This window comes from Pelodiscus sinensis, chromosome 7, assembly GCF_052426305.1.
Source record: "Pelodiscus sinensis isolate ZL-2025 chromosome 7, ASM5242630v1, whole genome shotgun sequence".
Lineage (NCBI taxonomy): Eukaryota > Metazoa > Chordata > Testudines > Trionychidae > Pelodiscus > Pelodiscus sinensis.
The window spans coordinates 47,972,231-48,044,167 of record NC_143058.1 but is presented as its reverse complement, the minus strand read 5'-3'; the positions used below and the strand labels follow the sequence as shown (position 1 = coordinate 48,044,167).

Genomic DNA, 71,937 nt, shown 5'->3' with positions numbered 1-71,937 from the left:
TCTGTACTGTAAGTTGTCCCAATGTACTAAATACAACCCAGGATGGGGGATGGGGTTAGGGTTCACTGTGGAAGGAACAAAATCTTTACAAAGAGCTGAGGAGCAAGGTTTTAACTAAGCCTAACATGAACAACACCCTAGTTCACATATACTATAGCATCCACAAAAGGTGATGCCATCATTTTAATTATACACATATGAAAAGCACTGTACAAGATGAGGTTACTCACCTGTTCACTGACTGATGTTCTTCGAGATGAGTGTCCCCATTGATGCTCCACATTAAGTCAGTGCACCACTGCCAAGCCTTCAATCAGTCTTCAGAGCAGTGTCCCTGGGGCTGCACATGTGCATCTGCAGCCACACACTCTTAATTTGCAGGCATTGCGCATGCATGAGCCCCCCCACAACCTTTAGTTCCTTCTCTGCCCTGGAATGAAACCCCTTAAGGAGGCCAGAATTCCGAAGGAGAAAGAAGGAAGGGAGGGTAGTGAAGCACCCACGGGGACACTCATCTCAAAGAACGTCAGTTACTGCACAGTTGAGTAACCTCCTCTTTGAGAGAGAGAGATCACCACGGGCACTCCACATTAGCTGACTACAAAGCTATATCCGCTTAAGGAGGTAGGGACTTCAGATCTGGCATGAATGCAGTAGACAGGACTGCCTTGGAGAATTTTAGGTTGGATAAGGGTCCTTAAGTAAGTGCATAGTGCTTTGTAAAAGTGTGGTCTGATGACCATGTAGCAGCTGAGCAAATATCCATTATGGGAACTTTACAGATGAATGCAATTGAGGTGGACATGGCTCTAGTGGAATGTGCTCGTACGTTGTTAGGAATATTCTCCGACAGGGAATAACAAAGTCTAATACAGTCCGAAATCCAATGGGAGAGACTTTGAGATGAAATGGGTTGACACTTACTGTGATTTGCTATAGATACAAACATTCTCAGAGAGGACCTAAATGGTCTAGTGCATTGTAGATAAAAGGAAAGTGCTCTGCGTAAGTCAAGCATGTGCATCTGAGATTTGAATGAATTCAAATGGGGCTTGGGAAAGAAGGTAGGAAGATGTATGGTCTGATTGAGGTGGAAGGGTGACCTTAGGAAGGAACTTGGGGTGGGTATGTAAGGTGACCTTATCTTAGAAAAAGGTGGTGTACAGCAGGAAGAGGGTCTGCCATCAAAGCTGCAGTTTCTCTCACCTGTTTAGCCGACATAATGGCTATGAGAAAAGCAATTTTCATAGATAAATGCAAAAGAGAAATAGTATCCATTGATTCAAATGGAAGTCGAGTAGGAGCATTCAAAATGAGGTGCAAGTCCCAAGGGTCCATTGGTGAATTCACCTCTGGGTACAGTGCTTGTAGTCCTTTCAGGAACTTCTTAGTGAGCGGATATGCAAATATCAATGAGTCATCTATCTTGAGGTCAAAGTTTGCTATAGCAGCAAGGTGAACCTTGATGGAACTTATGGCAAGGCCCACTTGCTTAAGGATGAAGGGTAAGGAAGATGTGGAGGAGCTGACCTGATGGTCTGAGCACCATATCAAGAATCTGTTCCATTTTTAATGGTAAGTCTTACGAGTACTCTGCACCCTACTGTATAACAGAACTCTTTACACCTGTTGTGAACACTTGTGCAGAAAACCATACAGGAGACAAGCTTTCAAGTGCAGCACGTGGAGGTTGGGATGATAGGTCTGGATTCCATGCTGGAAAAGATCTGGAGTGTATGGAAGAGAGATTGGTGGTGTGTGGGACATCCTGATCAGAAAGGGAAACCAAGGTTGTTGCGGCCACGATGGCGCTGAGGATTAGGTGTGCTTTGTCTCTCCTTGCCTTGTGTACAAGCTTGTTTAAAAGAAGTATGGGGGAGAAAGCACAAAGGAGATGGGATGATCAATTGATTAGAAAGCATCTCCCATGGAACCCTTCCCCATGCCAGCTCTTGGACAGAATTGGTGACACTTTTTGTTGGATTGGGTGGTGAATATAGGTCTATGGCAGGGTGACCCCATTGATGAAAAATCTATGACAGGATGTCTGGGTTCAATTGACACTCATTTTTGGTGGGAAAGGCCCTTCTGAGGGTGTCAGCAGTCATACTGAGGTTCCCTGGAAGGTGTAGGGCAGTGATATTCATGCCGTATTTTAGGTACCAGTTCCAAAGGGATTGATTCTGTGCAGAGGGCATGAGATTGGGCTCCACCTTGGCAATTTATATAAAACACTGCTGCGACATTGTCTATATAGAGTCTTACATGATGAATGGAAGAAATGTCTCGCATAGATATCTTAATGCATGAAGTTCGAGGACAATTATGTGAAGGTTCTTGTCTTTGCTGGACCACAACCCCTGAGCCAGGTGATGTCACAGATGTACACCTCATCCTGCAAGGGAGTCCATCTGTCATCACAGAAATGGACAGCTCTGACACAAAGGATGGTACTCTGGAGCAAAGGTTCTGTGGTATTGTCCACCATTGAAGGGACTTATTTACTGGTAGTGGAATCGAGAGGGATTTGATTAATGAATGTATGTTGGGCTTGTAGACTCTCCTGAGCCAGCACTGTAGACACCTCATATGGAGATGAGTGTTGTTGACAGTGAAGTTGCACACTGCCATGTGGTCCAAGAGCTCAAGGGAATTGTGTGCTGTTGCTCTGTGAGTGGACTGTACTGCTTTTCCCAAGGTCACTATTTTGTTGAAACAGTCTATGGGAAATGAAGCAATGGCACGTGTGGAATTGAGGCAGGCCCTTATGAATTGAATCTTTCGAGAAGGAATGAAGGTTGATTTGGTTTAGTTTATTTGCAGGCCTACATGTTGGAATACATGCCTTGTGACTGACAATGAGAGAAAGAGTCGGTTTCTGAGCATGTGTTGAGAAGGCAGTCGTCCAGGTAAGGAAATATGATGACACTTTGTTTTTGCAGGTATGCTGTGACAAGTGAAAGAACCTTTGAAAAGACTCTTGGAGCCACAGAAAGGCCAAATGGTAGGACTGATAGTGCTATGTACCCAAAACGAATTGGCAAAAACGTCTATGAGCTGGATGGATGGAAATATTAAAATATGCATCTTGCAAATCGAGAGATGAAAATCAGTTACCCTGTTCCAATGCCAGTAGAATGGTAGCAAAGCGTCACCATCTTGAACTTCTGTTTTTTAATTAATTTGTTTCGTGCTCACAAATCTAAGATAGGTCACCATCCTCCTGACTTCTTCTCCATGAGGAAATAAGGTGAATGAAAACCTTTCCCCCTAAATTGTGGCGGGACTATTTCAATTGCCCTTAGGTGAAGGAGATGTTTCACTTCCTGCTGGAGAAGATTTTCATGAGAGTAGTTCCTGAAGAGGGACTGGAAAGGGGGTTGTGAATGGGATATAGACATAAAGAGAATAGTATAACCTTGTTCAATTATCTGGAGCACTCATCTATCAGAGGTTATACATCACCAGTTGTTAAAAAATGGAAGTAGATGGTGCTGAAAAATCTTAAATGGAGAGGTTGGCATTGGAATAGGTGAGAGACTTTCTTGACCTTCAACAAGCTGTTCAAATTTGCTTGCTGGTTTGTTGACACTGTTGCAAATTACTAGGGAGCAGGAGGCAGCATTGATTTCTGTCTCTACCACAGTTTTGCTGATGTTGGAGGACACTTCAATCTACCTAATCACTTTTTAAAAAATCTCCAGGTGGCTGTCTTGTCACAAACCAATTCTACAAACCAAATCCATAGAGAGGAGTTGGAATTACAATTCATCCACAAATTCAATTCTCACACTGATAACCTCCTCAATCGAGATAACAGATGACTGGGACATTATCAACCTAATATTCAGTGAAGGTGCCAACAGCTCTTTGTCTGTGTAGATTCTTGTATTAGTACCCTTCCTATCTAATTGCTATCCTATGATCCTTATCTGCTTCTTTTAACTATCCAGTCTTTAGGTGCTCATAGGTTACCAGTTCTGCCTACTTGTTTTTCCCTTTGATATTTTCATACCCTGTGCTCGTTTCCTGCCCCCTTCCTTTTTTTTCCCTTCCAACCTCTCCCTTTCTTCCCTATTTACTTTGGGTCTCCACATCCTAAACTCAAAACTCTGGTCATCTAAAGAAGTGGGCTGTGCCCACCAAAGCTCATGATACCATTTACATGTTTTGTTAGTCTATTGGCCATGAAAAGCTTCTGTCCATCAAATGGGAGATCTTCAATGGTGGATTGAAGTTCCCTGCAGAAAGAAGCATAGTTGAACCAGGAGGCTCTCCTCATTACCACCACAGTCACTGTAGACCATGCTACTGTGTCGGCTGCATCTAGGGCGGCTTGTACTGCTGTCCTGGGGATTGTATGGCCCTTTGTGATTACAGCCCTGTATTATTGTTTGTTTGCCTCAGGAATACATCAAAAAAAGTAATTACATTTGATATAATTCCTGTAGCTGTGTTTACTTTAATAGAGCAGTGTAGTTCACCACTTGGAATTGTAATGTTGAGGACATACATATTTTGTGTTTGAACAAATCGAACTGCTTGTTGTCATGATCTGATGGTGTGGATCTGAAATGCTGACACTTGTTCTTTTGATGTGTAGCTTCTACCCCAATGAATTGGGTACAGAGTGAGTAAAAAGAAACTCAGAGCCCTTGCATGGAATATAATATTTTTTGTCAGCTCTCTTGCAAGTAGGCATTGCTTTTACCAGAGTTTGCCAAATTGTCTTTGACAGTTCCATAATTCCTGGATTGATAGGCAGTGCTTCATTAGAAGATGTCACAAAATGGAGAACGTCTGTCAACTTGTATTGGTTTTTAGTGACCTTTTGGAGGGGAATGCTCAATTCTGTAGACACTCATTTTAAGAGATCTTTGAAACGTGCAAAATAATCTGCAGTAGTCAGAGGTGGGGGTATAACTGTTTTGTCCGGTCATGACAATTCATTTGGGTCCAGTGAAGTGTCAGGTGATGAATCGGAGTGGTCACCTTCTAGGGCTTGCTGTCACACAGCAGATGGGGATTACGGTGGCAGGGAACGTTGTGGTACACGGTGGTGTTTCTGAGTGTAGTGGTGTCTGTGTCAAGATTGCCTGGGGCTCCAGTATTGCCATTGTGGGTGTGGCATGGGGGGCAGCATCCATTACCGTGCCAGGGTGGCATGCTTCTATGCCTGGAATGTGGAACAGTGCTTAAAACATGGTAAGATGGGCATGGCGCCAGCTATCTGAGCGAAGGGAAGGGGTTAATTGGGAGAAAAAACTTTTTTTTTAACCCCTATAAACTGAACTGCTAAGCAGCTAACTGGGGAATAAAAACAGGTTCAATGGGAAATTACCTCGTTCCGCATTTTAGATAAGGAACACTGCTGAGCTCCGTCTCTGGCTGAAGGAGGTAGAGAAAGAATGAAGAGAGAGGAGAGCTTACACATGCAGGATGCCTGCAAACTAGCAGCGCATGGCTGCATATGTGCGCATGCGCGGCCCCAGGGACACTGCTCTAAAGACTCCGATTGCAGGCTTGGCAATCCCACCATGGGGACATCTCTCAAAAAAGAAATCATAAGTTTAAGGCAGTTCCTCTCATAGTTGCAGACTCAAAAATGAAAAAGGAAAAGAGAGAATGGACAAGATGTTAATGAATAGAGCATGGATTTACTGAAAACTCCGAGTCATAAACCTGGTGGTTTGCCAGAGGCAGGGCCCAAATTATTTTTCTATACTATACATAAATACAGACCAGGAGAACTTAATTCCAAAAGAACATGTCTCTGTCATTTTCTTTACCCTAGGCCAGGTGACTTGTTCCTTCCCTACCACTCCAGCATTTCCCAATATCTGAACTGACTCTTTTTGAGGAAGCTTCTCATGTCACTGACCGGTAAAAGGCACTGATGAGATTGTGCCAGACAAGCAGGTAAATAACTGACACATACATGAAATGGGTTTAAATGAAAGGCCGCAATTTTATTAATTATACCTTGGGGTATAATCACCTGTCCCAGCTCTCACAAAACAGGCAGGACATTTATTGTGAACCAGAGTAACTTGGGGTAGACCCTCTTCTTATCCCACGTAAGGGGAGGCAGACAGTCAGAGGCCACGAAGCTGGGGACTGGGTGCAGAATTTCAATCCATGAAGACTTCAAGCTCCTCTGCTTCCCACCCATTAAGTGTACTAGATCTAGCTACACAATCCCAGTCTCACCTCTTGGAGCTGTCCCTTTTAGCATTTCCCCTTCTGGACAACCACTGCAAGTAGCAAGTTAGCTATCATATCAGCATTATGGGAGCCTCAATTCCTATTGCTTCCAACCCTTCTGTGCTACTAGGAAGCTGCGAGAAAAGCGACCTCCCGCCCCACCAGGTTACATGCCAATGTGGCTGAATGAGAACATTTTCTAAACAGAAGACTGAGTAGACCTACAGCAACATGAATGGTACAGCTCATGATCTACAAGTAACAGGAGGAAAGGTGAGGCAAGCTAACTGGAGATTAAATGGGTATATCCACACTGGAAAAAGCAAAACAAAACATAGCTGCGAGTTTCAGAGCCTGGGTCAACTGACACCGTCTTTTGGGAGTAAAAATAGCAATGCAGATATTCAAGGCTTGGGCTAGAGCCTGAGCTATGAGACCTTCTCCCTCACAGGGTTATAGAACCTGGGCCTGAATGTCAACATCCTCAATTTTTAATCTCATAGCCTGCATCCCACAAGTACAAGTCAATTGACCGGGACGTTGAGACTTGGTTCTACAGGCATCTTTAGGACATCTACACTGGCATTAAAAAAACCCAACAAAACAGATGCAGCTGGTCTGGGTCAACTGACACAAGCTTGCAGGACTACAAAATTGCACTGTAGATATTCAGGCTTGCAGTGCAGCTTGGACTCAGACTCCATAAGAAGCGATCTCAAAGCCTAGCCTCCAGCACAAGCTTGCCTATTTACACCAAGCCCAAGCCAGCGAAGTCAGGCTCTTAGACTCAGCACTGTGGATTTTTATTACAACGTAGACATAACCAAAAGAGGTTTATGCAAAGCCATGCCTTAGGCACTGGGGCTGGCGAGTGAGGGAATTCACACAGCAGCCAATCAGATAACTCCATTTCCCTTTACCTAGCCAATGCCTAAGCAGAGAACCTTTTGGAGAACAAAGGCTGCAGCTACAGCTTCCTACTGCATGTACAATTGGACTTCTCTGATGCCTTTTTTGTCTAGTCAAAGGTCTTCTCCCACTAAAGGCAATGAGAGTGCACTGTCTCCATTTTTTTCTACCTCTTTTATACCACTCTTTGGTTTTCACTTCTAATTCCTCTCTCATTTCTTTCTCTCCCTTGCTCAATATGATCCTCTTCTACCTAATTTAAACTTTTGTCCCCCTCATACCTTTCCTGCTCATTATCTCATTCTAGTCCTTTTACAGTGCTAGCTAGTCTACTGAAATAACTGTCAAGAAATATAATAGCGTACTTTTTTATATGTGTGTCATAACAAGGTCTCATTCCAGACAGAAGCAGAATTATTTTCTAAAAGTAATTTACTCAAATTATTCCATTATTTTAAGAGACGCCATCCTGTACAACATTCAAAGAATTTCAGAAACTGAAAAACCCTACTTAAGTGTTACCATTTGTGGAAATTTTCACAAATCAAATAACTAATCTGTTACCAGAGATATTCTTCAGAAATGAGTCAGTCAACTAAGTTAATTTGTTTATACAGTTGATCTTAACATTCATTAGCAAAGATAAATGCATTCCTATTTCAAGTGAAATAAAAGATACTACAAAATGAATGGCAATGATGCTTTTAAAAGTTTTAAAAGCTACAAGTAATTTTTAATCAATGTAAAGTAATGCAGCAACATTTGTTTTTCAAAACCACATAATCTATTGTCAAAACAATAGTGGACCGCATGAGTCTGCCAGAAGGTCTCTTGATTTAAAGAGATTAAATGATATTATGTAGTCTATTCCCTGTAGAAACTGTTCTGGATTTTTAAACACGACTAATATTGTGCACATAGTGGGTACCAGTGACCTCTGCTGGAGTTACGAGGGAGCTCCTTACAATAATATTAAAGCGAACATTCTACTTAAACCCCTCTTTTCATTCCTTCGCAACTAACCAAAAAGATTGTCTTTCAAATGAAAATTTTTTGGATTCAACTATGAATATTTCTGGAAAATGTGAACAGAATTGTTAAGATTTTTTGTAAGGTTATGCAAATAGCAAGTTTAGAAAATAACTGAAAATATGCGGTTTATTGTTTTCTATAACAATTTAAATAAATACATTTAATCAAATGTTAGCTGGTCAAATACGCACCACATTATGCATGTACGCAGCTGTCCACTTCAGGACTTTCCATGAGCATTTTCTTATTTGAGAAATTATTTAATAAGAGCTCAATTCTGCACCCGACATAGAGAGATTTTGCAGTTTACTTCAACGGAAGCAGAAATAGGCCTATTATTTAAACAGAACTATTTTTTTTCAGAAAGTGTGTTTCTGGTATATGTTAAAGGGCACATATGCCCTTTAGCATCTTCTGTTAGCTACAGGTTGCCCTTCAGCATCCTGCCTCATTTTCCCCTCTATTTGGGAACTGAGATAGTTGCAGATACTCAAAACATTCTTCTTTTGGGGTCCAATTTATTAAGCCCAGCATAGAGTCTTTTAAAACAGAAATCAAATCTGCTATCTTCACTCAGTCTCAAGCTGGGCACAGTCCCTCCTCCCTTGAAGTCTGTTTGCCTGCAGACTCAGCACTTTGTAGCTGCAATTAGGTCTTCATTGCAAGTCTCCTACTCCACTGAGATGTTCACTTCTCTTCCCTCAACTCAGTACTTTGAAAGAGCCTTCTATTTTTTGCAATGTCTACAGTCACTGACCAACACCCAGCAACTGCTGTCTTCCCTTTATGGGCAGGTATTTGAGCCTCATCAATCACAAGCATCCTAGACCCAGCTCCCTCTTAAAGGGTCCAGTCATGCTGTGACAGTCTTGTTGTAGCTTTGTCTCTCTTTAAAAATCTATTCACTTTATAAATGCTGGGGTTTCTTCCCCCCACGTTCCTAATCTCTTACACTTCATCTGAAAGAGAATTAATACAATCTATATACAATGCAATGAACTGTTGACTTGTGTACATGTAAACTATGCTCTAATCTAATGCTTTATGACAACAAAAAAGTACTGTTTTAATTAATGATGTTTCCTCAGAATAGAGCCATGTCAGGTTCCAGGATATAAGATCTATTTAGCAAGTGCAAAGTTAATTTATTATATCTTAAAAGTATGGATAGTTTATGCCTCCCATGGAAAATCATAATAGGATAATTTTTTAAAAATATGTAAATATTTTAGTAATAATCAATATTAAAAGTCTGCAGTTTCATTGAAGAAGTGAGCAAATGAAACATTAAAATAGATTAAAATGTTATTGCCTCATAAAATTACACTCCATAGCTTATTGGACAGATGTGACTTTTAAGACCTTTTTATTATGCCCTGTTTATTTTTTATTAGTATTGTCAGAAAAAAGGAATAGGTTTTCCAATAAATGCATAATGAAAGAAATAAACCCAAGAGTAATTTTACAAACAAATACACTCCTTGCGGTGATATCATAATGACTGCTAAAAGAACTATTATCTAGTGTTTAAAACATATCCAAGGCATCCACCTCTTGTGTAACTTACAAATGCCTTACTTCCTCATATTAATACAATGTATGCATTAAAATGCAATTATGAATAAGGCAGAAATCCTATTGTGACATCACTAAATGTAATAAAAACAGTGCACAAGTGAACTTAACAAAAGGAAAAGTTTATTACACAAATATGAAAATGAATTTGTTGGTGACCTTCCAAACATATTTATATAGGGCACTTTGTACAATTAAGCCTTCCTTCTGCCATATCGTGGATTTCTCTTAAATCCTTCTAAAGGAGTTTGAAGTTCTGTATTAAACATCCCAAGGTATAAAATATCAGTCCTATGTACACGGGGAGAAATTTTACTTTGATTTTATGTTAAATTATACATTTTGGGAAAATACTCTTGTTCAAATATGTTGAAATAACTTGTTCCTTTAAGTGTGGAGCTATTAAACAGCAAGACTGTCGATTACATATTCAGCATTCATTAGATTCACTGATTTTCTAAGTGAAAAAATTCAGCAATAGATGTTCCTTCAATCTTCATGGATTTCTGCAGCCTTCTCAGAGACACCAAACTCAGTGTTTGAGAAAACACTATGTTCAACTAGCATTTTAATATTTTGAAATGGTTCTTTTTTATACAACAGTTTGCCATCACCTAGCCTGCCCTCAAGATTTTATTTACATAAGACTAAGATATGGAAGCACTGAAATATACATAAGAATTCTATACAGAGAATTCTTTGTATTCCAAATGGGATGTCACAGAAAGGAGAATTGTGGAATATGTGGTTTCCATCAGGTAAAATCCATCCTGTTTTTTCAAAACGGAAGAGTATTCTGCCTGTCAAGCATATGTGGCTCAATTTAATAAAATTATGCTTTCTATTTAATATAGTTAATATAATGTATAGAATTAAGTACTTCCTGATTTTCAAAAGAAGCTGAACCCTTTATGCCCTTTAGACAGACAATTGGGGCTACTCCAGACCTCTGAGAATCAGGCACTTTATATGCAAACATAGTACATTTTAGTAACTAGCAATAAAGGTTGTACCTCTTGGCTACGTCTACACTGGCCCCTTTTCCGAAAGGGGCATGCTAATTTTCAACTTCAGAATAGGGAAATCCGCGGGGGATTTAAATATCCCCCGTGGGATTTAAATAAAGATGTCTGCCGCTTTTTTCCAGCTTGGGGAAAAGCCGGAAAAAAGCATCTAGACTGGCCCGATCCTCCGGAATAAAGCCCTATTCCGGAGGATCTCTTATTCCTACTTTGAAGTAGGAATAAGGAATAAAAGATCCTCTGGAATAGGGCTTTATTCCGGAGGATCGGGCCAGTCTAGACGCTTTTTTCCGGCTTTTCCCCAAGCCGGAAAAAAGCAGCGGACATCTTTATTTAAATCCCCCGCGGATTTCCCTGTTCTGAAGTTGAAAATTAGCATGCCCCTTTCGGAAAAGGGGCCAGTGTAGACGTAGCCCTCTAGTCTGGCAATATCCATGGTCTGGCATGATTTTAGTTAGCTGGATTTCCACTCATCATGGATGTGGCCAAGTTTGTTTACAGCCACCAGTCCTGGCTCTCAGTGTTCTGTGCTGATATATAGCTCCAATTAACCCCTAAGAGCACCTCTAAACTACGTTTTTTTTCCCAAAAGAGGATATGCAAATTCCACAGGAATTTGCATATCTTCCGATCTCACTTTCGAAAGAGGATCTTTCTAAAGTGAACGTAGTCTGGACGTAGTTTTTTGGGAAAAACCCCTTTTTCGGGAAAAAAACACCCACATAAGCCTTTTTAAAGGAAGAGCATTTTTCTCAAAAAAGATCTTCTTTCAAAAGTGAGATCGGAAGAAGATATGCAAATTCCCGCAGAATTTGCATATCCTCTTTCAAAAATTCTTCATAGTCTAAACATAGGCATAATGTCTTCTAAGAGCCCAGTAAGCAGTGGAAGTGTTGGTAATTCTGCTAGACAATATTGACTTCCCGTGGTTCGGCAGCAGTCAGGTCCTGAGTGCGCTTGACTAGAGGTTCAACCTATAATGCACTATGATTGAGAATTGCGGCATGCAAAACTTAGGAAATTCAGAAATATAAACTCTCTCAATGTTAAATCTACCTCATTGCACATCCTATCTATTTTATGATGTGCATCAACAAACTTCCTGTACTTAATTTTTGTTTGCTAGACAAAGATAAAAAAAGAAAAATCTAAAGGTTTTGGTCTGAAGAATCTGCCAATTTTGATTGTAGACAAATACAATATCAAAAGTAGACAATACAATATCAAACCACACAGCTACTTCAGATCCAGGATCCCAACATTCTTACATTGACTCTCATGTGAAGAGTATCACACCTTATTTCAATTTAGGCAGGCAGAATGTAGTTCCAAATGAGATCTGGATGGACTTTCACCTTTAAATATTCCAATAGATGTCAAGAGATCTTAATGAGTTCATCATTACCTTGGTTTTATTTCTCATCTGAAAGATAGTATGCTGACTGAAAAGGAAGAATGCCACTTGCTTAAACATCATTTCCTGAAGCACAAGGCTTGAAAACATGGAGTTAAATGTTTCTTCCTTAATTTTTTCCTGGATATTTGCTGGGTTGGTGAGAAAACGTGCTAGTGCTGCCCTCTAATATCTGATACTCCTTGTGTACCCCCCCCCACACAAAAAAAATTCTAGCAGGAAGAGCTTTTGCTAGCAGGAGGGGTGCACACCATGGTAATGCTCCTCCTCTCTCTGGAAATTAGGCTTGCTTTCTAACTTGATTTCTGTTCTTTAGCTCAGAACATGTCTGTATTACTCATAGCTAAAGGGAAGGATACTACAGTTCAGTTAATGCAACTGGGATATTTTCTTCAAGTAGTACTGCTCGCCTGTAATTCTGGCATCCATCGGATCTCTGAAGCTTTGTGTACACTTTAAACTACTGAATAGTATTTGAAACAGACCGGGCAGTGGCCTGAGCTCCCACTGAGACACTCATTATTAAAAATTAATCACAATCCTCATTTTGCTTAGTCTTATTTTACCCAAAGTAATGTCATTTCATAGATTTCATCTCAAGTTAATGCTCATTTGTGCTGTTCAGGTCATATATGAGTTTGTAACATCAGAATAGCACAAGTAGCTTGATTCATTTGATCATAAATGAGCAAAGGATTTAGGAATTGCATCAATCATTTTTCTTTATTCACTAATATGAAGATACTGTGAAAGTTAAAATACCTATATTTATATAAAATACTGATTACAATAAGGGTATTTCTTACAACAGCTCGCCAACCCACACATAAAGCCTATTTTTCCTCTCTCCCAGCTTTCATTGCTGCAATATTAACATTTAAACAAAAATATTAAGTAGATATCCATTCCCAATTTCTTACAATAAGTAATTGTGCATATATACTATATTATGGGCAGGTCTGGCAACCAGACTTTTTCAAATTACCCAATACGCTACCCATTATGTGACCCTGTTTTCAACTTTCTATAACTCTGCATAGCTTAAACCATTTAGGTTTAAATTTTGTGTGTCAGGTATCTGCATGACACTCATCAGCTCCTCTCCCCTGAGACCTCCCCTTTCCCAGGGAAAACTTCAGCCAAAATGGTTCAGCTGTTTTCAAGAAAAAGGTTAGGGAAAAATACATTGTTTTGCCCATGTTGGAAAATTCTAGTGTGTTTTTTCTTTGAAATGCTTTAGACTAGAGCCACTATGCTTTGAATAGGGACTTGAAATTTAGCTAATTTACTCTCCTCATGAAATACACCCAAATTTGACCAAATTATAAACCTCCAAAATATCTGTTTGCCCATGCTTAATAGAGACTTCTGATTTTAGCAGTTAAAATCTCCAGTGCATCCAGCCATCATGCAGCATGTTGCATCCCCTCCAAACTCATATGTATAACCAGCCTGCATATACGTCAGTGGTGGGAAACCTGCAGCCTGAATGCGGCCCATCGGGGTTCTTCTTGTGGCCTGTGAGACATTTTCTTTACAGTTGTCCATGTGCAGGATTGCCAGATTCCGCTGGTTTCCATGTATGTAGTTATTTTTGAACTATCAATTACTAGATGAGTACCCAGGCTTCTAAGCAAAAATGTTTAAGTTAACTAAATGAAAACAAGAAAATAACAACAGTGCTTGAGCCTGATTTAGTGCATTTAGGGGCTGCTAAAACTTCTTTACAAAAAGGTGAGCTAATGCACCCTTATCCAAATCTGGAAATCTCCCAGGCTATGTCAACACTACAGGCTTCTTGCACAAGAAGCTTTCTGCAGAAGAGATCTTCCGCAAAAGCTTCTTGCACAAGAGAGAGTCCACACTGCAAAAGCATATCGAAAAAGCGATGTGCTTTTGCGCAAAACAGCATCCAAAGTGCATGGATGCTCTCTTGAAAGAAAGCGCTGATAGCTATTCATAGAATGGCCACCAGGTCACCTGTGATTTTTTCGATAGGGGTTTTTTGCATAAAAAGAGGCAGTTCCCTGTCCACACGCACCTTTTTGCGCAAGAGCTCTTGCGCAAAAAGGAGTTATCCCTCGTAGAAAGAGGAATAACTCTTGTGCAAAAACCCCTCCATTGTGTCGATTTACTTTTACAAAAAAATGTGCTTGAGGTGTGGACGTGCCGCAAGTTTTTGCCCAAAATCTCTGCAGTCTAGATGTAGCCCCACTGAATTTAGTACAGTGTTACTCTACATGCACACATAGGGAAACAGCAACAGTTTCTTTTATGTGACCCAAAATCTGAATTGCTCTAGAGGGAAGACACCAGTGTATAAACTCAGAGAACCTCGCCTTAACTTTTTTGTTCACATGGGTACTTTAACAAATATTAACATTGGAAGTTAGAATCATCACATTTAGATACATATGCAAATGCTCATTTGAGAAATCTTTACTCAATCTTTCAGCAACAGCACCAACTGGAAAGTAAAATGCTTAATAAACCATTATAATTCCTTGAAAAATGAGAGACTACAGTTGTTCAAGATGGTATGTTTCATAGTTAAATAATGTGTTTAAAAAACCCCACATGATCGTTAATGATCACAGCTACCAGAAACTAAAATGGGTAGTGGTTAAGTTTCAATAATGCACCTCTGACTTCCAGTCCAGTGCCCTGCATACTAGCCAATGAAAAATAAGCATTTCATACTTTTAGCCCTAGCAAAAGGAAAGTAGGCAAGACAGTGCTGAAGTTCCCTCCTGGAAGAATACTTTCCTGAATCTGAGGCTCTCTGGACCATGTACAATCTTGGCAGAAACTGGTAGCAATCTTTGAAATAATCTGTACTGTTTTTTGGGGTTTTTTTTTACTTTTATATGTTAAGTTCTCATCCTAATTTGACTGTGTTAATGTCTGCACTATATAATTCAGAAGGATAGGGACATAATTCAAAATGACCTTAGCAAGTTAGAGAAATGGTCAGAGGTAAACAGGATGAGGTTTAATAAAGAGAAATGCAAAGTGCTCCACTTAGGAAGGAACAATCAGTTCCATACGTACAAGATGGGAAGCGACTGTCTAGGAAGGAGCATGGCAGAAAGGGATCTAGGGGTCATAGTGGACCACAAGTTGAATATGAGTCAACAGTGTGATGCTGTTGCAAAAAAAAGCAAATATGATTCTAGATCAACAGGTTTGTTGTAAGCAAAACTCGTGAAGTCATTCTGCCGCTCTACTCTGCACTAGTTAGGCCTCAGCTGGAGTACTGTGTCCAGTTCTGGGCGCCACATTTCAAGAAAGATGTGGAGAAATTGGAAAGGGTACAGAGAAGAGCGACAAGAATGATTAAAGGTTTAGAGAACATGATCTATGAAGCCAGGCTTTATGAACTGGGCTTGTTTAGTTTGGAAAAAAGAAGATTAAGGGGGGACATGATAGCGGTTTTCAAATATCTAAAAGGGTGTCACAAGGAGGAAGGAAAAAATTTGTTCCTCTTGGTTACTGAGGACAGGACAAGGAGTAATGGGCTTAAAGTGCAGCAGGGGAGGTTTAGATTGGACATTAGGAAAAAATTCCTAACTGTCAGGGTGGTCAAATATTGGAATAAATTGCCAAGGGAGGTGGTGGAATCTCCCTCTCTGGAGATATTTAAGAACAGGTTAGATAGACATCTGTCAGGGATGGTGTAGACGGAGCTTGGTCCTGCCTTGAGGGCGGGGGGCTGGACTCGATGACCTCTCGAGGTCCCTTCCAGTCCTATGATTCTATGATAATGAAGAGTAATTGAATGTGAGTCATCATCTAGTAAGCAAACCACTAATGTTGCCTCATTTATTTTTTCTCCATCTTTAAAATGTTCATGTTAGAGGCATGATTTAAACAAAGAATTTTATTTTGCTAATACAGAATGACAGACTGCTAGAACAACTATCAGTTTATAATTTAAACATTGTCGAATTGTGGATTTAAACTACATACTGTATTCTGGGAGGTTTTAAAAATAAAGAGGTTTTTACACAAACTTCAGCTACCAGTACAAAGAGCTGTCACTGTCCACAGGAACTGTCTCTAGTCAGGTTTTCAGTCAGTCAGCTGAGGGTCATGTCATTATTTAGTGTCTGCTCTGTAGAAAGAACACAAGTATGAAGATAATGTCAAAGTTAAAATACCTATATTTATATAAAAATCCATATTATAAGAGTATTTCTTACAAATAGCACTCCAACTCACACATAAAGCCTGTCTATAATTAAAATATTTAGAGAAACTAATACTCTATGTCCGTATGATTTCCTGGTTCTCAAGCATTACTTCTGAAATATATTGTGTATTAAATTATGTTTTAGCTCTTTATTAATGTGCCTCTCTTATTTTGGAACATATTTCATTGCTTATACTGTAAACACTCTGAATATTCATATAGAAAAGAATCATATAAATCAGGGGTGTGCAATAATTCTTAATGAGGGACCACGCCAGGATTTTAGAAAGTGGGTTGGGTATAGAAAGGAGCTGGGGATAGAGGACTGGGCTGCAGGAGGGAGTGTGGGGTCTGAGGGGGAGTTATGATCTGGGGCAGATGCTTGGGGGGCAGGGTCCAGGAGGGGGGTATGGGTGTAGAAGATGATTCTGGCCTGGAGGATGGGTTTGGGGTGTGTGTGTGTGTAGGGTCTGGTCGGGAGTTGTGACCTAGAGGAGGTGAGGAGAGGGGATACAGAGGGTTTGGGTGGTGAGTCAGGGCAGGGGAATGGAGTGCAGAGTCAGGGAGGGATATGGGTGCATGAGAGGATTCTGGACTAAGGGAGGGAAGTAGGAGGTAGTGCAGTGTCTGGGAGGGAGTTGTGACCTAGAGGAGGTGGGCAGAAGGGGTACAGGAGGATTTGGGTGGTGACCTGGGGCTGGACAGGATTGTAGCCTGGGGCAGCAAGTTGGGGGGAAAAAGGAGGAGGGGGGTTCCCAGAGGCAGGTTCTAGCTGGGAGGTGCTTACCTAGGTGGCACCCAGCCTGCAGCCCTGCAGGAATCTGATGCAGGCTCCATGCCTGTCTGCTGGGCTGGCTGCTTGATGTAGCTCTGCTCTAGCATGGGTAGGAGGAGTGAGGAGGGCCTGCCTCTAGGAAAATTTCTCAGCTCCTACCCACCAGAAACTGGCCAATGGGATTTGGCGGATTTTGCTAGAGGGCGGGGACAGGGCACAAAGCCTTCCTGCCCCTCCCCAGTGTGCTGAGTAAATAGCAGCTGCTGTTTAAAGCATGAGCTGCTATAAGGGTGCTGGCAAAAGTGGCTGCAGGCTGTGTTCAGCAGATACATCCCACTAGCTGCCTCTGGCCCACCCCAATATAAATACATGCATATTACTGATCTTTTCTCTTTTCCACAGATTTTTTTTTTAACTTAAAAGCAAACAAAACCTACTTATTTACAATGTCACCTGAAAGTGAACACAGGCATTTGCACAGCACAGTTGTAGCTGGCACTGCAAAGTATTTGTGCGCCAGATATGCTAAACATTCATATGCCCCTCATATTTTGGCTTGTAGATACTAAAATGTTACATTGTTTTGAGTGCATGTATAAATTTAAAAAAAAAAATTTTTTTACATTTCTAAACTGCACTTTCACAATGAAGAGATTGCACTATAGTACTTGTATGAGGTGAAATGAGCTAGGGACCACAATACATTGAACTATTTCAATTTTAGCTAATTCAGTTATGAGAAATTGTATAAATCCCCACTTAAAAAAAAATCAGATGTGATACCTAATGGAAACAATCTCAAAAGAACCAAAAAATAAAACTTTTAAGGGCCATCCTCACTTTAAGTCCAGGGTATGTTCCAAAAAAATTAGACTTGTAGCAAAACTGCTTAAAGCAGGGAATTTTTCCCCCACAGCTAACTTCTATTTGTGCAAATTGGGAGGGGTGGGGAGGTTGCGTGACTTAAGAGCAGGGAATGGGAGGACTGGGAATGAGAGGACACATCAATTCCTATAAGCATCAACGACTTCAGTGCGGACCGGGTGTATATCAGTGCGACTTATAGCAGATACTTCATTTTGATAAAGGGTCAAAGATTATAAAGTAAGTTCCACAGTTAATCCTCCTCTAATTTTTACACTAGTTAAGAGGACAAAACATCTTCACTATCCCACATTACAATATAACTCCAGGCAGAGGCAAGACTAATTGATTTTAGTCTTATGGCGATAAATACATTGTGGCTAAAATGGACTGTTCTGATCATGGAAACTGACCTATTGCATAATACAGAACACAGAAATTCATGAAGTAAGGCCTATATGAAGCCCATAACTTCTGGTTGAGTAATAATATATCTTTTAGAATACTGGAAACCAGCCAATGGGATTGTGCTAGGAGTGGGGGCAGCACATGAAGCCTCTCCCCTCCTACCCAGGGCTCTCAGCTGTTCAAACAGAGTCCCCACAATGGTCACTTTTCTTAGACTCCCTGCTGCATCTGTGGGCTGGATCTGGTGGTTTGGTGGGCTGGATCCACCCATGGAGGGTATTTTGCCCAGGTCTGAGTTAGACCCTGAGCACATGAGCAAGAATCAGCCAGCCAAGTACCTCACAGAGAATGCTTGGTGCCAACTTAGAACCCTGGCTCTTTTGGTCCAAAGACTCATCTCCACCTGTGGCCATCCCTGATGCTTCAGAGGAAGAAGATAAACAAAAACCAAAAACCATAACCCACTGTGGGGAAGAAAGAGGAGAAAATCATTGCCTGCCAAGTGGGCAGCTGAAACACTGAAGAATGAGCTTTTAGGAATGTAAGACAAACTGTAAATCACCTCCCAGGACTCCTAAGCCCTGCTACTTCCTAGTACCTTCCAATCAGATTACTAAATTTGTCCAAACTCCCATAACTCCTACTGGGAGGCTCATATTCAGCCCTCTGATAGTTACAAACCTTATTTCCAGTCTGAATTTATTCGTGGGCAATTTATATTCACTTGTTTTTGTGATGACATTGTCCTTTAACTTAAATAGTTATCTGTAAATACCGGGGAGGGTGAAAAACTATCATATCCTCTCTTGGCCTTCTTTGTGCTAAGATAAACAAGCCAAGCTCTTCAGTCTCCTTTTAGAAAATAAGTGCTCCATTCCCCTGATCTTGCTTGTAACTCTTCTATACACCCATGTCTATGTACGATTCATCTTTCTTCAACATAGGTGACAAGGTATCATAACTGTACACCATATTTTTGTAAGATTCATTGTACAAGTGTCTTTGTACAATACTTCTCTCTCTCCAGAAATGTCTGGCCTGATAATATTATGGGATTATATTTGCCTTTGTCACAGCCATATCACATTGGTGGGTCAGTCATCTTGGTCTCTTTCCTCTCTGTCACTTCCAATTGACAAGCCTCCAGCAGAAAGTCTTACTGTTAAATTATTAAGTATATGACTTTGCACTTCATACTACTGAATTTCATCCTATTTCTGTACTCCAGTCTTCAAGATCATCCAGATCTTCCTGTAACATGCTGATCCTCTTCTGCATTTATGATGCCTCTCAACTTTGTATCTTCAACAGATTTCATTAGCACACTTCTACTTTGTTCCAAAACTGATCTTTGAGGAACTCCACTCAACTCCTTTCAGTCCAATAACTCACCTTTCAGCACAACCTCACCTTTAGCCAGTTACCCATCCAGTTTACAATTCGTGTACTGAACCCCCTCTTCCCTAATTTTCCATATGGTACCATGTGAAATGTTTTACTGAAGTCCAAGTACGCTAATCTATGACACTTCCTTTCCCTGAAAAATTGTTATTTTCTCAAAAAATGAAATCAGGTTAGTATGGCATGATATACTTTTGGTATTCAAATGCTGCCTTACATCTCCCTTACCATCTACCTCAATGAATTTAATTCTTCTTTCCTTTACTACTTGTTCTAAAGGCTTGCATGCTGCTAAGATCTAACTAACAAACCTGCAATTGCCCTGATCATTTCCCTACTTCCTTAAATAGAGGTATGAAGTTAGCTATTCCTCAGTCATATGGTTCTACCCCAAATAGACAGATTTAATTTCCTTTCTACTGGAATAGCAGTCTCACGAGCCAGTTCTTCCAGTATTTTGGGGTGGAAATTATCCAGTTTCCCTGACTGGAGTGCATTAAATACTACGTTTTTCTTCCATTTCAGATGTAATTTCTGTCAGCTGTACTCCTTCAGGCACAAGTCCCAGAGGTTATCCTTACTAAAATCAGAGGTAAAATATTAATTTAGTTTTGGGGACATTCCTGTATTACCTGTCATTTCCTTTCCATCCACAGTGCAGAACAGCTCAATCTCATGTTTCCTTATTCTTATTTATATTTAGAAAACGATTTTAATTTTCTTGGCAAGAGGTAATTCAGTTTGACTTTTAGCAATTCTCGCATCACTCCTACATTTTCTAACCTTCACAGTGTAGTTGTTTTTGACTGATAAACCCCTTTTTTCATTCTCTGTAGGCTCTCTGCTTACTCCTTTTTGAGGTGGTTATTCATCCAGGTAAGTCTGATGCCTTTCCACACAAGATTTTTCCTTTGCTTAGGATGCAAATTTCATATAGGTTTTGTACAGTCGATTTGAAGAAATTCCATGCGTCTTCCACTTGAGTTCTTAAGACCAATTGACCTCTTTAACTAACTCTCTTAAATTTCCCAAACTCTGACCTTTTAAAATAAATTATAATTGATTACCAGATTTTTATTATCCTTCCATTTAAACAGAATCATTTTGTAACCACTCAATCCAGGGTTATTTCCTACAACCAGCTCTTCCATGATGTCCTTGCTATTTATTAAAATCGAGTCTAAAATTGTATCACCTCTTTTTGGTTTAGTGACAATTTAATGAAGAAAACTCATCTATCACATCTAGGAATAATTAAGTCCTCACAATAAAAGTAGTATTTATTCTCCAACCTATATCCATGAAATTAAAGTCTCCCATCATCGTAATTCCCAAAACAATTTCTCTTCTCTACTACTGAAGAGATTTCTAATCACATCTGAATCTGACCTCCAACACAAACCCAATAAAATTCTTCCCTAAAGTGATTTTGACCCAAACAGGCTTTGTTTTGTCCGTACCATCACTACACATTTCTTTAGTGTACTGCTTCTTTGCTGCATGCTATCCCACCTCTTTTACCTTTATTCCAATCGCTCCTAAACAGTACATACCATTCAATAGCTATACTCTAGTCATGACTGCTATTCTACCAGGTTTCTGTTATCTCTATATCTGTTGTAATTCTCCTGCTCAGTTGCCCTATGGAAAAATAGTTCAAGGGACTCCTGTTTATTTCTGTGTGCAAAATTATGCGAATGTTAGTTCCAAACTTTCCCTACAAAGGTCAATTGTTTATTATTACACCCAATGTAAATAATTGTTACCTGTGTGTGTGGGGGTGGGGGGGAAGGAACAGCTGTGTACATCTCTCTTTTGTTGATAAGGAGGGGAATTTTATGAGCTTACTCTGTGTAAAACTTTTATACAAAGACAGGCAGATTTATCTAGGGTTTTAATCCCATTGGGGCTGTGCACCAGAGAACTATGTCAAATCCCTGTAACTGAGCCTTCCCAGAGCTGAGCTGAGCTGTTCTCAGTTTCTATGTTGCTTTATTGTGGGCTGTAATCTTAGTTTTGTGCTTTTGCTGGGGGAGACCAGAGGTTCTGGTTCAACGGGACTGGGCGATGCGGTGTCCCAGAGGACAGATAAGAGGGCTCATTGGTATGCTCAGCACATCAAATGACAATCTCAAGGGGATCTCTGTGACTCAACCTGTCACAATATCAATAACAACAAGCCATCATCTTAACTTCATGCCACAAAGTAAAACAAAGAAACATATTTGTATTTTAAAGCACTTAATGAAAATATATTCCCCAATGCCACTTAGGAACGAAAGGGCCTTTTATTTCAAGGCCTAAAAAGTTTCATACGTTCTCTGAAGAAAATCTACATTTCATAAACCATGTGTAATTGGGTGCATAGTGATAAGGAGAGTATTGAGCCTTGGGTCTAGGCTTTCTAACAAGGTTCTTCCATTTCAAACAATAAAATTAAAATCTCTTCTCAACTACCAAGGAATTTGATAAATATTCATGCTTATCAAAGATGGCCAGTCATGTTAACGTAAACCGTACAGTACAGTAGAAAGTCTTCTAATATAGCATGAAAAATATGCAAGATAAGGAAAAACTAGTTTCTGAAGCCTGGCTGCAGTTAATGTTAATAGGCCCATGCAAAACTTACAAATTTTTATTTGACTCTGGAATATATTTTTGCCTCTCAAATGTGATTTTAGTAAGTGACTAAAAATAGGATTATGGAATTCCATGATTCTTTGCTGATTCCATGTCCAAGATGGCTGAGTTTATAAATAAAAAGATATTTTGTTCAAACTTGTATCCCAGCAAACTCATCCAGGAGATCTGAGCCATTTCTTATGCATGTGAAATACTACAAACAAAGATGGAATTGCAGGAGAAATGGAGGAAAGAAGAATATTACAGGAAGCGGGGAGTGCCTTCATAACCTTTATCTTATTTATGTATCACACCAAATGATAGTGGACCACACTCAATTTTGGTCTTCACATATGGAGAAATTCCTTACCAACAGAAACAAACACAACCTAATGGGTAGGATTTTCAAAAAAATGCCCAAATAACTTTGAAGCACAAGTTGCATCAATTTTCAATATGGCACAAGTCCTAAGTCAATCAGGCACTTTTAAAGTCTTTCATTCTCCCTTTTCTGGGAAATATATGGAGTTCCCCTAAATAGCCCAAATCTACAAAACCTTAGGGTTTTCACTTGATTTCTTTCCTTCTAAGATCCACTTTATTTACCACATCTTTTTCTCCATTTCTTCTCTTTTCTCAGTCCTCAGATCTTTGTCCTTACCTACTACCATTGTGACAGATGATGTTCTTTAATGAAAGAACGATACAGAGACTGATCTCAATCATATCCTTTATTTTTCTATATTTTTCCCCTCTTAATGTCTTGCACTGGTACATTTTAAGTACATAAAGTGAATCATTTCATATGGTTGTCCAGACTGATATTGATCAACTGTGTTTTTTTTTAAGTTTTATTTAAAATATCTATTAAAAATTAAAAATATGCTTTTGGGCAAAGATCTTACATTCCAAATTTATCATGAAGCAAGTTTTTACACGTAAGTTATTAATTCCTTAATAACTGAGGTTATAACTGAAATGCTGCTCCCAAAGAATAACAGGGGACTTACTATTTAAACTACATGAAATTTAGTTTACATCCAGATGGAGTACTTACCCACCGAGTCAATAAGTTCTTTGACGTTTGTTAGATTCTTCTGCAGGTGAATCTGCCAACATTACTTTAAGCCTGACACCATTCACCGTCTTGCCATGTAATGCAGTTATGGCATCACTGGCACTTGTTCTGTCTGCAAACTTCGCATATCCCACGTTTTTTCCTGTTACCAGGTAAACTTCTATAAGATGTCCAAACCGACTTAAAAAAAAAAAAAAAGATAAGTTGCAAAATATTTACAACTTGTAAAGGCAGCTGAAGCACTGCAGCCTACCAATTCAGCATCTTCTGCAAGATAATTTGACATTGTCAATAAGTTTTATTCTTATACGTGTAATATCTGATTTTATGCTATCTTTCCCCCGCATGTACTTTTCCTCCTTTGTAATATTCCTCACAGATGCTGAAAGAAGTTAAAAAAAACTGTTAGGCCACACCCTCTAAGCACATCCACAATTACAAAAATAAATAAATAAATAAAGATCACACTATATGAATGCTTTACCCAACATTAAAATAACAAAACACCAATAAAAGGAAATCTGACCGACATCATGATCATTATATAGTGTGGAAGTGCCACTTAGTATATGGTAGTCTTGAGAAACTGATGTTCTATAAGAATTGGTTTGTCAGGACTACCATATACTAAATGCACGTCCACACCATATAGCGATCAAGATTTCCTTTCTTTGGTGCCTGTTCTCCTGTCACCTGAAGGCTCCAAGGCAGAGGTTCAGACATAAAGGCGGAAAAAAAAGATACATAAAATACATACAAGTGTGCCAACTTGTAACGTAGGATGCAAAATAGACAAAGAATAGCTCCCTTTTCCTTCAGCCTCTAAGGCAGTTCAGTAGCCCATGTAGGTATTTTTCAAATTCCACACAAATTGGAATTGAGCTTAGCAGTTTTAAAAGTGGTGTGACTTTTTAAAAGAGCTGTCCCTCAGTTACACCAATATAGCTGATAGATATCAGAATGGGGGAATGTTGACATGTCCCTCAATACGCACAAAATAATCCAACAAAGTTGATAGAATAATTCTAAAATAAATTTTTAAAAAGGTGAAATGGGCAAAAATTGTCTCTCAAGTCTTTGATACTAATATGTTGGTTACGGTCAAATTACTTTTGGAAGCAGGCCAGTAGCACACACAAGATTACATTACTTCATGTCAGATTTCAATTATACCAGAAGCAACTTCCTGAGCCTACAAGGTTATGAAGTTTTCTCAAATCTCTCAAATAAAAAGCAGTTAAATTACAAGCTGAAATAGATATGTGATACCATTAAGAACAAAGTACTCAAGCTTTCTGCAAATAAAGTGTATGAAACTGATAACTTGACTCCAGGGTTACCTACACATCAGGTTCAATAGCTGGTAACACAATACTGATATTTGGAAATGGACCATAATTTATTAAGCATAAAGTCCATAGTGGATCAGACCAATGGACTTAAATATCTTGAGTAATTTTGTATCATCTGGAAACTTTGCCACCTATCTTCCTACAGTAGCTAATGCCACATGCTTGAGGAATTAACAGAATAGGGCAATTATAAAAGTGAACAATCCCCTGTCATACAGTCCCAGCATCTGGCAATCAGAGGCTAGTAACTCTTAAAGGATGAGGTTTCACCCCGACCATCCTGGCTAATTGCTGTTGGTCATATTCTTCATTAACTTATCTAGTTCTTTATTGATACCCCCCCCCCATTATAGTTTTGGTCTTCACAACCTTCCCTGGCAATGTGTGCTACAGGTTGACTGTGCTCTCTAAGAAGTTGTACTTCTTGTCTTTTAAACCTGCTGCTTATTAATTTCATTGGATGGCCCATGGTTCTTGTGTTATGTGAAGCAGTAAACACTTTTATTCACTTTCTCCACACCCTTCAAGAATTTAATAGGCCTCTATCATATCCCAAATGCTTATTAGATTGTTGACAGGTCACTCCCCCACCCTTGCAGCAAGGGGGGGAAGTAGGGGAACTGCAAAGTGGCAGTGCTGCTTGAAGCGTGAGGCCAGACCCCAGGCTCCACGAGGTGCTGCCACTTTGAAAAGCTGTGTGTAGCCTGGGGCTAGCTGGGGTGTCCTCAGGCTGCATGCAGCATTTCAAAGTGGCAGTGCTGCATGGAGCAAAGGATCAGCTAGGAACTCCCCAGTTGATCCCAACCTCCGTGCAGCGCTGCCACTTTGAAATGCTGCAGGGAGCCCGGCATTAGACTTCTCATGGCATTTCAAAGTGGCAGCACCATGTGGAGCCCAAGATCAGCTGAATCCCCAGCTGACCCCAGGCTCTATGTGGTGCTTTCGCCTTTGAAGTATAGCAACAGCCAAAATGCGTTGACTATTTGATTAGTAAATTACACGATATTTAACATCCTTAATCCCAACAGTCCTCTTTCCCCCCCTCCACCTGAAAATTCCCAGTCTTTTTAATCTTCTCTCATATGGGAACTGTTTAATACCCCTAATAATTTTTATTGACCTTCTTTTCAGCTTCAAAAATTCTAATGTATCTTTTTTGAGCTGGCGCAATCAAAAGAGCACATGGTATTCAAGGTGTGGGTATATCTTGGATCTATATAGTGGCATTATGGTATTTATTTTTTATTCCAGAAGCTAGAGAATGCTACAAGGGGAGAGCCTCTCTAGACTTGATTTTGACCAACAGGGAGGAAAATCTGAAAGTGTTAGGCAGCTTGGGTGACACTGTTCATGAAATAATGCATTTAATGATTCTAAGAAATGGGAGGAAAAATAGCAAATTAAAAAGACAATGGATTTCAAGAAGGCAGATATTAGCAAACTCATGGAGTGGGTTGGTAAGAGCCCATGGAAAGCAAGTCTAAGAGGAAAAACAGTAGTTTTTCAAAAAGACATGAAGAACACAAAAACAATTTATTCCACTGTGTATGAAAGATAAACAATATAGCAAGAGCTCTGATTTAGATCAATCAAGATCTCCTGGTTAAGGAAAAAAAAAATCCTATAAAAAATGGAAACTAGGTCAAACTACAAAGAATGACTATAAATAAATAACACAAGTATTTAGGGGCAAAATTAAAAAGGCCAAGGCACAAAACGAGTTCAATCTAGCTAGAGATATAAAGGGTAGCAAGAAAACATTCTACAGATATATTTTAAGAAGCAAGAGGAAGACCAAGCACAGGGTAGGCCCATTACTCAATGAAGAGGGAGAAACAATAACAGACAATGTGGACGTGGGAGGCATGTTTAATTACTTCGTTTCAATTTTCACCAAGAAGACTGGTGGTGATTAGACACCTAAAATAGTGAATGCCAGTGAAAATGGGGTAGATTCAAAAGCTAAAATAGGGAAAGTTCAAGTTAGACAAGTTAGATATCTTCAAGTCACTAGCTAGAACACTCAAGGAGCTGACTGAGGAGATATCCAAGCCATTGGCTATTATCTTTGAAAAGTCATGGAAGACTAGAGAGATTCCAGAAGACTGGAAAGGGGCATATATAGTGCCCATCTGTAAAAAGGGCAACCCAAGAAATTACAGACCAATCATCTTAATTATCATTCCTGGTATAGAAGTTAAAGATTAAATTTGCAAACATCTGGAAGGTAAGAAAGTAAGTCATAGTCAGCAAAGAAAAGACCAGTCTTGTCAAACAAACCTGATAGCTTTTTTGACAGAGTAATGAGCCTTTTGGATGGGGGAGGAAGCGGTAGATGTAGCATATCTAGATTTTAGTAAAGCTTTTGATAGTTTTATATGACCTTCTCATTAAACTAGGGTAATACATCTTAGATGGAGCTACTATTAGATGGATACATAACTGGATAGAAAACCATTCCAAGAGAGTAGTTATCAATGGTTCTTAGTCATGCTGGAAGGGCAGAATGAGTGGGATCTTCATGATTTACATAAATAATTTAGATAATCGCATAAAGAGTATCCTTATAAAGTTTGCAGAAGATACCAAGCTGAGAGGAATTGCAAGTCCTTTGGAGCATAGGATGAAAATTCAAAATCATTTGGACAAATTGGAAAAAATGTCTGCGGTAAATAGGATAAAATTTAATAAGGACAAATACAAAATACTCCCCTTAAGAAGAAAGAATCCATTACACACATGTTTTCCAATGTACATAAAATCAATATTGAATTTCATCTACCGTTTTCTTGCCCAACTACCCAGTTCTGTAAGATCTATTTGTAACACTTCTGTACCTGCTTTGGCTTTAACTATCTTGATTCATTTTGTATCATCTGTAAACTTTGCCACTTATTTTACCCACTGTTCCAGGTCATTCATGAATATGCTGAGCAGTACTGGCCCCAGTACAGATCCCTTGGGCAACCTCCAAACTGTGAAAACTGGTCATTTCTTCTGACACGTTGTTTCCTGTCTTTTAACAAGTTTTTTTTATTCAAGAGGATGCTCCCCTATCCCATGATTGCTTACTTTGTGTAAAAGTTTTTGAGAAGGACTTTGTACAAAGTTTTCTGACAGTCCAATTATACTACATCAAATGGATCAAGCGGGTCTGTTGACTCCACTCAAACAATTCTAAAAAGATTAGTGAGGCATGATTTCCCTTTTAAAAAGCTGTGTTGACTCTTAGCCAACAAATCTTGTTCACCTATGTGTCTGATAATTCTGTTCCTTAGTTTCAATCAATTTGCATGGTACTAAAGTTAGGCTTTCCAGCTTGTAACTGCCAGGGTCACTGCTGGAATCTTTTTAAAAAGAATTGATGTTATATTAACTATTCTCCTATCACCTGTTATATTAACTATTCTCCTATCACCTGATACAGTGGCTGATTTAAGTGACACTTACATATCACAGTTAAAACAACAAATAGTCTTTAAGGTGCTACTAGTCTAACAAAACATGCAGATGGTATGAGCATTCATGGGCGCAACCCACTTCTTCAGATGACAGAAGCATTAGAAGTCCAGATCCAAGAATAAATAAGGGAAGGGGGGCGAGGGAGGAGGAAAAAAGAAAAAAAGAAAAAAGGAGAGGGAAAGGAGAAAAAAATAAAGAGAGACAGTGAGTAGATGATTCAAATAGTTACAACAGGCTGATAAGAACAATTAGCACCTCCATTGTTTGGTTGGTAGGGTAAGTGACAGGCAGGACCAGACTAAGGGGTGGGCTAGCTGGGCAGCTGCCCAGGGCGCCAACCTACAGGGGGCGCCCAGCTCCCACCTACAGGGGGGCGCCTAGCTCCCGGCAGGCTGCAGCAGCCGCCCGGGGCAGGGGCCGTGTTAACCCATGCAGCACCGGCCAGCAGTGCCCTTCCCCCCATGGCCGCAGTGCCCTGCACGGCAAGGCACAGCCCACTCTGGGCTGCGCGCCATCGGCAGTGGCCAGGCCGACTGGGCAGCGCATACGCCATGCATCCGCCCACGCACCCCCGGAGCGGGCCCATGCATGCGTCATGCGCTTGGAGGTGGAGCTGTGCATCCCGGGGGCGAGGCTGTGCATGCGCCATGCGCCCAGAGGCCGGTCCGTGCGTCCCAGGGGCGGCACTGCGCACCTGGAGCCCGGGGCACCAAAATGGCTCGGGCCAGCCCTGGTCACAGGATGTGGACGGGAATGTGCAAGCCAGCCAATATCCTTGTTCATATCATTTGCATGAGAATTAAACTTGTAATTCTTATGCAAATTCTTTTATTTAAATAAGTTTAATTCTTATGCAAATGGTATGAACAAGGACATCGGCTGGCTCGCACACTACACTACTTCTAATACTGAAGAAAAGGTTGTGCCCACGAAAGCTCACAATACCATCTACTATTTTGTTACTAGTCTATTTGTTGGTTTTTAAGTTTTTCTTGTTACAGACTAACTCGGCTACCCCTCTGAAGCTTTGTATCACAGTTAGCAGTTCTGAAATTTCATAACTGAATTCTTTCTGAATCTTTGGTTGAATACCATCTATAAAGGTGCTTAATGATTTCTTTGTTTCAGTTTTCATCAAGAAGATGGATGGTGACAGGATGCCTAACTTAGAGAATGCTAGTGGAAATGGGGTAGGTTTAGAAGTTAAAACAAAAGAACAAGTTAAAAATTACTTAGAAAAGTTAGAAGTCTGCAAGTCACTAGGGCCTGATGAAATGCATCCTAGAATACTCAAGAAGCTGATAGAAGAAGTATCTGAGCCTTTAGCTATTATCTTTGAAAAATCATGCAAGTGAGGAGAGATTCCAGAAGATTCCAAAAGGGCAAATACAGTGCTCATTTATAAAAAGAGAAATAAGAACAAGCCAGAGGAAGATAGTGGAGAAAGTAATTAAGGAATACACCTGCAAACATCTGAAAGACAATGAAGTGATAAGTATAAAGAATAAGTCATGTCAAACCAATCTGATAGCTTTCTTTGATAGGAACAGTAAACGTGGTATACCTAAACTTTAGTAAGGCATTTGACATGGTCTCACATGTCCTTATCAATAAAACAGGGAAATGCAACTTAGATGGGGCTACTATAAGGTGGGTGCATAACTGGCTGGACAACCATTCTCAGAGAGTACTTATTAATGGTTCACAATCATGCTTGAAGGGCACATGTGAGGTTCCGCAGGGGTTTGTTTTGGGACTGGTTCTATTCAATATATTCATCAATGATTTAGATGATGGCTTAGAGAGTATGATTATTAAGTTTGCACATGATACCAAGCTGGCAGGGGTTGCAACTGCTTTGGAGAATAGGGTCAAAATTCAAAATGATCTGGACAAATTAGAGAAAGGGTCTGAGGTAAACAGGATGCAGTTTAATAAGGACAAATGCAAAGAACTCCATTTAAGGAAGGAATAATCACTTTCACATATACAGAATGGGAAATGATTGTTTAGGAAGGAATACTCTTGAAAGCGTTTTAGGGGTCATGGACAACAAGATAAACATGAGTCAATAGTGTGACACTGTTGCAAAAAAAGCAAATATGATTCTGGGATGCATTAGCAGGAGAGTTGTGAGCAATACTCGAGAAGTCATTCTTCCACTCTACCCTGTGCTTATGAGGCCTCATCTGGAGTCTTGTGTCCAGTTCTGAGCAGATTTCAAGAAAGATATGGAGAAACTGGAGAAGGTCCAGAGAAGAGCAACAAAAATGATTAAAGGTCTAGAAAACATGACCTATGAGAGAAGACTGAAAGAACTGGGCTTGTTTATTTTGGAAAGGAGAAGACTGAGAGGGGACATGATGGCAGTTTTCAAGAATCAAAGAGGGTGTTACAAAGAGGAGGGAGAAAAAAATGTTCTCCTTGGTCTCTGAGGATAAGAGGCTATGGGCTTAAATTGCATCAACGGAGGTTTGGGTTGGACATCAGGAAAAACTTCCTAATTGTCAGGGTGGTTAAATACTGGAATAAATTGCCTATGGGGATTGTAGAATCTCCATCACTGGAAATATTTTAAGAGCAGATTAGACAGACACTTGCTAAGGGTGATCTAGACCAGAGTTTCTGAAAGTGTACCATGGAAACACTTTCAGAAATACTTTAGCTGGCCAACCCGGTTTGTTTATGTACTGGTGCCGTGGCCACGGAGCCTCGCAGTGCCCATTGGCTCCTTTTCGTCCTTTGCAGCCAAGGGAAACCGCGGGAAGTGGTGGCCCGGCCCACGCCACTTCCCGCGGCTCCCCTTGGCTGCAATGACGAAATGGAGCCAATGAGCGGCATGAGGCTCCGTGGCTGCGGCACCAGTACATAAATAAACTGGGGCAGGCCAGTTACAGTGTTTCTGAAAGTGTTTCCATGGTACATTTTCAGAAACACTGGTCTAGGCGACAGTGCTTAGTCCTGATGTGAGAGCAGGGGACTGGACTCGATGACCTCTTGAGGTCTCTTCCAGTTCTATGGTTCTGGGAAATTTCGTAACTGAATTCCTTCTGAATCTTTGGTTGAATACCATCTGCTCCAGATGACTTTTACTGTTTTATTGATCATGTCACTTGCTGTGGGCTTCAACTACTATTGAAGTTATTTTAATCACTAAATGATACTTACCAGAATACATCCTCCAACACATTTACAGGTAAGGGATGAGGATAAAACACTATGAAAAGTCTTTCTCTCACAGAAGTCTCGTGTGGAGCCTTTTTTTTGCGTGATGGAAGTACAGCATCTGTTTGGGGCTGAGATAACAGAATTAGAACTTTCACTGTAAGGCTGCTGGAACAAAAGTAAGATGTAATGAAAAAAGATAATAGATGAAAATAAAGTGGAAAAAAAAACATGATTTATGACCCTGTTACTGTTGTAAGACATGAAAGTCCTGGATTACATATGGGCTAACAGTCATATGATTAACTGATGTGTTTTTCTTGACTACCTCCGAGACAGTATTTTTCCCGGGCAATAAATCCAGTTAAGATCATTTCACCTATAAACAATACAGAAAAGCACAAGCCAATCCACCACACTTCAATCAAACAAAAAGCAGTCACAAAGGGTAAGAGAATCCTAAAGCACTCACAAGTTTTAGATAAAAGGTTGAACAAAGCTGTTTATTGCACATTGCAAGGCTTTGTAACAACTGTGAGGAAAAGTCAATGGTATACAGTGCAGTTACTTACAGATGATGTATATTGCTGACCAGCTAGATTATTATGTGACACTATTGATGACATCTGTGAAGTCACCAGTTGTGTTGCCATTTTTCTGATGTGGCTGCAAGCAGAAGTAATCATAATAGACTATGTCTTTACAGCAAAAAACAACATTAATATGATCTTAAGAAATTCATTTCAAATCAAAGTTTTCAGAGAAAGAACTGATCTGGAAAATAGCTAGTCAGTCTTCCTTGATCTATGCTGAGAACATCCAGTATTAACTAAATTGTTGCAAATTTAAGTCAATACTCTTCATAAATCCGGAATACATTGAGATACCGGTATCCCAATGTTCCATACTCTTTTCCTACAACACAGACTTTTGGTTATCACTATTCCTTTAACAAAAAGATAGAATATCTGAACCCAGCTCTAGGAGTTAAATTCAGCTTTTTAAATTCCTTGAGAGAAGTTAAAATTAGTTTGCTGGAAACATTATTTCTTCCCTATAATTCTCATCCATCTCTATACTGAACAGATAGGAGAATTACATTTGTTTCTTCAATTATCAAGTTTTTGTTTTTCAAAGCTGGAATGAGGGGTTTATTTTGTTGCTTCTTAAAATAAAAATTGTTTATGCATCATATGTTTTTTAACATGATAAATATCAGGAGTATTAAATCACTGCCTTCCCTTGATTTGCTGAAAGTCTCCTAGAAGAATTTGAACAAATATAGCAATCCTATCACTTAACTGAGCAAAAAATGGTGTTAAGTATTTAGTAATTACTTTTCATACTTTGTCAGGCATTTTTGTGACATTGTTGTTTAATTTCAACTTCCTTCCCCGATCTCCTCAAGTTCTACTTCCTTGGTACTCATGCTACCAAAATCCTTCTAACTCTACATTCACAGAGAGTCTTTCAGGACCTGTTTTAATATAAAACCCTTTACCTACTCTCAGACCTTGTTTATACATATAAGCTAGTAAAAAAAAATTCAATCATCTTAAAATAAAAAGAATGTTTTATCTTTTCCCTCTTTCTCTTGAAAAGTGGCAGCAATGTCTGGTGTCTCAAAAGGCCTTCTCTGGGATTGTGCCCTCAGTAATGTATTGAAACTCCACTGAACTAGAGAGGGGTAAATAGTCAACTAGTTACATACAAATACAACAGATCATCTAATTAGTTGCTTCCCACCCTCAGGGGCAAAACTGGAAGGCATCAGGTAATACTTTAAGGAACACTTGCCTCATAGAAGGAGAGAGAGTACAATCTGAAGGGAGGAATCACAGAGACTCTTCTAAAGAGGCCTAAGCCAAAGTCAGCAAGAGAAGACTCCTCAAAGAGATACTTACTTTACCTTCCTTGTCTGCCTCAAGGGGACAGTTTGGCCTTGAGCACTGGCCCCTCAGAGAAGACTTCACAGTAAGAGACGGAACCCAGGAGAAGGGTAGAATAGTCAAGGATCTTTTGGGGCATTAGTTTGAGCTTTTGCTGTCCAAAAGGGATTAGACTTCTAAAGGGCTGAGTTGTGCACAAAGATGACGACTAGCAAGAGACATGAGAGACAAAGATTCCTGTAACTTTGCCCTCAATACCAAGAGGCACTACAGTGGTCAATGCACACCCTAGTACCCTGAAATACCTCACATTTCAGAATACATAAACATTCACTATATATATATATATATATATATATATATATATATATATATATATATATATATATAAAGTTGTATAGTGGTAGGTTTCATTTTCTTGTTTTTTTCCTTTCCCCCTTACCTTTATACACAATTTTTCAAAGAAAAACATCGCTTTCCAGAACTCAGAGTTACAGCTTTTCACCTATGTACTTACTCTGATCCATCGCTTCCATCTTCAAGGAAATTTACACCTAGTCGATTTCCAGGAGGATATTCAAACCCATGTAGCTTGTATTTGGCATATATAGCCGATGCTGCAGTAGTATACTGAATTATAGCATGCCCTGTATGAAACATACAAAATAATGTAAAACATGAACAAATCTTTGCAGCTGAATCTGAAAATCATTTGAAATTACTTCCTTTATAGGATACGTATTAAAAAAAACCCCACATTTAACAGATGTTTGTTTCTTTAAAACTACAGATGTAAAATCATGTTTAACTGGTTAATCAGTTAAATGTGATTCTCGTCCAAAGTGGGGACTCAGGCAAAGGGGATCACTCTAGCCTGCTGTGGCTGGTGCAGTTCCCCCTGCCCGGCATGGCCAGACTGAAGCCCTACCTCAACCCGGGGCTGCTCCAGCCTGAGCAGAGCAGCCCGTCCACAGCAGGCCCCGCAGTGCTAGAACAACCCCTACCCAAAGGGAGGGCAAGGAGCTGCTCCAGCCCCCACGTGGTTAACCAGAAACTGTTAAGGGTGATGCTTACTGGTTAACCTTTCACATCTCTACCTCAAACTACTAACTGGTGCACAAATATTTGCCTTCTAAAGTGTAGCTATTCTCTGAAAGAAGTGATTAAAATGGCACTGTGGGGCTCCTGTTTTTCCTCTCAATTATTTCCATATGCTTAATTTGTCAGTTTAAAAGCAGAGAGGTAGTTTTTTGTAACTAGCAATTTAAGCCACTATGTTCTTTTGGCACATGAATCCCCAATACTAATAATTTTGGACCTACTGATTAAAAATAATCCAACTCACTCTCCTGAAGTTATACTGACTCTGCAGTGCTAGTTGACAGGCTTAACATTTTAAAACTTTATTTTAAGAAAGAATCCATACACTACAGGCAGTCCTCTACTTACGCGGATCCGACTTATGTCGGATCCGCACTTACGAACGGGGCTTTCTCGCCCCGGAGCTCTCAGGCAGCGGTCCCACCACCTCGACCTCCGGGGCGAGAAAAGCTGCTCCCGGTGCCACTGGTCTGCTGGGGACTGTCTCCAGCAGACCAGGGGCACCGGGAGCAAAGCTGCAGCAGCGGCGGGTTCCCGCGCTTCTGCGGCTTTGCTCTGGCAAAGCCTCAGAGGCGCGGGACCCTGCCGCGGCTGCGGCTTTGCTCCCGGTGTCCCTGGTCTGCTGGAGACAGTCCCCAGCAGACCAGGGGCACCGGGAGCAAAGCCGCAGCCGCGGCAGGGTCCCGCGCTTCTGAGGCTTTGCTCTGGCAAAGCCTCAGAGGTGCGGCACCCCGCTGCCGCTGCGGCTTTGCTCCCCGTGTCCCTGGTCTGCTGGGGGGGAGGGGGTGCAGCTAGTGTGCCCCCCCCCCCCCCAGCAGACCAGGCTTTTGTTGTGGACCCTGGGGCAGAGCAGCTGGGGCGCTGCCGGTTGGTCCCGCAGCGCCGCTCTGGGCACTACTGGACCAACCCGGCAGCACCCCAGCTGCTCTGCCCCAGGCGTCGTACGTAACCCGGGGACTGCCTGTACTCTGAAGGCATGATGAGACTTCAAAGCAAATCCATGTTTTTCCTTAACAGAAATTCTGCCCATCTTTGACACATCACATCTGATGTAGAGTCTATTAATAAACAGACAATTTGATTTATGATTTCTGAATGTCCAAAATTTAAGAAATGCTGTGGGCTGCCTCCATGCTTTGTAAATATTAGGACCCATAAAAGATCTAGTTAGGGAGAGGGTGTAAATGTTGCATCTGATAGGCCTGATCAGAGGGCTGAATTATTCCGAATTAAGAAGGAAGAGGAAGGAAACAGACAATATTTTAGAATCAAAGTTTCAGAGAGAATGAAGTTTGTTTTGTTATTTACCATGATTAGTATGAGGATCTTGCTGAACATCACAATATTCCAGTCCTGGGATTAGATCAAAGAGGAAGAACAGCTGCTCTTGTATGAAGGGAAGCCGTGATACCACTGACAGGCATTTGGAAACGGATTCTCGAACTCTCGTCTGACTCTTTTCAAAACTACGAAATTCTGGCTGGCCTTCTCAAGAATCAAAATAGGATAAATTAAAACACATTGCTAGTCACTATACTACTGTATCTTGATCATTTCAATATTTTTTTTTCTAAAACATTTCTAGGACCTAAGTCATATTATAATAAAAAAGGACATACTTATTTCAGACAACCAATGCAAAAGGTCAAATGTAAAACAAAAAACCAAACCCTGAACAACACAGAAATTAAGTGTTTCAGTTAGAACCAACAACCAAAAACCTGGACCTATTATTTTAAAGGTCTCCTCATTTTGCCTCTCTCTGAATATACTTCTATAACCATACCATTGGGTGATCTTATCCAGAATTACCAGTCGTTTTTAATGTAAAAAGTTATTACTTACCAAAGGGAAACACATTCCCTCTGGGTTCATGCCCCATTGGTTCCTGTCTCATACTAGTGCTGTTACTGTAAAATTCACGTTCAGAGGATTCAGATGGCTTGTTTTTAGGTTCAGCCAAAATGGCCCTGTAACCTGAAACAAGTAACCACATAATTTCAAATTTCATCATGTAGATGTAAGAAAAATATGACAGAAAATTTTCTAAGAAGCATTGTATTGGAAAAAAAATGTTACACTGAAAATCAGTTGTTTCTTTTTTTATAAAAGACTAACAATTAAAAGACTGAAAACAACATTACCCATAATCTATCTCATTAAGAAGTATAGTACCCAAAGATCATCTTGGAAATACTCGACAGAGAGGCAAGCAGTAGCTGGACATCTATACAGTAAACCTTTGCCTACCAAAATCTGTGCTGAATTAGGCACCATATCTGTATAAGCTGTTTGGTCTAGTGTCAGACCATCTACTAATTTCATTCTGGTAGAAGGTTTAAAGAAAAATATACAGGCTCATACACATGTGCTGAAACAGCCTTAACTCTCAATAAATGTGATGGTTGGCATCTTCAATTTAGTTAGAAGACACATAAGACAGAATTATAAAAAACCAGGTGCTCACTTGGTATTTCTGATTAACTGGTCATTAAACAGTCCAAAACTATACAATGTATTTATTTCACTATATTAAAATATATACCAAATAATTGTTTTGGTCACATGTACCATCTTTATAAAATATTACAGAGCTTTTAGATACTGGTTTTATCTTTCAGAACTAAACTCTCCCACCAACTGGTTTAGAGAATTTGATCTCTGACTTTTTGAAGGCCCACAGAGGAAGATTTGAAGAACTTTCTCTGTTGAAACCAAATAAAGCATGTCAGCACTAGTGATTATCTAATATGTTCATACTGTAAAGCCTTTATATTTTATAAGTATTTCTCTCAGCTGTGAGTGTAAGAAAATAAAGCCTTACCTCACAGATCAGCTGAAGAGCATAAAGCTCTACAGAAAGGTGTATATTATTTCTATTTTACAGATGAAGAAATTAGGGCAAGAGAGGTTAAATTAACTATCCCATGTCACAGGAATTCTAGTTTTGTCAATCCTGTGCTCTAAGCACTAAAGAACAATTTTAACTGCAACAGATACTGTAAGCATGCTATAGTCTGAAAATAGTGAAACAAGGCATTACCAGTACCAAGCACAATTTTTTTCAAATAAAATTTATCGTGACTACAACCTATGTTGTGTTTATGCATTATTATAGATTTCTTTTACTTTGAGCACTCCTTTAGAACTTAAAATGGGATTTATCTATGTATCAAAAATACATGTGTGTATATGACTCATACACCCACTTTAGAGTCAGGTTATTTTGCTGTAGTTCGTTCCCAAACTTTCACTCTTCTTACTTTAAATCTAAGATATTGATCTTGCAAGTGCCTTCACAGGTGACTAGTGTCACTGAACTTAGGGTATGTCTAGACTACATGCCTTTGTCGCCAGAGGCATGTAGATTAGGCTACCAGGCATAGGAAAATGAAGCGGCAATTTAAATAATCGCATCTTCATTTAAATTTACATGGCTGCCACACTGAGCAGACAAACAGCTGATCACCTGTTTGTCGGCTCAGCACGATAGTCTGAACGCGCGGGTGGCGACATCAAAGGTATTTGTCGACCACCCAGGTATGCCTCCTGGGATGAGATTTACCTGGGTGGTCGACAAACACCTTTGATGTCGCCACCCGCGCATCCAGACTATCGCGCTGAGCCGACAAACAGCTGATCAGCTGTTTGTCGGCTCAGCGCGGCAGCCATGTAAATTTAAATGAAGCGGCGATTATTTAAATCGCCACTTCATTTTCCTATGCCTGGTAGCCTAATCTACATGCCTCTGGTGACAGAGGCATGTAGTCTAGACGTACCCTGTATAGTGCTATCTGCATGTATGTATTGCTTAAAGTAGTACATTCTGCAACCTGTGGCTACCAATGCATTAATACCATAAATAATTTTGCTGCTAATAAAACCGAAGCCAAAAACTAACATTAAAACTTACACTAATAAGTTCAGTTTCTAATAATAAATAAGTGAAGGGGGAAGAAACAAATCACATTCTTACTTCGATCACACTCTTCTATTGCCAGGGCAGCTTGGGATGGTTTTAAATATCTCACATAGCCCAAACCTTTACTTTCTCCTGTAGCCTTCTTCTTAATAATGCTACAATATTCAATGTCTCCATACACCTAGGAGATTTAAAAAATTTTAAAACAATTTTATCCAACATTTCTGAAATTCACAAAAATTTTACATTTCAATCTATTGATTAAACTATTGACCAACTAAAACTCAACCAATACCTTAAATTTACTCCTCAGATCTTCCTCTGTATAGGATTTCGGTATCATAACAAAGATTCGTGTAAGCTCTTCATCTTCAACATCTCGGTGACTTCCAGAAGCTCTGGACTGGGCAATGAACACCTAACAGAGTTAAATAGAAAGATAATTACTTTGAGAAACCAGCCCACATGCTTCCACGTGAATTATTTATTCTTTAATTATTATAATGCAGCCTGTCATGAGTTAGGCTTCTAGGAGCAATGTGACTGGCTGGTAAATGAGTTGCACCAGTGTTTCCTTGCTACTCTACCCTCCTCCATAAGATCTGGGAGGCAGGACATTTTGAAAGGGCACCTACGCTTGGCAGAGGGAGAAGAACAGGAATAGCTAGGCAGGTCTATCACTAGCAGCATTAATGCTGGCACAGTTGATGTACACTGCAGTAAAAGGATGGAGTACCTCCTAGCAGATCCAAAATTTTAGCCATTTTGTTTAAAGAAAACAAACATGGATCACTTGAGGATCGCCTCTTCTCTTTGTTCTCTCTGAAGCACTTGGCATTGACCACTGCCTAACCCTACATGGCCACACTTATGTTCAAAAGAAACAGAAAAATCTAACTAGTAGTTTACTAAGGCTCCAAAACTGCAGTGTGTATTAACTTAAATGGGAATGTGTGAAGCTAAGCATAAATCAAGACCTAACATTTCATAGCTATATTTATAATAATACTTTTAATGTATATTGCATCTCTCATCAGAGAATTACAAGACACATGAACTATCTGGAAAGTAACCTCATTTTTGAGAGGGAAAACTGAATCACAGCTGTTAAATGATTTGCCAAAAGCCCTACAGCCTGTGGCAGAATCCAGAAGAGTCCTAAACCTTTAACTCTCAGTCATGTATGTGTTATAAGACCATCCTTCTTCACTTGATGATATCCTGTCAGATAAGAAACTTACAACTTTTCTCATTATTTAGACTCCTTTACTTCACATACCTCATCATTAGATAACATTAAAACAATTTAAGAGGCTAAAAGTGATCATCAGCAGCAAGTCATCACTGATTCTCATAGGTAAAAATATTAAAATTACTTTGAAAAAAACCTCTGCATATTGCATTAGCAGTGCCTTAAAATTCCCTCTTATAATTCAATTTGTTTGCATCAACCTCAGGAATCTTTACAAGTCTTTGAAATGTCACTGTAAAATCTAAAGGAACAAATGCTAGTAGAAAGGACAGTATCTTCCCATAAGCCTCCTGCTGTGGTTTTATAACATTTCCCCTTCTCTAAATATTTCTCTCTCCCTCCTGTCGCTGTGTGGAAAACTCACCCAAACAAGGGGAAAACTTGAAAAGCAAGGAATAGTCAAGCAGCACCTTAAAGACTAAAAGAACATGTAGAGCAGCTGCCCACCTATAAACGCGGCTGCACGAAGTGCTACCAAGTGCCCCTCTCGTTCTGGAAATTGGGGGGAGGGGGAAGCTGCGCAGAGAGAAAAGTCTCATCTCCTCTGCGACGTTTAACTAAAGTCTCTTGCTCTCCTCAGCAGAGACTATCCCTGAGCGCTCCAGGCTGGAGGTGGGGAAAGGAGACGCAGGGACATTAAGGACGAGGTGCGGCCAGGCCCCGCGCCGACCCAACCCGTAAGGATGAAGAATCCGCGTCCTCGCTACCCCACGCAGCCTGCACCTGGCAGCGGCCCGGCCCGAGCGGTCGCGGCGCCCAGTCGGGCGGGGGGCGGGGGGGGGCGGCAGGCAGCCGCTGGGCCGCGCGGGTCGGTACCTTGATGGGCTTGGTGTCGGGCGTCAGGCTCCGGCCGTGCATCTCCTCCATGGCCCGGCAGGCCTGCGAGCTGCGGGCGAACTTGACGAAGGCGATGCCGCGGGACTCGTGTGTGCGCTTGTCCCGCACCAGCCAGATGTCCTGGATCTCCCCGAACCGGGCGAAGCGCTCCCGGATCAGCGCCTCCCCCGCGTCCCTCCCCAGCACCAGGAACACGCGGCTGTTGGGGGGCTCATCCAGGCTCTCGGCTGACAGGCGGGACCCGCCACCCTCCTCCATGGCGCAACTGCCAGAGCCCGAGCCCTCAGCGCCAGGCCAGCAGCCGCGGCGCCTGGGTGTCATGGCACATGCGCGGTAGCGGCGACGGAAGCCGCCCGTTGCCCACACTGTGCCCTCCGAAGCCTGCCCCCTGCCGGCTGTCAGCGGGGGCGAAGCTTGAGCAGGGGCCAAACCGGTCCATAGGCTGGTATCGCCCTGCCAAGGGCGGAGCCCGAGCCGCCGTTACGCCGGGGACGGGGACTGCCCGACCGTAGCGCTCGGAAGCCAGGGCGGGTACCGCGGGATGAGAGTCACTACTAGGGCAGGGAGGGACCGAAACTGGATGGTCCAGCTCAGCACCCCTTTCCCTGCGCGTGCTGATAAAGGCAGGGCAGCCCAGTGAATGGATTTGACCTCTTTTCTGGAGCTGCTGCAATGCATTGCCCTGCCGAAGTGCTTTACACATCCACCCTCCTAAAAATTGTGCCCGGCCTTTGGTGATTAAAGAGTTGTGAGCTTTTATAGGTGTGAACTCTTTGTCCTGACTCTCAGAGTAGCTCCCAGATGTGTCCTACTTGCTGTTCTGCCTGCCTGAATGGTGCTTCATTTTCTGTAATCCACTGCACATATCATTTCACTACATTTATTTATTTTATTGTATTATTATTTAATCATGATGTTTTTATGGCTCATTCTTAGCCCACCATTATTTGCCTTGGTTAACAGAGTGCAGATGAATGTTGTATCATTTATTATTTAACATTAAACAGCTCTCTAATTGGTGCTTTTCAACAATAAATCTCAAACCACTTTTAGGAAGCCTCAGGACCCAGTTTGGTAGGTAAGCTGCACATGATGGGGGCAATCATCCATGCTGAGGATCCCACCAGTCTTTAGGCAGGAGCTGGATCTCAGGACTGAAGTGGCTTTGTGTGTGCAGGCATCTACAGGGTTAGGAGGAAGCTTGGTGGGGGTTTTGAGGATCTCAGGTTTTTATTTAAAAACCTAAGGAAGCAAACAGGCACTTACATTTCTTTGTGAATGTCACTTTAACATTATTTCAGAATAAATTTTAAAAAACAAATAGTTTGGTAGCATGGTATCATGAGCTTTTGTGGGCACAGAAACACTTGAGCAGATTAGGTGCCTAAATCCCATTTAAATTATTGGGAGTTAGGTATCTTATCTTCTTAAGCAATTTTGAAAATTCTACTAGGTACCTGTCTGCCATTTTAGACACCAAAATACCTCTGAATGATCTTCCATATGGCTATATTAAACAATATTTTGTTTGAATGGGCCATGTCTACCAAACAATATAGATCCCTCTGTATGACTGCCCTGACATAATTTCTCTCTCTTCCAATCTTTATATCATTTGCAAATATTATCAGCAGTGATAGATAAAAAAACTGCATAGCATCAAGTCTAGTATTGATGTCTGTGGAAACCCACTAGAAAATAACCCCAATAGACTATTAAGTCATATACTCATTCTGTATCTCTGTCTCTCTGCCTGAATGCATATTTATTTATTTATACACAGTGGAACAGTTTTAACAGGAAACATAAATACACACGTCAGAATATCCCATAATCCAATAATTAGGGAACTCATCTGAGAGGCATGAAACTCATATTCAGATCCCTTCTCCTTGCCAAACAGTGGGAATGGGCACAAGCTCACCAACAGGGAAGGACAAAAAGGGACAGTTGCCCTGGGCTCCTTTGAATTGCTGCTGGAGCACCATGTCACACACCTCATGTGGCACTGAGAGCTAGGGGGTGGAGTGCTGCATGCTTCCTGCAGTGCAGAGAGCTAGCTGCCCCCAGCTCTGCCCCTTCTGCCCAAGGGTCCTCCCCTTCTGCAAGTGCAGAACTGGTCCACACCCACTTGCCCAGGGCCCACGGAGACTGTAAACTGCCCTGAAAGGGCATCTTTCACATTTCAGGTGAATTCTATAACAACTGAGTTAAAAGATATCTCTTTCCATACTTTGTGTGGTGTTAGGCATGCACCACTATTGTTCTTTATTGTTCTTTCCAAAGATGTCTTAGGTACTTGACTTTATGACAGTTTTCCTATCTGCAAATCTGGAGAAGCAATAACACACTTAACTCCCTGAGGCTATGTCTATACTACAGAGTTTTTCTGGGATACCTCTGGTATCCCAAAAAAACTCTGCCATGTCCAGGGAACGCATCTGCTTTTTCAGATCAGTTTCCAAAAAAGTGAATAAAAGATCCAGAAATATAAATGTACATCTACACCTGCACTCAAATCTTAAGTTGATCTACGTTAGGTCAACTTAAAGCTACTACAGTAATTACTGCAGATGCTGATGTCTACATTATCCTCTTCAATTGGTGGTACACATCCTCATCGGGAGCGCTTCCAAGTTCCACTGACGGAAGAGATACAATGTGGGAGGCTAAGAGTCTGGGTTCTCAGCTCTGTACAGCTCCCTTAGGGAACACCAGCTGCCACTGGGCTTCTCACCTTCCTGCTCCCAGCTGGAAGCACAGGGATGTACCTTGGAGGCTTCTTGCCTCTGATGGGGAAGAGACATGGCTGGAGTCTGGATGCCTTGCTCGTGGTGGAAAGCCAGGACTCTGTGGGGCAGAAGCTGAAGCTAGGAGCCTTGAGTGAAAGGCTGGCTTGAAGCAGAGAGCCAGCAGCAGATCAGCTGAGGAGAGCAGTGAAATTGACAAGAATGTCAGCCAAGAATATGTAGTGTCTACACAGATATTGTGTAGCCCTAACTGCACTGACTAAGCCTTACAACTCTGATGGAACTGGAGTTTTTCTGTTGGTGTAGTGGGGCACTTATGTCAGTGAGAGAGCAAAACTGTAGTGAAAAAACTTCCATAGGTATGTTGATGTAAGATGCTCATATGTAGATCTAATCCTTAGTGCAGACCAGTAACTCAAAAAGCATCAGGGTACCCCATAAATAAAAAAGGGTCGATCAGATCTTTAATACTTGAGTGCATACAGAAACAATTGCCAACCTTATGTAGTTTACAGCTGTGATAGAGCCAGAGCCATAGGACAGTTTGGGGAGGCCAACCTAGGGGCTGTGTGTTGGGGGGGGGGGGCCTGCGGCAGCTGCCTCAAACATCCTGTGGATGGGATCCATTGGATTACCTGGGGGCCTGGTGCATGATGGCTGCAGCAGTTCCCTGTGCCCGTGGTCTCACCGCAACAGTAGGAGTCAGAGCAGCTTGTTCCACTCTGTCCTGCTCCACTGCCCTCTCCTGGCCCACTGCACTCAGCTTCTCTGCAGCAGCAGGAAGCAGAGTGCCCTGTCCCCAGAGCACTCCATTTCCTGCTGCCACAGAGAAGCCATGTGCAGAAGGCTAGGAGAGGGTGGCAGGGTATAGCGGAGTAGGCTGCCAGGCGGCTCCAACTTCCATCATCTCGGTGAGTGCGAGGCAGGGAGGTGACCCCTGCTGCCTCCTCACCAGGGGCAGGATTTGGAGTAAGGGGGCAGAGCAGGGGCAAGGTGAAAGTGGAGCAGAGGTCAGGCAGAGGTGGGAAGGGGTTGTTCTTGATTGCACTCCTGGGGGGGGGGGTTGTCCAGTCCTGTGTCTCCCTAGGGACAGCCCTGGATAGACATAGGACTCAGTAAGATTGTGCACTTTAATGTCTATTAGTTTTCATAACGTATAAATTTATTGTCACATAATTTGTGGGCATCTCAGATTAAACATTGTCTAATTTTTGTCATGTTGCAAATATAAGAACATAAATATGAAATGTACTTTATATTTTAAATTAAATCAAATCTTTACAAGTATGTTTTTTGCACTCAGATATTGTTTGTGGAACCATTCAATTAGATTGAAACCAGTAAAACAGGCAATTAGGTATGGCTAATTAAAGGATTTGGCCATTTTTCAATATCCATTTTCATCTAGAACTATGTGAACTGCATTCCTCAGAATACTCCTGTTTTGTCACAGTGTAGTCCTGCTTTGTGGCTGTCTTAAACATATGTTTAGTCCCTGTACATCTATGTCTACCCTACCAAGTTTTGTTGACAAAATTTATTCTAATAGTAACACCCAAAAGCTGACGAAATAAAAATTGTCAAAGGCTGTTCACATTTGCTCCTTCTGTCCACAGATCATGGACACCACATCACACACAAGTGTATGTATCCCACAGTGCGGTGTTGTGGGAAGGCACGGCTAATCCCTGCACATCTTGGGATTTCCTCTGAGTTCTTCCACAGCCTCCTCAGCTGCTGGGAGCTTCATCATGAAGAGCTCTGTGAGCTCTCAATGCTGGGGAATGTTAAAGCAGCACAGCAGCTTGTCCCCCTCCTCCTGCAGCACTAGTCTGCCTGCTGCTGTGTTCCTAGTGAAAGGGAAAACAGGAGCAGTGCAACAATTTGCTCCTTTGTTTATTCCCCAAATGGAGTAGCACACTTAGCTGTCAGACCGAACCCAGAGTTTTGGAAGGAGAGGGATGCCTGCATAACTGCAGAGAAGGCATTCTGTGGACAAAACAAACAACAGTGTCTATGCTGGCTCTTTTTGGACAATAAAAGGAGGGGGAAAGGAAAAAGTATCTTCTAGGGGTGGACATTTTTGGATGCAGGGGCAGTGGTTATTGGAGGTGGTGTTTGTGGGGATTCTGTATGGTGGAGCTCTGGTTTTGCATGACAAGAGTAAATAGTATTTTACCACATGTAGCAGCAATAGTGAGGGGTTTATTTGGTTATGTGTAATGAGGTACCTAATAAGGGTCCTAATGAGGTGGAGTTTTTTCAGCATAATGGGGAGTCTTTCGGGAGCACAGTACAGCTTGGTTGTTGGGGGGGGGGGGGGACGGTGAATGGGGAAGTACTTTTTAAAGTATGGTGCAACCTGGCAGCCCAAACTGGTGGTTTCTTGGGCCGTGTGGACTTGTGCAGCATTTGAAGATACAATACAAGGGGGTGGTGACAGCTTCTTTGAGAACCGTATGGTGGGCAGACTGCAGGTGAGGGCGGGGCAGCAGTTTGGGGGCATGGTGGTGGAAAGCAGCAAGGGTGTTGGGAGCAGCCGTTCTGAAGAGATGGTGCTTGACACCGCCGGGCAGGGGGAGCAGTGTGTTGTGAGGGGCGGCACTGGGAGGGTGCCTAAAGGCTGGGCAGTATCCTGGGCACAACAAGCTTGTCAGATGCGGGGGCTGGCAGCATCGCACAGAACCCAGACGCGGGGAGGGGCTGCAAGAGCAGCACACAAGCCAGCGCCGCCGCAAGAACGTGCGAGCATCGGCGCGGGATGCTCAGGTGTCCTAGGCAGGTTCCCGCGGGGCCCGCGCGCGCTCTCTCGCGGCGCAGACAGGACAGAACCGCGAGGGGCGGAGTGGAGGGGGAGACAAAGGCTGCTTCGCGCTCAGTAGGAACCAATAGGATCGCTGCGTCTCCTGTAGGCAGTTGTACCCTCCTAACTTTCGCGGCGCCGTTAACGGCAGATGGTACGGTCCAATCTTTATCGAAAGATCAGGCTCGCCTCCGGGCCGTTGGCGCACCAATCAGCAGGGAGAGTGCGGAGTTGTGCGGCCCGCGATTGGATGAGACGGGTTGTGACGCGCACGGGCGGGCAGGGAGTGCGAAGTGGCTGCGGGGTTAGTTATGGGGAGTGATCCCGCCAAGACTAGCGGCCAGGGGCGGGCTCATCTCTGGGAGGGAGGTACCGGGGGGGGGGGGCGGTTCGTGGACCCGGGCGGGGTGAGCCGCAAGGGGCGGCGCGCCATAGGCCCCGCGGGAAGGGCCGCCCGGGATGCGGGTAGCCTGGCCGCCCTGACAGTGGCCCTGCGGCCCCCGCGCTTGGTGTAGCAGGAAGCCGGGGGGGGGGCTTCGGCAGGCGGCTCCCTGTGCTCTGTTGGCAAGGAGCGCCGGGCAGTGCAGGCCCGGCCTTCCCTGGGGTTTCTCCCTTGCTGGACTTTTCGAGGGGAGAAAGGGGTATTACCTACCTCAGGGGCTGGCTGGCGCACAGTGTTTTCACTGCCATGTGCTCGTGCCCCAGGGCTCCTCCCATGCAAGTGAAGACCCCTGTAACCGTTGCACAGCTTGATACATCTCAGGCCAGCAGGAAAATCTTCCTCTCGGGCGGCCAGAATTACACTCACTTCCATCCAGTAACCACTACTTCCCCCTCTTATAGTACCCGATATCCTCCAACCCCCTTTAGGCTTACACCTTTCTCATGCTTCCTTAGGTTGTGCACCTCTATCTTGTCCGCGTTTAAGCCAAATTATCATTTTTTAAAGAAAAACAAGTTTTCAGCATAAATTGTTCATATTTTAATGTGAATGTCAGTTGCAGAACATAAAGATCACAAAGTTCTATATAAATTCTTCAGCCCTAACAGTAAAAATCAGACATGCATTGCTTGTTTGTAAATTCATCTTACTTTTACCCTTTCATTATGATATAGTTCTACCTCTGAAGAGCTAATCAACTAAAGTGCAAGGAGTCCAGCTTTATTCTCTTTTAAAATATTAAGAATTTCAGAAAGTCTTTACTGATTTTATAGCTATAAAACAATTATAAATAGAATAGTGATAATTTACAAAGTATTAGAAGAAATATGATTGGGTGTCCATATATGCATGTTCTTTCCCTCTCATTGTGCTTTCAAAAAATTGTAAATTGCATCTTGTTTTCTGTAATTTTAAACTTTCTAAGTATCAGCTAGAGATGGACTGTAACCATTTAACCAATAAGCTGGTGCTTATTGGTTAATGGCATCGGTTACACTCAGCTCCCGGGGAGGAAGCTCACTGCAGCAGGGCAGTGAAGTCTTCTCCTCAGGAGCCAGATAGGTAAGAACTGGCAGTCTGACTCCTGGGCAGGCTTCGTTGAAGACTCTGCAGTATAAAGCTTGTGTAACCATTAAGATTTTAGCGGTTACATGGTTACCATATTACATGATTTTTACTATCCCAAGTATCAGCTTCATTTAAACTAAGATGGTATTTAAGACTGACTTGATATTTTATTCTTCTTTACGTACAGTTTTGGGACCCATTAAGATAACGTTTCTTATTCTGCTTTCAGCTGGGATGTAACCTTATCTGTTGGACTCACGTAATCAGTTTCTGGACTGAAGGTAAAGTCTGCCAATGACCTGCTGTTGCAGTTCACAGTTCTATCAAATTTCTTGAATTATTTCCAGTAGTGATGATTATTCAAATCTTTTTAAAATATAAAAAAATACTAAGTAGGAGAATTATGGTAGGGATTAATGACCCACAAAAGAGATCCATTACCTTCTAGAATATTTGAGCAATACTTGAGGTACCTTTCCTCTCCCTGCCATGTGTCACTTGCATATTCCTTTGAAACACTGGCACATCACATGTGAGTTACTGCTTTCCATTGCAGGCACCATGAGACTTAAATTGTGCTGGGTTAAAATGGAATGGAGTCAGAAGAATGAGTATAAACATATTGTGTGGTTAGAGTGGTTAAGTCAATTTTAAAATGGACTTTTTGTTTAAAAGTTGGGTTTTAAGTTACAGTTTGTTTTAGAAAAATAAATGTGAATACAATTACATTTGAAATCGATAGCCTGTGTTAAGGTCTAGACTTGCTACAGTCTATTAAAAATATTAAGTAGTAGATATTGGGATGTGAATGGTTAACCAGTAAGCCTCACCCTTAATGAGTGAGGCTTACTGGCTCCAGGTAACTGGTGGGAACTGGAGCAGCTTCCCACCCACTGTGGGCAGGGGGTTGCTACAGTCCCTCAGGTCCCGCTGGCCCAGGCATGCAGGACACGGGCTGTTCCAGACAGCTGGAGTACCCTGTCCGCAGCGTGTAGGTGCACCCCACTTGTTTCCCCTTTAAACACTATATTTAACTGGTTAACTAATTAAATGTGATTTTACATCCCTAAAATATATATGTGCTGCCAAATTTTAAAGAAAGTCAAACAACTGGTGGAAGACATCAGCTAAGCATCTGGAATCAGATCTTAAAGTGCTAAACCAGGTTTTAACAGCAATGGCTTCTTCTGCAGATGCAGAGACAATATCTTCTTCATTTAAGTAGTTCAGGTCAATGACTAGTTAATTCAGATTTAAGAAATCAAATGAGAGTTGGGGTGGGGGAAGCTGGAATATTTGGTTTTCCTCTTCCAATCCAATGGTAGGGATAATAAACAAGACGCTTGCCAGTATACTTACCAGTTAACTGGCTTTTTCCTGTCAGCACTGGCGGTGGCCAGTCGTACCAGGTCAAAACAGCCCTGACTGCACAGGGGATAGCAGGCAGGTGGTGGGATCTCATAGCTATGGCAGCCCAGGTGGCAGGCCCTAAGTTAAGTAGCTAACCAGATGAGTTAACTGTTTTAACATCCCTAATCTATGGGCCTGTTCAACAGTGTAGTGATCAATCCAGCAGGGGGCGATTTATCATGTCTCGTTTAGACACAATAAATGATCACCAATCACTGTCCCTTCCACTCCAGTACTTTGTCAGAACAAGAAGAGTAAGGGGAGTCAACAGGAAAGTTTTTGTTGATCCAGCATGGTGTGGACACTGTGACAAGTAGAGCTAAGCTACGTTGACTTACTAACTTAACTCAAATTGCATAGCTTAAATCGACTTGTCCTCAAAGTGTAGACCTGCCCTGTGAATAATCACTATGTGGGAAGATGACATCTTTTAGGTCTAAAAATTTTGTACAATCACTGAAGTTCGCTAATGAGAGAGATTTTCTTTGTTTAATAAATCAATTTTAAGTGCAAGATATATTTGTATCCAAGACAGTTAAGATAGTTGTATTTAATAAGAAAATTGTCATTTGTGACTATTTAACAGAATTTGCATTTCCATCCAAACAGGTCTTTATAGAAGAAAGTAAAAAAATTCTAACAATGTAAAAATTAAGAATCTGAATCCTTATAAGTTATACAATTGCTATGTGTGTATTTGTAGTGCATTTTTCTGCTTAGCAAAACAAAACCCCCACCAAATTTAGTATAAAGGCTATATTTGATTGCAAATCAATATTCTTTATTCCCAATCAATGAGAATCAACTTCTCTTGAAAATAACAGAAGTACAAATAATAAATTAATCACTGTTTCCTGTTTGGCGAATTAAAGTCATAATTAAAATCAGTAATTTAAATGGTTTTGATTTAAAATCACTCCCATCCTGTGTCTGGTTCTGTATTCTTTCAAAATTAGTCCAATTTCAGATTTGTTCAGTTCACATTCCAATAAGTTATTTTTTCTAAACACCAACTCTGTAGACTATGGCTATGTCTAGACTGCAGCGCTTTTCCGGGATAATTATGGAAAAGAGGACGCGCTCTTTCACCATTCCTGTAAACCTCGTTCTATGACACAGAAGGTATGTGTCGAAACAGCAGGTTTTTCCGAAATTTGGCACCATGTAGATGCGCCAAATTTCATGAAAGCCTCTTTTGAAAGAACATTGGAAAAAGATACACAATTTGCGTACTGCAAATTGCCTATCTTTTTCTGATTTAACTCTGCAGTCTAGAAGTAGCCTTAGTGTGTGAGAAAACAGAGCACAAAAAAGAAGTTTGTTTTTAAAGCTTGTATATAAATCAGCACATAAATCATAAATTTCCACAGTTGAAATTTATCTGACAGTTTTCCTGATATGAGGAAATTGCTTATTTGTAATTACAGTAGCTTTGAAATGCATATTATAGTAAGTTTCCTTTTATTAATAAAGTAAAAGGAGTATGACTTAAAAGTAAGGAACAGATGCTTTGAATAAGGCCCATCTCTACATAATCACTTTGAGGTTTTCAGAAGCACTGACTATAGCCTAACTCTGCTTCCCCTGTTATCAGTGTCAAAAACTGATAACTTCAAGTGGGAGCAGGGCTAGGCCAGTGTTAGTGCTTTTGAAAAAAGTTCAAAACTTAACTCTAAATAGCATCTCTTGAATGTTCAAACTTCATTGTGTTTCTTAATTTATTTGGTCATGTTTGTGTTTCAAACTGGGAACACTCCTGTTATGGATGGGAAAAGGAAGGTTGGTAAGTAAAGACCAAAGTAAAGGGACAGATTGTGCCTTGATTATCCACAAATAACTTTGGACTTTTCTGCACATGGGTTTTCTCCTATTTATCAGGATTTTCTACCGTATCTTACCTTTGGATACACCGGAGAGCCCTTAGATGATTGTGGATCCACTTTAGGGGTAGAAAGCTGTTAGGCTAGCTCCCCATTCCAGGCTATACAGAATAATGCATCCTAAGCAGTTTGGGAGATCTGCACACAAACTAGTGTAGTTGTAAAAGCTGCCCTTCCTCCCTCAATGTAAAATGTGTTACCTGTATGTTGAACAGAATAAGGAAATGTCAAGGGTGTTTAAGGACATTTCACAGAGAGATAATTTAATATCCCAACCAGTCTGCTTGGGGATGGTATTTCAGGATGGGACCCTCTTTTCCGTATCTAATCACTGGTTAGAGTGTTTGTGGCGCGTTGAAATGAAAACTTGAGTCTGGGTTTTAAACTGATAACCTCAAGACTATATTATGCAAAGTTAAATGTACAAGCAATACCTCCATTTAACATCGGGGGCAGTCCCCGTTTACACTACAAATAGACCAGAAGGGGAAGTCCCTTAAGGTCCCTATACCTACGACAGAGTCTTTCGACAATGGACGGTTGGAGCTGGCGACCTACTAGCCTCTGGCTGATTTAGAGCCTCGGGCGAGGAACAGCCAGGTGATCCCTCGTCGCTGGAGTTGGGTTCGACGACCGACGATTCGCCTTGTGCTGAATCTCTGCTCGTTGGCTTCCCTTCTTGTGCTTCGGTAGCAACTGGAACAGACGATGGACAACTCTGTGCCCTACCTATCCTTATTGCTATCCTAAAAATAAAACCCTACACTAATCTCGACGCGCCCGACGTACGGACTCGATGATGGCCGACATGCGTTGACCGACGCGACCTGACGTACAGACATGATGACGAGATCTACCTATCTAATACTACCTAACTAACTAAATAACCTAAGTAGGAGAACTGACCTTCCATCAGATCCCTAAAGGAAAAGGTAACTAGAGTACCATTTAGAAACTATACACAACCTCTTTCGCTCTCTTTCGCACCAATCTAAGCCTATTCCTAAGACCCGATGGACAAGCGACACCCTGATCCCGGGTTAAGCCCGACGACCAGAACGAACCATCATTCGATCAGAACCTTTATAGCTTGATCTCATGCATATTCATCACCTTGGTAGTTCAAACTGATTGGATATTACAAGGATGCACTTTACACATGATTCAAAGTTATTGGCTGGTAGGAATGCTATTGAATATTCATGGATTATGCAAATGTCAACTGGCAGGTGAATGATGTTTTAAATCTCAACAGTCACCTGCGGACGTGACAGAACCTATGGCTGATATGGATGATATCAGAAGCTTCTAAATCCAAGATGGAGTTCCAGACTCCATCTTGAAGTATGGCAAATCTTGGCATATTCTAAACATACAGACATTTATGATAAAAGTTCATATTGACAAATATATTATACAGTCCCTTTGCACTGTTTACATATTTTACAGGGTGATATACATCAGACCTTTGCATTTACATTCAAATAGATCTTCATTTTGACATTTCTGCCTTACAAATGTCAAAGAAAATTTCATGGAGGGAAACCTCATGAAGTCTTTTGGGTACTATACAGGTTCGAGATTTGGACTGACATTTTTAAGGGAGGCCCAACAAACATTCTATAGGGAAATTATGTACATCAGATTGCCACTCAGTGGCCTGTTTTCCAGTGTGAAATAAGTTGGAACTCTCCCAGTTCTCATATGTTGGCAGTATGAGGCACTTGCAGTTGGATAAGAATCTCTCCCCTTCCTCTCTCTACTTCCAGTCTGAATTTGTCTCGCTCCAACTTCCAGCCATTGGATCATGTTATACCTGTCTCTGCTTGACTGTGGAGCCCATTATTAAATATATTTCCTGTGTAGCAGGGTGGATTTGATTTAAATTAAATTGATTTAACTCATGCTTGAAATCACTAGTTAGGAAGACTTGATTTAATCATAGTTTTCTACAGAAAAGTGCATTCTTGGTTGTCATAATTAGAGATGTAAGCAACTAGTTGACTATCTGATAAGTACAACTGGTCTCCGACTTAAAACCACCTCCACTTACGACCATCCGCACTTACGACCAAAGTGGTTGTAAATGCGGTCCCCGAGTTACGAACGCGATTTGCGCTTACAAACAGTGCGGTCGCCATTTAACTCAATGGGATCCAAGTTACGAACACTTTGAGATACGGCCAAGTGTTTGGTCCATAACTCGGGGACCGGCTGTATAAGCTTATTGGATTAGTGACTTGACTAGTCGAGTAGTGACTATCGGAAAGAGGCAGCAAAGGGGGGAGCGGGAGCTGGCTTAAAAGACAGCTCCCCCATCACTATCTCTGGGGGAGAGGGGTCTGGGGTGCAGCAGGAAAATGGTGCGAGCAGGGACTGAAGCAGGGGCTCTTGTACATTTCAAAGGCAGAAGCGCTGCAGTGAAAACACATGGCCAGCGGGGACTGCTTCAGTCCCCGCTGGCCCTGTGCTCCCTGTGGTGACCCCCCCCCGTTGCTGCTTATATGAGAGGCAGCAAAGGGGGGGGGCAAGAGGAACCGGTGCTGGGGGTAGCAGCTTAAAGCCAGTTCCCCCCAGCACCATCTCCGGAGTGCTGCTTGGTCTCCCCCTGCTGCCTCTATCAGAGGCAACGAAGGGATGGGGAGGCTGCTGCCAAGCAGCCCCTGTCCATGGCCAGCCTTGTCCACCGCAAACAGAGGCTGCTTCGACTCAGCGCAGGCTGGGACCAACCAGTCCTGGCTTGTGCTGATTACTGTGCCTCTGAATTTTAAATGTAGAAAGAGTCCCAGCTCAAGCCAGCTCCTGGAGCTACCTTGCTACCATTCTGCAAATTAGTCTACAAATTGTATTGACTATATGATTAGCCTGATAACAGCATTTTAACATCCTTAATCATAACCTTAATACATATTCTTCACAACTCAAAGATAGATGTAGGTTTCATTTTTAAAAGGTACACACTATACATTTTTAAACGGTGATTTATTTTGAAAATTTTTCAGATTCATTTTAAACTATATCAGAAAATGAATGATTGTTGGGTGTTATCTCTATATATTAAAGAACGTTCTTCCTGCAGTGCTACAGAGTGACATCATCACATCACACTACGTTGTCGTGCCTTCCAGCCTCAACAGAGTCCCTGAAGCAGTCCCCATTGGCCACGTGTTTCCACTGCAGTGCTTCAGCCTTTGAAATGTACAAGAGCCCCTGCTCACACCGTTTCCCTGCTGTGCCCTAGCTCCCCGCCCCAGGGATAGTGCAGGGGGGAGTCAGCTTTTAAGCCAGCTCCCGCTCCCCCCTTTGCTGCCTCTTTCCGATAGTCACTACTCGACTAGCCAAGTCAGTAAGGGGGCAGGAAGCGTCTAGTCAAGTCACTACTCGACGATCCAATTTTTGATTGCTCCAACCCCAAGCCTTCCATCCCTCATTTGCCCTTTAGATAGGGCAGGAGGCTGCAGCTCCCTCCCCCATTTATATGGGAACATTTTTTACTGTTCCTCTTCCACAGGGAACTAGAGGAAAGTGCACAGTTTACTCCCTTCTTCAATCTGGCTCCGGAGAACAGGGAGCAGATGAATCTGGACCTGTCCCAGATGAGGGACATACATTCCTCCCCAAACTGTGTCCACTGGAACTGCAGCAGCCATGGAGAGGCACTTTTCACCAGGCCCCAAACTGCTGTGGGGACAGGGGGCTGGTATAGTCCTCTCTCCGCAGGGCAGCTTGTATACTGAACCCCTCAGCCCCACACCAAAGCAATGATTTAAATGAAGAAAAACAAAAATTAATTGAGTTAAAGATAGGGGTGTAAAATTGCAGTTAATCAGCTAATCAAGTAGTTGATGGAATTTCCATCGACTACTTTATTAGTCAATGGGAGAGGGGCACTTGCTGCTCCTGCTGCAGCTCTGCATTTTAAATGTAGTAGGAGCTGGGCTGCTGTGTGCCCAGCTCCACTATATTTTAACTTCAGAGCTGCAGAAACCAACGGTGTTCTCAAAGGTACTAGCAATCGTTGCTGCTCAACTACGTAGGCAAGGAGTCTTCATATTCCCATATCTCGAGTGCTGCCTCATAAGAGCAACTACAAACTCGGATACACAGAAGGCAGTCTCCCTCACCAGAACCCTTTTTCACACTCTAGGATTACAGATAAACCTCACTAGATGCAAACTCCAGCCATCACAAATTATGGAATTCATCGGAGCCCACTGTAACTGTGTGAGGGCCATAGCGTCCTTACCCCTCAACAGATTGCACGCTATCAAGGACCTCTAAATGATATTACAGAACACTCCAAACATGACGGTGAGAACTTGTTTACAACTATTGGGTCACACGGCTGCAGCCACCTCAGTGGTGTTGCATGCCAGGTTGCACATGTGATCAATGCAACATTGGCTCCGGACAGTATACAATCCACGGTACAACTCAGACACCAAACAGGTGTCCGTCCCAACCAGGGTCAAGCGTCCCCTCCACTGGTGGACAGACCAAAGAAATGTGTGCGCTGATGTCCCTTTTTGCAAACGTACTCCATCCATTACAGTTACAACGGATGCATCTCCTTCAGTGGGGAGCTCATCTATCCCGCCTCACTACCCAACGCCAATGGTTGAGCCAGGAATCCAGCCTACACATAAATGTTCTGGAGCTCAGAGCAATATTCTACGCATGTCAACACCTTCCTACAACAAATACAGAATTGTATGGTTCAGATTTTCACGGACAATCAAGCAACGACTTTTTACATCAACAGACAAAGGGGCGCCAGATCTTTCCTATTATGCAGAGAAGCTGCCCACCTTTGGACATGGTGCATAGCACACAACATATACGTAGAGACCCCCTATCTCCCGGGCAAAGACAATCTAATGGCTAACAGCCTCCACAGGAACTTCAGATCTGACCACGAATGGGAAATAGATCCATCGATCATACATCAACTCTTCACACGCTGTGGGTTTCCTGACGTGGACCTGTTTGTAACCAATGTCAGCAAGAAGCATCCATGTTACTGTTTACGTTCTGGCACTGGCAAGCACTCCCTGGAGGACAAGTTTGCAATATGATGGAACGCAACGCTCTCATATGCTTATCCACCCATCCCCTTCATACATTGAGTGGTCAACAAAATAAGACAGGAATTACCCACGGTGATCCTTATTGCCCCAGACTGGGTGAGACAGACTTGGTACACTTACCTTACTCAGATGTCCATGAAACAACCATGGTGTCTTCCATTTCTTCCTCATTTCCTAACCCAGGAGAAGGGGACCCTGCACCATCCCATCCTCCAGTCACTCCATCTTCATGCTTGGTTCCTCAATTGCTAACATCGCTAGAGACAACATGCTCAGAAAAAATAAAACAAATCTTACGCAACAGTTGCAGACCATCAACCAGAAAATCCTACCTTTACAAATGGCACAGGGTCGCGACATGGACGGAACACAGAAACTTGAAACCAGCCACAGTTCCTCTCAACCTTATTCTGCAATATATACTAGAGCTGAAAGACTCAGGGCTATTGCTCAGTTCTCTTAAGGTTCATCTCGCTGCCATATCAGCTCTTCACCAACCTATTAACAATAAATTAGTTTTTGCTCACCCTACGATCAAAAGATTTTTGAGAGGCATACAGAATACTTACCCGCCTCACAGGCCCCCCCACACTGGCCTGGGACCTGAACCTGGTTTTCCAGGCTTTCACTATGAAACCATTCGAACCTCTGACAACATGTTCCATGCTCTATCTCTCCATGAAAGTTGCCCTGCTCACGTCAGCCAGGAGAGTCAGTGAGATCTGCGCTTTCATGTCAGACCCTTCACTCACCACATTTCATAAAGACAAAGTAGTTCTCCATCCCCACCCGAAGTTCCTCCCAAAAGTTTCCTCACACTTCCACTGTAATGAGCCTATAAATTTACCTGTGTTTTTCCCAAAACCTCACACCAGTACCAGGGAGGCTGCATTACACACGCTTAATGCAAGATATGCAATTTCCTTCCACTTGGACAGAACTAAACAATTTCATAGACTGTTCTTCTCCACCACAGAGAGATCGCTCGGCATGCCAGTCTCCACTCAGAGGATATCTCGGTGGACAGTGGAGTGCATTTCTCTAGCTTACACTACCAAAGGACAGTCGCCCCCTTTCCAAATCAAGGCCCACTCAACTAGGCCCACTACCTCGACTACCATGGCCTACATGCATGGCATCCCCTTCATGAACATTTGTAGGGTGGCTACATGGTCCTCCACCCACACATTCACAAGGCATCAGTCCCTGGACAGTCACCCCTCTAGGGGTACTCATTTTGGTCATACTGTCCTCCATACAGTACAAAATACTGCCTAATTGAACCACCCACCTTCTTCACGGTACGGCTCATAGTCATCTAAAGTGGAGCATTCAGAGGGACACTCCTCGAAGAAGAAGAAGAGAGGGTTACTCACCTTGTGCAGTAACTGAGGTTCTTCGAGATGGTTGTCTCTGTGGATGCTCCACCACCCTTCCTTCCTCTCCCCCCCTCCCACTTTGGTCTGCTAGAGTCTCCCTCTGGGGAAGAGAAGGAACTGAAGGGACTGTTGTTGCGCATGTGTGGTAGAGGCACCGCAAGTGCCATTAGCTTCACGTGCGCAGCACACCAGAGAGCACGGCTACCAAAAATCTCTGACTAGGTGCGCAGCAGTGCCCAAGACACCTAAAGTGGAGCATTCACAGGGACACTCCTCGAAGAAGACAGGGTTACTTACCTTGTGCAGTAACTGAGGTTCTTTGAGATGGTTCCTAAGGTGGAGCATCCACAGGAACAAACATCTTGAAGAACCTCAGTTACTGCACAAGGTGAGTAACCCTCTCTTATCTGGTAGTCAACTAGTTAAGGACCCAAGCTGCTCCAGGTAAACATTCTAGTATTGGTATAAAGAGGTTTCAGCTAGGGGGAAAGATTCTTGAGGAGGCAGGGTGGAGTTGGAAGGGCTGGATCAGCAGTGGTCCACACAGTATTGCAGATATTTTGGGTAAAACTTTTACACAAACCCTAGGTTGATTAAATTTTTCTGGGGGCTCTCCAGTCCCTAGAGCAGCCAGGGTTTAGGAGGGCACTAAGAGATGTCTTAGAGCCACCTTGACCCATCACTTCTATGCTGCAAGTGTTGTGTTGAATCTGTAAGGGTACATCTACACTAAGGGCTAAAGTTGAATTAAATACACAACTTCATCTATGTTAAACGTGTTGTTGAAGTCAAAGTACCTTAACTCGGCTTTTAGTGCGGTCTACACAGCAGGAAGTCAAAGGAAGAACACTTCCTTCAACTTCCTTTACTTTTTGTGAAATGAAGGTTACCATGAGTTGGAGTAAGAAGCCCGTTATTTCAAAATTATTTTAAAATAATGGGCTCACTGTGTAGACGTGCACTCTGTTATTTTGAAATAAGGTGAGTTATTTTGAAATAAGCATGCAGTGTAGAAATAGCATTATGTTGCTAAGAGAGGCAGTACTCAGTCTCAACTGTAATGTTTTTATTTGGCTATATTAAAGTTTATTTAAGAACAAAAAACCCACCCCACCTCTGCTCACAGAATGGGCAAGTGGCAGAGGACTTTGAAAAACTAATCTTCCTCACACTTTCTGAGAACCTATTTTTTCTCTTTTACTTTCCCAGACAGAAGTAAAAATGGGGCAGCGATGGCAAAGGTAACACAAAGTAATCTTTTAAAAAATGTACAATTTCATTTTTCTCTTTTGCTTTGTCATAGGCCAAAATGGGTGATGCTGAAAAAGGCAAAAAGCTCTTTGTTCAGAAATGCTCTCAGTGCCACACAGTTGAAAAAGGGGGTCCGCACAAAACTGGCCCTAATCTTTGGGGTCTGCTTGGTCGTAAAACAGGACAAGCTGCAGGATTCTCTTACTCGGATTCAAACAAGAACAAAGGTAAAAAACAAAAGGGTGACATGGGGTAAGGTGCAGGACTGGAAGCATAAAGAAGCAAAATTAATTCAATGATTGCCATCTCAAAAATCCGTACAGAACTACCCTTATAGCTGTTGAATGGCAGCATCTGCAGAAGCAAAATGTTTTTTAACTGACATTTTAGAAATCTCTTCCAGCACATCTTAGATTTTTGGTACCTGGCTATTCACTGCCTTCCCAGAATTTTGCATTGTCAGAGGGAAAATTTTAATGCCTATTTCTTGGAATGATGCTGGCCATTTAGTATGATATTGCTTCAGTTGGTCACTGTTCTTTACTGGCATTGCATTTGACAGTCTCTTTACTTAGTGGCACTTGACTAATTATAGCTCTAATATTATATGCTGATGTTGTGTCTCTATGCACTGTTTTAATGCAGATGATCCTGAAAGTAACAAGGTGTTTACAAGTATTTTTACATAATAAACTACAATTGAATTCATGTTAGATTTATTTGGCTCCAACTATTAATTGCAAATATGATTCTTAGTTTAAGATATTTAACATTTTTTTGAATTCTTTGACTCTTCAACTTTACTGGGATCCCAGGCAACTGAAGAGAATGTGTGTGGAATTCAATCTTATACTGCAATTTCATTTATAGAAAGATCCATTCCCACAAAGAAATCATGTATTTCACTATTAATGTTGGTCAGAAAGTGGTTATGTGAGCTAATAGTGCAAGTGATTACTGCAAATAAGCCATCAACAGATACTTAACTGTACTTTAGATTAGGGCATAACACATAAACCATCTTAGGCAATTTATCTCCTGAACACAGAAATCAGACACACGGGGTGCTGCTATTACTAGTTTTTCAATAGTCTTCAGTACTGTTTGCCACAAAGATGGAAGCTGACACTAAAATGATTTAATCTTGCAACTAGTTCCATTCCCTGCCAATAAACTTTGGAGCTACAGGGGTTCACTTCCAACATCTCTGTTGATTGTATCTTTGAGCTTGCTTCAGTCTACAACAAGGCTAGGTAAAATATGGCCCATGGGTTGGATCCAGCTCACCACTCCATTGGCTCTGGCCTGCAGGTTAGTAGGGTGCCCCATCCCTGCATGCCATTCAGAAAAGCCAGCTGCAGGGCCCTTTGAACAGCTGGGAGCCCAGGAGAGGCTGTGAAAGAGGCTTAGCTGGGGTTGGGGGCATTGCTCAAAGTACCCCTCCCCCTGTCACTTGCAGCTATTCACATACGCACATGGCCCCGGCAGCTGGTGCGGGGGTGTGGAAGACAGGGAGCATGTTTGAGCAATTTGCTATGTTCCTGGCTGGGAGTCGCCCAGGTAAGTCTCCCAGCCAGAACTTGCCTCTGGCACTTTGGCTCCTCCTTCTCCCCACCCCTGTGCCCCTCACACCCCACATAACCCAAAAGCTCCTGCATCCAGATCCTGCACCCTAATCACCTGCCCTAGGTCACAACCTCCTCCTGCCCAAGATCACGACCCAAGTCTACAACTTACCATCTCAACTACTTCAGACCTCACTAAGGTAACAAAAGTCCAAAACAAGAGTCCATACCAACAACAGGTACTTCCAACCAGCTTAGGCTTCTAATCAGCCCACCTCTATGCTCATTTCCCAGTCCCTCTGATACCTTCCTTGGAGTCCTTTCATGGTCTCAGAGTCTTCCATAAGACTCCAGCTTACTCCATGTAGGTCCTCCTCCAGAAGTTTACTTAGCCCTTATGAGGTCTAGTTTTGGGCTGCCATCTGATTCCAATTAATCTGCCTCTTCTGGTTAAACTGAAGATAATTATGGCACAGGATAACTGACTGAAAAAGGCTGGCTGTCCCAGGCCTCCTAGCCTTTAAAGGGACGGGTGACGTTATACACCTGTCCCTATTAGAGAAATTCCAGAGAATAGTAGTGATACTGCTGTTTCTTTTGGAAAGTTTTCTATTGCCCCTAGCATGTTCAACATTTATGAACCACTAATTGGGGAAATATAGCGTGAGCTAGTGACAGTATGCAGATGGTCAACTATATTTTTAACAGAATTAGAAGGAGCTTTCCCTGTGCTCACCCAATATCTAGGTCAAATAGGTAATATCAAAGCTAACTTTTAATGTATTATCTGGAGAAGGTGGAGGTGCTGCTGACTTGACAGAGAGAAGTGCTTTAAAGAGCTGGCAAAATTCATAACCACTGTGTGTAATTAACAATTTCTGTGAACAGTTTTGCCAGTAAATGGATAATCTCAAGATTGAAAAGAGAATTTGCTCAACCCTAACTAAAAATTACACTGATAAATTGAATCTGAATACATTACAGGAAAACATGGTCTCTACTGCACTTGAATATGAAGATATTTGTATAGATTAAAGTAGCAAACGTTATTCAAAAGTGTTCAGTTTAACTAAACTTGTTTTAAACATTAATTTTTCCAAGATGGTTGGTATAAATTGGAATATTAAAATGAGTCAAAACTAAACATAGTACCAGTTGTATGTGAAATATGAAATGTGTTCATGCAATAAAAAATGCTGGATTTAATGGATCATTCATTCTCATTCTTTTTTCCCTCCTTTGGAATTTAGAACATAAATTAAGTAGTTTACTTTCAGACCTTCATACCCTAGATTTTGATACTTAGAATATGCTTGACATATGTAGCTATATGTAGAAACAAGTGGTAGGACATTAATACAATTTAAGCAATTCATTATTGTCTAAACTTTTCAGGTGTTGTTTGGAATGAAAATACACTGATGGAGTATTTGGAGAACCCTAAGAAATACATTCCTGGAACTAAAATGATTTTTGCTGGCATTAAAAAGAAGAATGAGAGAGCAGATGTTATTGCATACTTGAAAAAAGCAACCTCTTCGTGAAGTGTTTTTACAACTACCGTGTTGTCAGGAAATGTTTCAAAATTTGAATATCTCTTTTATCGGTATTCATGTTTCAGTAGTCTGTTAATATTTGTTTATTAGGTACTGGCCTTAGCATCTGAAAAAATCAGTCTTTATTTGATTTTTGCTAAGTCCATTGCCAAAACAAAATAAGGATGAGCACTATAAACTACTATTCTATGATGGTAAAAGTGACCCTGGATAGCCATTTCAAAAGAAAAATATTGTTCTTCTTTCCAAGAGCTTCCAACTGAAGGGTCTGGTCCTGCAGATATTAATATGTATCTGGAATTACACATACATATAACTACATTGAAATTGATGTGACTATTCAATTTAGTACAGTTATTTACATGTATAAGTGGTTGTAGCACTGAACCCTAATGCTTCTTTCTTGAAGATTTTACTTAGGCAGAACTCTCAATGAAATCAGCAGTGGCTCAGCATTTTGCAGAATTCAGCCCCAACTTAAAAGAGCAGGGAATAACAGACAATGGAACTGGACTGTTAATGGAACTGGACTGGAAATGGGGAAAAACACTTATAAGATATTTTTAGGAAGCCAATCAGCTTTGTTTCAAGATGTTAGTATAAAAGTGAAACCGGAGGAATTGGAACAGCTACAGTTTGATCTTTGGATACTTTCAAAGTTTTAGGTTACTCCTTGAATTAGTTCTTTATGTGTTAAAAAGACATAACTGTTCAGCAGTCTCTTTTCATTACAGTTATAGAGTTTTTTTCACTACATGTATTCACCTCATGAGTCAAATATATTAAGATGTTCATCCCCCTTACCATAAAGAAACAAACAATGTCTGGAATAGCTCAAATGATGATACTAAAAGCAGGAATACTTTCACCTTTAGTTCATACTCACAAATGTTTTGGTATTTATAAATTGTAATGGTTTAGTCTGGGTTTGAGAAGATAAGACTATCAGCTGAGCTGATATCTTACCCGAATAGTTTAGCAAGTTCAAGGATTAAACATGCATCAAAACTGAACTACCTTTCTCACTTTATTAAGGCACTTTGAGCTTAGGTTCTGACGGATTCATTTATGCTGTACCGTATTTATACTATGGAAGAAAAGAATTTCAGTCTCTAGAGTTATAACTCATCTTTCAAATGGTAAACCTTGAAAATGAGGTTGGAATGGGGATTGAGGACATTTAAAAATGAAAGCGCTACTGTTAATAGTAGGACTGTCAATTAATGCGCGTTAACACCTGTGATTAATGCAGAGCACAATTAATGCATTAATTTTTTTACGCGTTAATTGCAGGCATTTCTACAGCACTGTTGCTTTGAAACGCCGCCAGGGTGCTTCAAAGGGGCAGTGCAGTAGGAGCCCCTGGCTGATCTCAGGCTCCGGGCAGCGCTGCCCCTTTGAAATGCCGCCAGAGCATTTCAAAGGGACAGTGCCTGTAGTCAGCTGTGCAGCAGTGGCAGCATTTCCAAGGGGCAGCGCTGCAGGGAGCCGGGGTCAGCTGGGGACTTCAGCTGATCCTGGGCTCCCGCAGTGCTGCCTCTTGGAAACGCTGCCATGGCGTTTCAAAGGGGCAGCCCAACGCAGAGCCCGGGATCAGCTGGGAACTCCAGCTGATCTCAGGCTCCTGCAGCACTGCCGCTGCCCCTTTGAAACACGGCGGTGTAGGAATTTCCAAGGGGCAGTGCTGCCTGGAGCCAGGGTCAGTTGGAAACTCCACATGATCTCAGGCTCTCACGGTGCTGCCCCTTTGTTGATGTACACAAAGCAAATGAGGTAAGATGTTTAGGGTACTTATGTGCCTTATTGATTAATGTTCAGTTCCATGTACAACACTGCCATGACAGGTAAATTAGTAAGTTACAGTTAAGGAGTATATTAAACAATATACCCATTTACAGTGCACCACAAAAACAGTAATGTAAGTGAATGTTTCCCTACACTATTGTGTATAGAAAACAAAAGAGTAAGGCACTTAATTATTTGTAATGAATTTGTCATTTGTCAGGTACATATCCTGAAATGGCATCAATAATGCAATGTTGAACTGTATAAAAAATCATACCAAAATACCACTCACTGGAGAAAAAAAAACTTGATAGCAAATTAAATAGACTTTTTATGTAATACTGAAGCAAAAACCAATACTGTAAAATAAGCAATAAAAGGGATAAGTATATGAAGTGAAATTGCCCATTACAGGTCAACTTGCAGAAAACCTCTTAGACCACATACACACGCATTACTGTTGATGTTCAATGGGCAGTAACACATGAGTGAAGGCTAAATTTTAACAAATGATTTATAATTAATAATTTTCAAGCAACAAACAAATTAAATGATTAACTTTGTTTCAATTCATCAATGTCTGTGAACATACCTTGAGCTCCTCTCTCAGCTGGAGAGTAGGGGAGAACAGAGAGAGCATGGCTTACATTTCCACCAGGTGTTGTTTTGAACAGGGCTTACTGGAGCTAACAACTCCTGCATTCAGTATATACACATGGTATTAAATATTGTCATACAGCAATATAAATGGCTTTCTGAGACCACATCAAATAAATATTTGATGTTAAAAAAATCTATTCATTTTGGCAGACCAAAAAGTAAACTTGTCAGAATGAAAACCAAACTGAAATGTATCAAATTAGAATTTTTTGGTGCATTACACATGATTTTTTTTTCATTTTTGTGAATAATTCATATCTAGCTTCAGTAAAAATACAATAGAAGTATGCCTTTCAGAGGGATTTCATGTAAGACAGAGCAGCATCTTCAGTGAATATTTAAGAAATTCTGCATACAAGTGATGACATATATACAGTATATATAAAAAAAGAGGGCAAAATAGTACCTCACTGGAGGATCAAAGGAAAATGAAGAAAGAGTAAACTTGTGGTATGTAGGGGAAATTCAAACTGTAGAAATAAAAATAGACAATTACAAAAAAGTGCTATTCTACAAAACACTGGTACGTGATCAGCTGGGTGGGGGGCAATTAAGATGACTCAATTCAGGCAATCAAAAGAGAAGACAAATTTGTGAAATGCTATAAAGCTATGTTATTCCTATGAAAACTGACATGGAAATCTTTGAACTTTTGGGATGGTGTATGTGTGTAAGTAAAATATTATTATACTGAACCAAGTCTCCTGGAGTTCAGAGCCTCAAAAGGTATTCAGGTTACAAGGGTCTGGGCTCCAGGCATTGGTGTATGTCACAATTCAGGGCAACTGGACCTGTATTTCTTCTCAGCCAGTGATGAAAGTAACTTAAAATTCCTTACTGGTATGGTCCTAGTGCAACTGGGTCCCTGCCAGCTCTTTAAATAGTTCCCTGCTGACTTTTGCCAGCCCAGCCAGTTCATGCTGGAGCTGTACACCAGGATGCACCCGCTTACTTTCCCCTCTGCTCTCAGTAGTCCAATCAGGAAGAAAGCCCTGAGCCTGTTTAAAACCAAGCTATTTATTCAAAAATCCTTTCTTTGTCTGTAGGACTCTGCAGAATCCAGTTTGAACTAGTATATGTGTGCCTCTCCTCAGAGGTGGCTTCAAAGGGCTGATAGCCAGAGGAATTACATTAGCAACCCCCTCCTCCTGGAGGCATTACACACAAAGCTTCTGCACATACACATGCATACACACACAACTGTATTTTAATGCAGTGGCCCCCAAAAGGTACCAAACCTAATTCAATAAGATTTAATTTAGTTCCACAAGGTTTGCTGAGAATCCCCCAGGGCATTGTCAAGTCTGTCACAGGCTGCACTGTGCCCTTAACAGGACAACCATGGGGAGAGAATGCTGTGCTAACATGGACTATCTTGAAAGAACACAAGCCCCTCTGCCACCCACACACCCTACTTTGGCAACCACTCCAGATGGCTCATTCCATTTCCAACTTCTTTTTCCCTCTTCCTGAGTTTCCTCTCCCCTGCCATTATCCAGCAGTTCATCTCCCCCTTGCGTCTGTCTCCAATGTCATCTGCCCCTCTCTTCACCTTTTTTACCTTCCTCTGGAAACAGTTTGGCCTCAACAAAACCTGCCCAGCCCACCTCCAGTTCGACCCAGAGTTCCGCCCCCTCTTCACCAAGGAGCAGTAAGGGTAGCGTGAGGACAATGGCTTCAGAAGATGGTCTGAGCACTGAGGGTGCCAGGACTACAGCAGCTAATCCTGACCAGCAACACTAACCCTGTCGCACCCCTTGCAGTGAGACCCAGCCAGACGCTTAGAGTCATGCGGGGAAACAGCAGCTCGGAGACGTGTATTTTACTCCCACTGCTCTATTTCGCGCCTGCGCACAGAAGATCCCCTCCCACTCTCTTTGCTCTCGATTGACAAGTTTCTGTAGCTCACGACGCGTGCTTTCTCAATGAAACGCAGGCATCTTACAGAATCAAGGCAGGCAGAATGAAACTTCACTGAGCGCAATACCCCCGAACAATAAACGACGCTGCTAAACTGATTTCACTCAGTGTGTGCGCTAAATGAAGGATAATCGAGGACAGATACCGGCTCAGAGATAGATAATCTAATTCCTTTGTTTCAATGCTTTCTCAGGACAGATGATAGATTTTCTCTGACAGTTTCAGCACCTGCATATTCTGGAGAGCCTGCTTTAACCTCCCTGATGTCTGCAGCAAAAGAGGGAGGAGGATAAATCAACTGTTACAGCACAGAAATCTCTCCTGCTCCCTCCTCCCCCATTTGCACGTGTCTTCATAATTGGCGTGCATCTTACCCTCACAATTTAAGTCCGGAGGGGAATGCTCAGTGAGGATTAGTTTTCTGACAGCGTTTGAAGTCGCTTTCTCTTTCATTTGATTAAGGATTTGACTGAGTGTTTTTCAAGTGAAACATCTCATTCATGAATTTTTGAAAACGCCTTCAATCAGGCCCGGGTTAGCGGATGAAAGCTGTATTCACGTGTTAGGATACATGACTATGTTTTCAATCACTTGTGCACAGGCATCGATTTAGCAAGGAAAATGTGCTTCCCCACGTGTCCGTAAAAATAACCCCCGTCCGTCTGTCTCCGTGGATGCTGGGCTTTCTGTCTCGCAGCTGAACATGCTGCAGGAGGCACAACGAGTCGCATGTGTTATTTGCTGCTCCTATATGCTCAGCCGCCTCAGAGGAACCTCACATTCCTATGGAAAGACGACCACGTGCGCCTCCTTGGGTCTCCCTCGGGGAGAAATGACCATGGCAAAGCGCTCCCGACAGATGCACTCACGTCCTCCCATTCTACAGTCGCTGGCTCTGTTTGCAGAAAGCCAATAAGAAAAATACCATCAACTGCACAATGCACTCGGGGCGTGGACAGTTCGTTTCATTAAGCCGCGCGTGCGAGTATAATTTTCAGGCACAATCAAGTGAAACACAGAAGGGAAATAATACACGCGCATTGATTTTAAACGAATATAAATAAAATCGTAACCATTTATGTGACTAGAAAAGCAAGACTTATACATATTTATACCTATCTGTATTCCCACGCACAAACATTCACACCCACACATCTTTCTCGCACACAAACATGCCCACAAATTCCTCCTTCCGCACACAGTCTGCAGTTTTAATGAAAGGACTGAAACTCTCCTTTCTTTGAACTACTGACAATGCTCCCTTGCGTGTAGGTCCCCAAAGTACTGATGTTCGTGATTCATTAGGGAGGGCATGAGGGGCACAACACATAATCCAATCTCAGTCACTCGAGCGAGTATCCATGCTACTGCCTCCAGAAAAATAGGATGCTGCTGACTCTGTCCCTGCTATAGCCACTTGCTCTTCCTCCCCCCCCCCCCCCCCGCGTTCTTCCCTCCTTTCTCGCTCCCTCCCTCAGTGGTCTGCTGGCTGGGTTACGCAGGAGCAGCCGCTTGCAGCAGCAGTTCGCAGAAGGGTTTGCAAAAGCGCTTTCAATTCAGTGCATCCCCGGGCGGAGGAAGCCGCGGCAGCACCTGTCCTTGAGGAAGTGGCGGGAGCAGGAGTCGGAGGGCCTGGCCCGGAACCGAGCGGGTAGGGGTGGACAAGAAGAACCGGGGAGAGCAGGGGCCAGGTGGAGGAGGCGGCGGCGGCGACTGCTGAGATACAATTGGAGGCGGCGAACCAGCCTGGACAAGGAGCGAGAGCGGAAAGTCGGACAAACGCTGTGCCCTCGCTTCTAGGCAGCGTCTCCTCCCCACCCACGAGGAAACCCGGGGCCCCTGTTAGCCATGGATTATCGGGGAGACAACTAGTCGGAAGCCGTTTTGGCAGCGGCCCCAAGCTGGGAGCGCAGCCGGTGTTGGGAGGAGGCGGCGCTGGAGCCCGGGGACCATGTCGGCTGCTCCGGCTGCCAGCCTGGACTTCGCTGCGGTGGAAAGTTTCCTGGACCGGCACCCGGAGCTAGTGGAGAAGTGGCTGAAGAGGAGGAACTCGCCCGCCGCAGCGCCTCCCAGCGCCAGCCCCGGCAGCGCCGCTGGCGGCCCTGACGCGCGTCGAAGCAGCGGCAGCCCCAGCCTGGGCTCCGCCAGCAGCTGGGCCAGCAGTAGCCCCGGGGAGGCCAGCGCGGCGGGCGGGCTGCAGCGAAGGGCCTCGCAGAAGGAGCTGAGGCAGAGCTTCGCCAGGTCCAAGGGCATCCACGTCAACCTGACCTACGACGAGCACGTGCACGCCCGAGCCCAGGAGCCGCTCAGCAGCATGCGGAGAAGGGCCCTGCTGAGGAAGGCCAGCTCCTTACCCCCGACCACGGCTCACATCCTCAGCGCCCTGCTGGAGTCCCGGGTCAGCCTGCCCCAGTACCAGCCCACCGCCCTGGACTACAAGCGCTACCTCAGGGAGCACAACGAGCGCCAGTTCTTCTTGGAGCTGGTCAAGGACATCTCCAACGACCTGGACCTCACCAGCCTCAGCTACAAGATCCTCATCTTTGTCTGCCTCATGGTGGAGGCTGACCGGAGCTCGCTCTTCCTGGTGGAGGGAGCTGCAGCTGGCAAGAAGAGCCTGGTGTCCAAGTTCTTCGATGTGCATGCAGGCACCCCGCTCCTGCCCTGCTGCAGCACCGAGAACTCCAATGAGGTGCAGGTGCCCTGGGGCAAGGGCATCATCGGCTATGTGGCAGAGCATGGGGAGACAGTCAACATCCCAGACGCTTACCAGGTAGGCCCCGGACTAGCCTTAGGACTTATGAGTTTGAACACAGGAACTTTCATGCCGGCCAGTCCTTGGGACTCAAGGCCCAGCTACCTGCCTGCTATGGCCCTTGGTTTCCGGGGACTTGGGTGAAGCTTCCTGGCTTCTGGAGCATTGTGACATTCCAGAAGGGCCATGTTGCTCCTATTACTGCTGCCCTAAAAATAGACCAAGTGTCCTCGGAGGAGGGAGTGAACCTAGAAATAAAGGTTTAAAAAATTAATAGGTGTAAGCCTAATCCTAGGTAGAATTCTGAGCTCTCAATCAAAATGATAGGTAGTGAGAGGTCAGGATTTCCAGGTGGCACCTCTGTCAGTTGCTAGGGCAAGCCACTTAACCATACTGAATCATAGTTTATCCACCTTGGAGGGTTTTTTCTTCAGTTGGAACAGACACCTTGCATTCTAACATTAACAGATCACCACAGTAGCATAATGTGAAATTGCATCAGTGTCATAATACAATGTTGTGCTGTGATGAAGATTTGTGGGCTCCTGAAGCTGATTTTGGGAACCATTAATCCCCCATCGGCATTGCTTGCAAAATAAAACTAGAATAGACCAACAAAATCCAGAATAGCTGGCAAGGACAGGATAACTAGCTATAAAATGAGTACTGTTATATTTCTATACTTCACATTACAGAGTGGTTTTATGGATTGATTCACTTTGTAGAGTACTTTGAAATCCTCTGATGAAAGATGCTATAAAAGTGCAAATTTTTATTATGCTTATTCTGTATCAGTGGCTGAGTTAATCTTTCCATCCTGGCAACTGCTAAACCAATCTAAAGATAAAATATTTCCAAGCAGCATATATTTTGGCCTTTGGATGTGTTCCTGCTCACTGACACAGATTTTTGCATCTCCCCTTTCTCAACTTCAGATTACTCACTTTGAATGTTGAGAGTGAAATCCAGGCCTCTCTGATGATGGCAAAACTCCCATGTCCCATTGACCTGGGCAGAGCCAGGATTACACCCTTGCTACGTCTACATTGGCATGATCTTGTGCAAATACTCTTTAACGCAAGAGTTCTTGCGTTAAAGTATTTGCACAAGAGAGCGTCTACACTGGCATGTGCCTTGCGCAAGAGATGTGCTTTTGTGCAAGAGCATCCGTGCCAGTGTAGATGCTTTCTTGCGTAAGAAGGCTCCGATGGTCATTTTAACCATTGGGCTTTCTTGTGCAAGAAATTCATGTTGCCTGTCTACACTGGCCTCTTGCGCAAGAACAGTTGCGCAAGAGGGCTTATTCCTGAGCGGGAGCATCATAGTTCTTGCGCAAGAAGCACTGATTTCACACATTAAAACATCAGTGTTCTTGCACAAGAACTCCCCGCCAGTGTAGACAGGCAGCATGTTTTTGCGCAAAAGCGGCCGTTTTGGCGCCAGATCGTGCCAATGTAGACAAAGCCTCCGAGTTTACTCATTTTAGAGTTCAACCTGTGCACGCGCACACACGCACACACACACGTACTTGCTTACTTACTTTTTAAAGCAAAGAAGCACACATCCCTTCAGGTTTCCTACTCTTTTTTTCTGGCTAGGAGATTCCCTCGGTAGTCTTAAGTGTCTATAATATCAGATTTTAAAGATACTGGAGTTTGTTAGTGCCAGGGTGTGGCCCGTCATTAATTCTCTCTGAGTATATGGAATCTCTGGACAGCTCCAAGTGCTTTCCTTGCAGGAGGTGAGGAGACCACTGGTGTGGCATGGTATTTTCTAAAGGGTGAGGTGTTGGAACAATTCAATCTTTCTTGCCTCTTTTCCTTGAGAGAGCTCAATTATTTCAATAGATGTATTTGTTTGTGGCAAAAAATGGAGAAAAATAGTCAGGGCACATTCCTTTAATTGAGCAATCTATTTATTTTATATTCTATTTCTTATGGTTGGCTTCTACTCATTGTAGTCAGACTAATTTTATAACTAATACACTTCTTCTCTATGTGCTTAAACTAACAAACATATACTAAACGGGGAAGGGAGCCTAGGGGTGGAATCTTTATCTCTGTTCTTCCCTTATGTCCATCAAATTTACACAGTTGCAACTTCATTGACTTCAGTTGAGTTCTGATTATCTTCAGTGACAAAAGTTTCATTCTCTGGTTTTGTTGAGGGTTTTGTCTAAGAACAGAATTGGGAATCTGGCTTCTCTTTTGATTAACCAATGTGATTCCCAGTTAATGCAGTTTATCTTCTTATACCTGGCAGGTTTGTGACCAATACATATTATTAAAGCTAAAGGAATCCTAATTTATTTAATACTGGCAAGAATAAAGATCCCCCTCCCCCAAAGAGGCTAAGGTACACGTGATTAGACAAGTGACAGATGTTCCCTTTCAGATTATTGCTAGTGTTTTCAGGTCATTGTTAGCATTCACAATACACTACTTTAAAATTTAATACAACTATGATATGATTAGTCAGTGTTAATGATGATCCAGGTGTTTGATCAGCTGAAGTGAAAAAACATGATCAGGTAGCTTTTGTCAGGCTAACAGATGGAGGAAAAGGGATGACAGAGTTCTTTTTTATATTTGAGAATGAGTGCAGTGAAGTCAAAGGGTCAGGTGTGGAGAATATTACATCTTTAATTTAATTTAAAGTGTGTGTTTCTGAACATAAACAAGTTAAAGAGAAAAAAATATTCCCCAAGTATCATTCAACTGGTTAGAGGTAAGTGCATTTAATTAATAAGAAATTAATAAGATTTAGGAGGTTTATCATTCAATGTTTCAACCATCACTTTTACTTCCTCAGGGCCTGATCAAACTCTCATTGAAATGGAAGTCTTTCCATTATCTTAGATGGAAATTGGATTGGGCTCTTGTTATAAATAAAGTGCCTTCAAGTTTTACTGAAGTCACAGGGAATTAAGAGTGTTCATTGTGTAACATTGGGCCCTAATACATTAGGTCCCAGTCCTACACGGTAATGTGTGCAGATAGGTTCCCTGAGCCAAACAGAGCTCCTTTGATTTAAATAGTGTGTAATGGCTTACATGGTGTTTTCAAAGAGGATTTATGTTTTGTTACAAAATGCCTTTTTCTGAAGTGGAACAATCATGAAATCAAATAACAATTTGAAGCCTTAACAGTG

The 71,937-nt window shown here is 42.1% G+C and overlaps 2 protein-coding genes and 1 pseudogene across 6 annotated transcripts; 1 reads left to right on the top strand and 2 right to left on the bottom strand.

Moving 5' to 3' along the window:
• Window positions 1-15,949: 15,949 nt before the first annotated feature.
• RBM45 (RNA binding motif protein 45) lies at window positions 15,950-40,838 on the bottom strand. Of its 4 annotated transcripts, none has more exons than XM_075933718.2 (10): window positions 40,456-40,833; window positions 38,683-38,805; window positions 38,442-38,568; window positions 36,311-36,442; window positions 35,774-35,953; window positions 33,882-34,011; window positions 32,048-32,141; window positions 31,479-31,606; window positions 23,480-23,676; window positions 15,950-16,270 (listed from the first exon to the last, which is right to left on the bottom strand). In XM_075933718.2, exons 1-9 carry the CDS (start codon window positions 40,795-40,797, stop codon window positions 23,484-23,486), a joined length of 1,449 nt encoding a protein of 482 aa, XP_075789833.1. In that variant the 5' UTR covers window positions 40,798-40,833; the 3' UTR covers window positions 15,950-16,270; window positions 23,480-23,483. The 4 variants fall into 4 exon arrangements, with proteins under 4 accessions (XP_075789833.1, XP_075789832.1, XP_075789834.1 ...); XM_075933717.2 differs by having other exon boundaries at window positions 23,476-23,676; window positions 40,456-40,831; XM_075933719.2 differs by having other exon boundaries at window positions 23,476-23,676; window positions 35,774-35,950; window positions 40,456-40,826.
• Window positions 40,839-46,077: 5,239 nt separating this feature from the next.
• Window positions 46,078-62,680, top strand: LOC106731249 (cytochrome c, testis-specific). 2 transcript variants are annotated; one of them, XM_006119450.5, is made up of 4 exons: window positions 46,078-46,183; window positions 47,769-47,820; window positions 58,599-58,773; window positions 61,507-62,680. In XM_006119450.5, the coding sequence occupies exons 3-4, from the start codon at window positions 58,605-58,607 to the stop codon at window positions 61,653-61,655; spliced, it is 318 nt and encodes a 105-aa protein (XP_006119512.1). In that variant the 5' UTR covers window positions 46,078-46,183; window positions 47,769-47,820; window positions 58,599-58,604; the 3' UTR covers window positions 61,656-62,680. The 2 variants fall into 2 exon arrangements, with proteins under 2 accessions (XP_006119512.1, XP_075789830.1); XM_075933715.2 differs by lacking the exon at window positions 46,078-46,183 and adding an exon at window positions 46,229-46,333.
• A 3,530-nt stretch (window positions 62,681-66,210) lies between these two features.
• LOC149524071 (uncharacterized) lies at window positions 66,211-69,083 on the bottom strand (annotated as a pseudogene).
• Window positions 69,084-71,937: the final 2,854 nt, after the last annotated feature.

What these genes read in the sequence shown, in the direction of transcription:
- RBM45 (XM_075933718.2), bottom strand. Translation starts at nt 40,797, where the DNA reads ATGACACCCAGGCGCCGCGGCTGCTGGCCTGGCGCTGAGGGCTCGGGC. An exon ending in ATCTGAGGAGTAAATTTAAG is followed by an intron (nt 38,569 to 38,682) that starts GTATTGGTTGAG and finishes TAAATCTCCTAG; the next exon opens with GTGTATGGAGACATTGAATA. An exon ending in AGGGAATGTGTTTCCCTTTG is followed by an intron (nt 35,954 to 36,310) that starts GTAAGTAATAAC and finishes TTGATTCTTGAG; the next exon opens with AAGGCCAGCCAGAATTTCGT.
- LOC106731249 (XM_006119450.5), top strand. Translation starts at nt 58,605, where the DNA reads ATGGGTGATGCTGAAAAAGGCAAAAAGCTCTTTGTTCAGAAATGCTCT. An exon ending in GGATTCAAACAAGAACAAAG is followed by an intron (nt 58,774 to 61,506) that starts GTAAAAAACAAA and finishes TAAACTTTTCAG; the next exon opens with GTGTTGTTTGGAATGAAAAT.